At 38.2% G+C, this 53,541-nt stretch overlaps 4 protein-coding genes across 8 annotated transcripts; 3 read left to right on the top strand and 1 right to left on the bottom strand.

The window, feature by feature from the left end:
• The first annotated feature begins 6,052 nt into the window (after positions 1–6,052).
• LOC103710098 (tubby-like F-box protein 8) lies at positions 6,053–10,548 on the top strand. The gene is made up of 5 exons (XM_008795714.5): positions 6,053–6,376; positions 7,908–8,396; positions 8,570–8,657; positions 9,398–9,530; positions 9,628–10,548. The coding sequence occupies exons 2-5, from the start codon at positions 8,040–8,042 to the stop codon at positions 10,346–10,348; spliced, it is 1,299 nt and encodes a 432-aa protein (XP_008793936.2). The 5' UTR covers positions 6,053–6,376; positions 7,908–8,039; the 3' UTR covers positions 10,349–10,548.
• A 2,265-nt stretch (positions 10,549–12,813) lies between these two features.
• Positions 12,814–28,433, top strand: LOC103710097 (uncharacterized). 2 transcript variants are annotated; one of them, XM_008795713.5, is made up of 14 exons: positions 12,814–12,976; positions 13,068–13,133; positions 14,805–14,870; positions 15,017–15,092; positions 18,197–18,274; positions 18,964–19,061; positions 20,002–20,075; positions 24,926–25,016; positions 25,108–25,265; positions 25,497–25,539; positions 25,640–25,705; positions 26,977–27,054; positions 27,832–27,957; positions 28,157–28,433. In XM_008795713.5, exons 1-13 carry the CDS (start codon positions 12,878–12,880, stop codon positions 27,919–27,921), a joined length of 1,083 nt encoding a protein of 360 aa, XP_008793935.2. In that variant the 5' UTR covers positions 12,814–12,877; the 3' UTR covers positions 27,922–27,957; positions 28,157–28,433. The 2 variants fall into 2 exon arrangements, with proteins under 2 accessions (XP_008793935.2, XP_017699033.2); XM_017843544.5 differs by lacking the exon at positions 26,977–27,054 and having other exon boundaries at positions 12,823–12,976.
• A 3,946-nt stretch (positions 28,434–32,379) lies between these two features.
• On the top strand, positions 32,380–34,765 carry LOC103710096 (protein BYPASS1-LIKE-like). Its single transcript, XM_008795711.5, has one exon. It carries the CDS (start codon positions 33,246–33,248, stop codon positions 34,428–34,430), a length of 1,185 nt encoding a protein of 394 aa, XP_008793933.1. The 5' UTR covers positions 32,380–33,245; the 3' UTR covers positions 34,431–34,765.
• Positions 34,766–39,833: 5,068 nt separating this feature from the next.
• Positions 39,834–49,142, bottom strand: LOC103710095 (bZIP transcription factor 12-like). 4 transcript variants are annotated; one of them, XR_604559.5, is made up of 5 exons: positions 48,234–49,142; positions 47,957–48,028; positions 47,511–47,540; positions 42,061–42,144; positions 39,834–40,269 (listed from the first exon to the last, which is right to left on the bottom strand). XR_604559.5 is itself a non-coding variant. In XM_008795710.4 (4 exons), the coding sequence occupies exons 1-4, from the start codon at positions 48,891–48,893 to the stop codon at positions 40,189–40,191; spliced, it is 843 nt and encodes a 280-aa protein (XP_008793932.1). In that variant the 5' UTR covers positions 48,894–49,142; the 3' UTR covers positions 39,834–40,188. The 4 variants fall into 4 exon arrangements, 1 of the variants encoding a protein (XP_008793932.1); XR_003386268.3 differs by having other exon boundaries at positions 42,061–42,132; XR_015970964.2 differs by having other exon boundaries at positions 40,213–40,269; positions 42,061–42,688.
• Between the last annotated feature and the right edge of the window lie 4,399 nt (positions 49,143–53,541).

Below are 53,541 nucleotides of genomic sequence, written 5' to 3'. Positions count from 1 at the left end.
CCCTGTGATGATTGTTTTGAATGCAACCCATTTGCGACAGAGCCTATCGAATGGGCTGCTGCTCGGAATTTGAGTAGAAAGCGCAGGAAGGTAAAGAAAATGACTCAGAAGTTCCAAATTCTTAAACAACTTTGTCACCATATTGCCCGCACATTGAGATATGCAAAATATTTAGTGCATCTTAAGTATCTTTGGACATGATGCACGGACAAGATTGCATCAGCCCGAAATTGTTCTATCGGCATCAAAAATAACCAGTCCTCTACTGTCTCATGTCAGTTCCGAGTCACCTGGTACGCGACTATGTTTGTTATTTATAGCATTTACTAATAATGTCTCAAATCAATCTGGAGTGTAATTAGGTTGATTAACACTTAAATTTAATCCATTCGCAGAACCTTGGGTTAGTTGAACCAGTATTTTTCTCGAAGTCATGTAACTTAACCAAGTCTCATAACGTATATATTTATACCTTATTCTTAATATAGTGTGTGTGTATATATATATTGGTGTTGAAGGAGGATCGAAAAACTGTACCAAAAAAAAAAAAAGGAGGAAACAAATATAAAAGCGTAAAGATAATACGCATGCATAACCGCAATACCTAGTACCAATGATGTTTTGTTATTATGTATATATTTCTTGTTTCTATTCTTTCAAGATGAATGAGATATTAAATCTAGCTAAAAATATGGTCTGTAATAATGTTACTTAGAATCAACAAGATGATGTAAATAGATCCTTTAATCCGATATTATTTTATTCTTGAAGCTCATTTTAATGGAAAAGTTAAATTAATTAACTTTATGGCATTTAGAGTTAGTATGCTAAAAGTCGTCTAGTTCTTGGTATTATTGTTTTACATATATTATTTTTGGCAAGTTGTGTGTCTATATAAGTACTCATAAACTTTTTTTTTTTTTTTTTTGCGCAGCAACTCCACTCTTCAATTTCATACACCTACTGAATTGTGCCTTGAAATTGACCACAACTCATACGAGGAGCCGGCTAACCAAAACCCATCATGAAGTTTCTGAATCGATAATCGAAGTTCACTATATGGCAAGCCTAAAAGCGTGTGGGTGACTTTTTGAATTTCAAAAACTTTCTATAACTGGCGACACCTCAGCCATAATCTTGAGTAGTTTCTCAAATCGTATTAATGAAATGGGTAGAATATAGTGCGTGTGCGAAACATCCGTGCCTAGTTATTGGAACATGTGGAAGCCTGTCAATCACAATCGACCCATATGTCCGAATTTTTGGATGACAAGTGCTCGTTTTTGCCGATACAATTCACTCTCGAAGAAATCTTCAAGAATCCCATGCCGGATACACTTCGGTAAAAAAGCTTTTATATTTTTTATTGTTCCATATCAGAGTTCGGCCACAGACCAAGACCCTGGATACAAACTTTCACTCTAAATTGCAGCCTCGCACACTTCCAGCCGCTCACCATCAAGCCCTCTAACAATTTTTATGCTCGGCGCCGGAGTAGGCCTGGTCCTCACCAGCAATAACTATATTTATGCATATATGCACGTACTTGCGAGGGGCGTGAGGGAATAGGGATGCAAGTCTGCTCGCCCAACCGGCAAGAATAAAGAAGCTTCATTAGCTCCGTACTAGATATTCTACCGGAAAAAAAGAAAAAAAGAAACCCTGTACTAGATATTCCATAGCATCGTTAGGTGAGCACACGTACACGTCGTGACGCTCGGAAGGCCTCACAACTAGCATAAAAATTTGTGCCTGAAGAAAGTTGAGGGAGAGGGGAAATATCAGAGGAGAGAAGGACTTGTGGAATATTGTAGTTTACTCAACTCAATCAACGAATATAAGAGTCCATCTCTTGTAGCTAAAGGTGCATCAGAATGGTAACTCATCAAACCCACGACAACCTCAAATTATATAGCTTAAATATACCAAACTATATAGCTTATATACACTAAATCATATAGCTCAACGTTTTTTCTTAAACTCAAAATGATAGCAAAGATGTTAATTTAAATTTGCTAATTAAATTACAATGACGCTCTGATGATTAAGTTTTTGTAAAATTATCTACAAGTAAATCCGTAAAAATTAATACATATATATATATAAAATATTGAATAAAGTGATAATCTCATCACAATATGAGTTGTTCGTGCATGAAATATATTATTATGAGCGATCCCTTACTCGTAGTATCACTGTCAAGAGAGGTCCTGCTGGTACTAAATATTCTACCGTTAAAAAGAAAAGAGAAACTCTGTATTAGATATTCCATAGCATCGCTAGGTGAGCACACGCACACGTCATCACGCTCCGAAGGCCTCACAACTAGCATAAAAATTTGTGACTAAGCCAACTAAGCCGGTGTAAATCCACCTGATCCCAACAAAGACCGGATTTGATAAATCCAACTCGCCCAACCACATCCCGCCAAATATATAAACTTCGGATCAGCAACAATCACAGTCCGAAAGCTGGATCCAACCTCATTAACTGCACCATCTCATGCAGCTACCGGAAGAAGGGAGAAAGTAAACCGGAGGACCAGCCCGCTCCTCCTCGTGACGTCCGTAATCTCCTCTTTTTATTCTTTTATATATTTCCGTCGTCTTTTCCTCAATCCATGGGCCCCACCTGGTGTCGCCTTTCCCGTGCGTCCATCCTCTTGTGGTGCACGTGGCAGTGCCTGGTCCCCGCCTCCCCAACCAAGCGCACGAAAGAGACAAGATCTTGAATAAACCTCGGCGGTGGATGGCAGCGAAAAATGAAAGGCCCCGTGAACCCCATCCGCCGGGAGTACCGGTTCATCGCTGTACCACCATCCCGCGAAGGACCACCCGCCTGGAGGGTCTCATCAGGTGTACGATGTCCGTCCGATTGCCTCAAATGGCGTGCTCCGGAAGGACTCGTTGGGGGAACGGGGAGGCACCAGACGGCGCCAAGTCCCATGATGGGCTCCCCTTCTTGGTGGGAATAATAATAAACAAATGAAAAGTTGAATTCTAAAAAGAAAGGATTGATTACTAGGATTTTTATCTTACATCTGTCTCGTGCTCATTGCTGTTGCCACCTCCTGCCATTAATGCAAAAAGAAAGCGTGGATGACCATGCAAGAGATTAGCTAAGTAGACAAATGGTATGTTTGTTTTGTACATTAATTAAACTCACATGGATGAGATTGGATGTTTGGTGTTCAACTGTAAAAGGCGTCGTCCTCCCTTTTAGACCACTTACATATTATATGAGCATCTTTTCCTTTTGCTATATGCTCACTGCAAGTTTACCATTTTAAGACGTCGTGTATGAGAGAATATTTGTGAAATAATTTTTTTTGGTGGATTCTTTTAAGCACTTGGAAGGTTGGAAAATTAAAATATAAATGTACAAAAGTAAAAAATTTTATATTCAACTTTATTTTTCAAATTCTTGCAGGGACATCTAGATCTCCTCCTTCGCCGTTATAGCACCTAGGTATGTCTTCACCCCCCACTTTTAGCTATCTAAAGATGAATTTTGATGATAATATGCCAACTGGCGGAGGTTGCACTTGTGTTACTTTTATGATTGGGGACCATGAATCCAGATTGGTAGCGGTGGAAGGGTGGCGCACATTCGAGACTTCAGTTCTTGGAGCGGAATTCAGAGTCGCATGGAAGAGAGTCTCCTATGCGAGACGAGTTCTAGAAACAGGAAGCATCATTCTGGAGGGTGACTCAGTGAAGGCGATTAAGCAGATTCTATAGAAGAGATCGGGGGTATCTAATCATCCCCTTCTAGATGACATCCGAAGCTGCGGAAGGAGTGCGATGCTAATTGGGTCACCTCCTTTGCTGCTTACCAGATTGTGCATGTGTTCTGAAAGACGAATCGAGCTGCTAATTGGGTCGCCTCCTTTGCTGCTTACCATTATGGGCAGATTCTCTAGACCCGCTTTGTATATGTTCCTCCACCCGTGTTGAGTATTTTGTTCCTTGATTCTGATGGCAATGCTCACGTGAGACTAGTATGAGCTGCCGATGTACCAAAAAAAAAGTACTTGCAATATATGCAAGAGAATTTATCGTGTAATTTGGTGAATGTAATATCACTTTGGTTGGCATGATAAACATTAGATTAAAAAAGTGAATAGTTAAGATTTACGTAATATATGATTCGATAAATTATATAGCCACATTTTTGGTTGGCATAATATTGACTGGTTGTTTGAGTTGAATGGTGCACCAATTCTTATTGAGTAACCCATGAATGATTAATCATCTCTCGCAACCTAAACAAACCAAGGGACACATTATGATGACCAGATGCGAAGACAAGCTTGCACTCATTTAATGCGATCATAGCTTAGCAGGAGACAAATTGTAATGTGGCCACATGGATTTGCAAGTGCGCGGCAGAAGATATCGGCCATGTCCCCTTAGCTTTGGACATGGATTGATCTTGAGACCAGATATAGTGATCGTGTCTTAGTTAAGAAATAAAGGAAATATCAGCCATGTTTTTTCTGCCTTTTTTCTCCTCCCAATTTGCTTATATCAAAAGTTAGAAATTTTCTTTTTTCCTTAAATATTGATATCTGAAGCCTGCTGTAACTTCAATGATGGCATGAGCATTATTTGGACTTGGTGTGCAATGCACTTGTAACATCCAGCTAAATTAGGTGTCCGTTGAGAGAAATAATATCAGCAAAGGGAGTGATTACGGTGGTGATATTGATCCAGAAAAGAAATTAATGTTAAATACATTAAAACATAAGAGAATCAATAGGGTCTTTGCCGTATTGTACCCTACAATTCTATTTGTAAAAAAGAAATATTATTAATTATACAACTTTAGTTCATCTCAACTAATTTAGTTGTTAAATTTACTGGATCATGGATCTATGATTTTTTTTTCTTTTTCATTATACTATATTTTTCAATGACTTGGGTTCCAATCTTGTCCATAAACCTTTTTTCTCTCCTTTTTTTTTTTTTTTTTGAAAACTTGATGCTCATATGTTAGTACATAAATGGTAGATCCAAGCCTTAAGTTGTATTTATAAAGATAAGAATTTGACATGATGTACATAAAAAAAATAACAGAAAGAAAAATTCCCACCTACATAAAAGTAAAAATAGAAGAAGAAGAAGAAATTAAATACAAGAAAAGTCTTACCTACCTAGGAGGTGGTTAGTCATTGTCTCATTAGCCTAAAAACATAATTTTTTTTATTTTATTCCTAAAATACCTTTAAGTCTAGAATAATAATATAATAGCATAATAATGAGAATATAATATATATTATCTTATAGAATAATAAATATGATACATATATTTTTATTATACTATACTATGTATACAATATATTATAATATATTATAATATTTTCTCTATATTATATTATATCATGTATTGTTATATGTTATACTATATATAAATAATATGATATAATAAAATATAAAGTATAATATAATCTAAAATATTATATAATATAATACAATATAATATTATTATCATATTATTACCATAATATATTAATACTAATATAAAATATTATTATAATATGATATATTATAATATATTATTACTTATTATATGTAATAAATTTATATAATAAAGGATATATGGATAGATTTTAGAGCCATTTTTTAATATATAAAAGAAGCAAAAGTAAATGCAGAAACTATTTATCAAAAACATATGGATTTTTGGGTAATCTTTTTACACTCGAAAGAACTGGTCCAAAAAAAAAAAAAAAAGAAAGCACGATGTCCTTTCGGTCGGCCAAGAGATGGGACCGGCGCAAAGCCGGCGATATTTTCCCGAGCCCCAGCGCGTAAAAAACAGAGCCTCAGTTCCACTGTACCTCCAAAATCACATAATCTACCCAATGACCCCAACAGGACAAACTATTCAAGACGAATGGAAGCTCGTCTCGTTCCAAACCATTTCTCAACCTCAATCATCCCAGAGGAACATCTGAACGGAAGCTAAAAATCTCGCTTCGAGCAAAGCTTCGAGGCGACGCCAAGCGACAAACGGAGCCGTTAAGAACGCCGTTAAAATTTTAACTCTCGTTACGTGACGAACGGAAGGTCAACTCGCTCGTTGGATGGAACGCGATAGAAATTTTAGAGCCGCCCCCCTCTTTTCCCGTCGCTCGTCCTCATTTTTGTTCTTCTGCTCTCACCTCCACCTGTGAACTGGATTTACGAAGCTTTTGGATCCCCGGAGAGGGAGGGGAGGGAGGGAGAGCTGGCGAGAAGGAAGGGATCTTGGAGAGAGAGGGGAATTTGGAAAGGCGATACCTTTCGTGCGATCGGAGCGGAGGATTGGGTATAAAGCTTCGATATTTGAGATTTCCTCTGGGAATTTCCCCTCTTGACTTGGGAAACTCGAGGTAGATCATTGATTTCGCTGTTTCTTGATGAGTATGATAGCTTTTCTGTTTGTGTGATTTTTTGGGGAAATTTTGTGAATTTCGTGGAGAGAGCACTTGTAGATCTTTTGTTGTATCTTATTTTTGATATTGGTGATTGTATGCTTGGGTGTTTTTGGCTTTGGAGTGTCCAATGTTTGATCTTGGAGCTATTGTCGGTCGTTCCTTGTAGATTTGCCAATGTTTCCTTATATCTCTTAGTTGGCACTTATTTTGAGGGGTTACTATTAGTTTCTTTCCAAATTTCGAGATAATCATTTAAATTTCGCTGGAAAGATTTGAACCTTGTCCGAGTAAATGGCCTGTAAGTGAAATTTCTATCCGGCATCTAGTTTACTCTTCCTGATTTCTTCTAAGTTTAGTCTTTTCATCAAGAATTTGTTTTATTTGGTGAGAAAATGTCTAATTTTACTACTAGTTCCATTTTTCATCGCTTCTGTTGCTCCTCTGGGAGGGAAGATATAAACAAAATAAAAGATCTCTTTAATTTGATTTTCTATAGCTTTACTTAAATCCCAGGCTGGTATAGGCCTCATTAGTTGCAACCTTTTACCTTCCAATTTCCTGTGAACCTTTAATTAGGGAAGCTTAGCTTCAAGGTGGACATTAGCATTACCTTGTATTGAAATTCTGATATTGTGGAGGGTGCTGAGATTGTGTTCCCTTGGTTTCTGTCTCCCAATACCAAAACATCCAAGGTTATTTTCAGTTATCTCCTCCAATTTTTTTCAGTGGTCTATTTGTACTCTCAATTCTTCACATTGGCCCAGATTGGTTCCTTTAACAGAAAGAACTAAGCTTGATGCAACTTTCTAGTGACCAATTGTAATTTATCGATGATGCCTTTAATCTTAAATAAGTGATGTACAGTTCAGCAAGTTTAGTTCTAATGAGTTTTATGTGTCTTTCTTATCATCCATGTTGGCCAGCTATTTATGTAATCTCATGCAAAAAGGAAAACACTGGAAGACTAATTATTTGATTGAAGCCGTCCTATAACCAGTTCCTTCCATATCCTCTGGGTTGTGTTTGTCTGTTATATCCAAGCTTGTTGCTTTTTTAAATTAAATTGTGAACGATCTTATATAAGTTATGATCATATCATATATATTGACCAGGATTTTATAATCTTTGTTTTCTCTGCTGTTAGCTATGGTCAGTTTGTGATCAATTTTTTTCCCTCCAAAGTTGGCTGCTATTTTTGGCTGATGTCTACTTTCCCATAAGATTGAGAGCTTGTGGTAGCTCTCACCTTTTCAAAACTATAAAATTTACTGCTTGTTCTTTCTTTTTGTCTTTTTCTTTATTATTTTTCATTTTGCACCCATCTATATCTGGTGGTTTTTTTTCTGATTTGAAGATTTTCCAGTTAAAACAGAACATTAAGATTGGAAGCGAGATATGAAGTCATCTAGTGCTTCTCTTGTTAGAGCTAATTTTGGTTTCCTTTCCTGTTGAAGAAATTGAGAGCCAGCATTTCTTTCTCGTGCAGTTTGACGTGCTTATCCTACAAAAAAAGGCTTTTGTGGTCGTTGCTGTGATACAAGTGAAGCTGCTGTTTGTATGCCTATTATTGTCCTCTACTTAACCTGGCTTGTTTGCCCTGTGGCTTTAGTTTGCCTAGATGTCGTTCCGCAGTATACTTCGTGATGTAAGAGATAGTTTTGAGAGTTTGTCAAGACGTAGTTTTGAGGTGAGGCTTTCAGGCTTTTCGGGTCATCACAGGGGAAAATCTCAGGGTTCTGTGCATGAGCTGCAAGACGAGCCTCCGGTGATCCAGCAGAGTTGCTGGGCTAGCCTTCCTCCTGAGCTACTTTGTGATGTAATTAAAAGGTTGGAAGCAAGTGAAAGTACCTGGCCGTCACGCAAGCATGTTGTTGCCTGTGCAGCTGTTTGCCGATCATGGAGGGAGATGTGTAAAGAGATTGTTAGAAGTCCAGAATTTAATGGGAAGCTCACTTTCCCAGTATCCTTGAAGCAGGTAGACTTTTCCATTCATTACCTATTGTCATGTGATGATAATAATCTTCAACCATATATTTTGAGGCTGTATTATAATTAAAATTATAGGACTGTGCTAACAGGAGAACTGTTTGAGTGATATTTTTTATGTGCTGCTATTTTAAGTTATTGACTTCTGTTTTACATTTACAGTCTGGGCCTCGAGATGGGACCATTCAGTGCTTCATTAAGAGGGATAAGTCAAAATTAACTTATCATCTCTACCTGTGCCTCAGCCCTGGTGAGTGTGCTTGCTTAATTGTTTTTGTGAAACCGATACTGTTTTAATAGAGCTCTTTTTTTTTTCTTTTTTGTTGATCAGATCTTAACAGTCTTTCAGTGAATTTTGTCCAATCCTTACCATTGTCACAAACTTGTTCAATTTTTGGCCAAATAAATATGTTATCTATGTTTTGATGAGGCCTTATGCATTATAATGTCAATCTTTGATACAAGATGTTAATGTATTACTAAAGTTCCATCTGTCCTCTTTGGGGACATTAATGAGGAAAAATAGATGTTCTCATGTTTCCTTCCTACGACTTCCTCAAATGGTTGTCAATATTAATAAAATGCTGCTATTTTAACCACATATTCTGAACATAAATTAGCTTGATTCTTTGCAGGAAAATATCTTAGCTCTTGAATAGGAACCAATAGTGCCATAATTTTTTTCCTTTTTTTATTAGAAGTATGCTTCTGTTCATCCTTTTTTTCTGTTTAGGTTAATTATTCTACAATAATGATGATGTCTTTCCTGCTTGTGTTGGTACCTCCACTATCTTTAGTAATTCCTTGCCATCTATAGAGCTCATTTCCCTAAACTTTTGATGCTGATCTTTAGAAGCTTATCTGTCAGCCATTTGTTTGTACATTCAATCTTTCACGTTTCTTTTCAAGGCTTAAGATTGTTTGTAGGCATCTGCAATTTATGTTTATTTCAAAAATTGAATTTATCTGTGAGTCTATTTTACCATGTAGCTGTGCTTGTTGAGAATGGAAAGTTCCTACTATCCGCAAAAAGGAACCGCCGGACAACCTGCACAGAGTACATTATATCTATGGATGCTGACACCATATCAAGATCAAGCAACACTTATATTGGAAAGTTGAGGTATTAGAACTTTGTTGCTTAGAGAACCTGTATACATTGTTGTCTTTCAATCTCAGGTCACAAACCTTGATTTAAATGCTTCCATTCTACATTACAGGTCAAATTTCCTTGGCACAAAGTTCATAATCTATGACACCCAACCACCATATAATGGGGCTGCCTTATGCCCGCTCGGACGAACAAGCCGCAGATTCTACTCCAAGAAAGTGTCTCCAAAGGTCCCATCTGGCAGTTACAGCATAGCTCAGGTGACATATGAGCTGAATGTTCTTGGCACAAGAGGCCCTCGGCGGATGCACATCATCATGCACTCCATTCCTGCCTCTTCCCTTGAGCCTGGTGGCACAGTCCCTGGCCAACCTGATCACCTCCTTCCTCGATCCCTAGAGGATTCCTTTCGCAGCATGTCCAAGTCTTCCATCATGGACCGCTCTCTGGATTTCAGCAGCTCTCGCTTCTCTGACATCACTGGAGGGACCCTGGGGGGAGATGAAGAGGATGAGAACAAGGAGAGGCCTCTTGTGCTCCGCAACAAGGCCCCTAGATGGCATGAACAGCTGCAGTGCTGGTGCCTCAACTTCCGGGGCCGGGTTACTATCGCCTCTGTCAAGAACTTCCAGCTCATTGCTGCAACACAGCCTGCTGCAGGAGCTCCCACACCATCACAGCCAGCGCCATCTGAGCATGACAAGGTCATACTGCAGTTTGGTAAGGTGGCAAAGGATATGTTCACCATGGATTACCGTTATCCGCTCTCGGCCTTCCAGGCATTTGCTATCTGCTTGAGTAGCTTCGACACCAAGTTGGCTTGTGAATAGAACAATGAAAGTGTTAAAAAGGAATAGGTTACAGAGTGGGCATCGACAATTTGCTTTCTGTTTGTTAATGATTTTTCTTGATTGTTAGTGTATTGGATATTAGCCTGCAACTGCATTTTGAAGCATTTTTCTATCATCTGCTCGCTAAAGTCCTCTGTTATTGTGACGGTCTCTGGATGAAGTGATCAGGTTGGTAGTTCCATACGGTGCAGTGATGTTTTGTGTGTATCTTCTTCATGTTTTTCCATGGAAATGTGATTCCCATATTTCATGGAAAAGTCTTTTCCATGAGAATCCCATGAGACGGGAATCGCTCCATTTTTACTTTTTTCCAAAAAGTCCCTTTAGCATTAAAGAAGCATTAAAGAGGCATTAAAAACCTAATTTTTATTAAGGGCATAATAGGAATTATATATAACTTTTCTAGGAAAGTGGATGGCCAACCAAACATAAGCATCTTGGAAATTTGTCACTTTCCCATGGTCAACCAAACATGCCAAAAGTACTTTCCTAGGCATCCTCTTCCTAGGAATTTGTTTCTCAGGAATCATATTCCTAGGAAGGAAAATGCTTCCCGCGAACCAAACGAGCCCTAAGTTTAACGTGAGTACAACCAGCCAAGTCGCGACCTATTCAAGCTCATAAGTTGCAAACTAATTCGCTACATATTGTTACTGGTGATGGTATTGCTAATAATTGTTGTTTTTGTCACAATCTAGGATTTCGTCCAAAAGGGCTAGCCTGAAGGTATTATTTGAATTTTTTAGTCCCATATAAGTACCTAAGACCTTCCTCGGCGAATAATCGGAACTAAACACACGTCCACACAGATCCTCACATACTCTCTAATCACAAGCACTACGATCGGCTCATAGTCACCTTTCATGAACTCATGCTGCAGTATCTTCTAGTCCACATAAGTTATAGGCTAAGTTTGCTCTGATACCATTTGTCACAACCCAGGACCTCATCCAAAAATACTAACAAGAATGTATTATTTGGGTTCTCTGATCTTTAGCATTTTCCATCGAGAAAAAAAATCAAGTCATATACACCTAAATCATGGGAATTCAAAAATTAGCTTGTATTCACAACTTTACTAAATCTCGATGCTCATACCTAATATTGGATCCCAAAAAAGTAGGGTATCGAGCGGTTTCAGGTAGAAATCGAATATTTAACAAGTTATTTCGATAAATCTTAAAACTAGTTTCCAAATTATTTAATTCTCTCATAATGCTACATTACGAGTCGCGAAATAAAAAAAATGGTAGTATAAAATGATATATCCAAAAGGCACATATAGGTTTTTTTTTTTTTTTTGTTACTTAAGCATCCATGCAATCAAAATACAGAAAAAATAAAAAAGATCCTAACATTAATATTAAATCATAATAAATATATTGTAAAAAGACTACTCTAAATGGCATGGATGTGAATTTGGCAGAAAAACGGTTATGGCTTGGCTGCTCTCGACTTAATTATTTTCTTTTAAAATTAAAATGAAAACTTGATATACCCGCACAATCATATGGACATGTATATATTTAAAAATTTATATATGAGACTATGTGAGTGTATGTGCATACATGCACACATATACATACATTCGTACATACGTATAACGTATGTAGATACATACATACATGCATGCATGCATACATCTCTCTCTCTCTCTCTCTCTCTCTCTCTCTCTCTCTCTCTCTCTCTCTCTCTCTCTCTCTCTGTGGATCAAGGCATGCTCATTAGTGTCTCCCCTGCAACAGAGCAAGGTTGTGATTTGAAGCTGGTCTGGGGAAAACTCTACTCTTTTATTCCGTCAGAATGGCTTGGTTGATAAGGCTAAAAGTTAAATGAATGCATGAAGGATACATGTATGTATGTATATATATATATATATAATCAACTGACTAAATATGTGCTTATTTGATGTTCGAGATTATACCTCCCAAATAGTATAGGCTAAGGAGGCATAACCAAGGAATATTTGTGCCTATCAAACATTCTTATGACAGGCATAATTAACATAAACTATTTCTTGCCATAAAGGCACCTTTTATACCCATTTTTTTTTACTTCTTTTTATGCAATAAAAGTCATCATCTAAAATTTATTCCAAAATATGGAAACAACCAACAATTGGCATAACTGATAACGTAACTATTCCCACAAGCATAACTTTTGTTATTCGTTTTTTATATTACTGAATCAAATGATAGATTAAACCAGAATTCAAGTTTGCATCCAGCATTTTTTTGAAAAAATCTTGAACCAAGTTCCTTTCAAGCTTGATACTAATTCAATTGAGCCTGATCACATCCAACCAAGCTCGATCTACTTGAGGGTTGACGCCAAATCCAGGCCCAATAAGTCTGTTTTGGGCCGGCCTTTAGGCCCACTAAGTCCCACTCCACCCCCTATATATATATATATATATATATATATATATATATATATATATATATATATATATGTCGTGCTAGCAAACTGCAAACCTGATTCGCTCTCCCGCTCGAGGAAGGGCACAAGATGCTGGAGGCGAGGAGCCTGCGGAAGGCGCTCGTCCCGTCTTCCCTCCTCTCCGATCCCTCTCCGGGGAACCTCCAGTCCACTCGACTCGCTCTCCACGTAGAAACCCTAACCCTAGTTTCTTTGATTGCCATTGGGTGTATTCTCTTCTTCTTTTTCTTGCTCCGTTAATGATCCTACTGTTCTTTAGGTCAATGAGGCCGGCCCTTCTTGCTTGGTCTACATCGCTTCCGGGTGCCGCGTTTACAAGATCGAGGTATGGAGTTAAAGACTCGTCATTTGATTTTGGCTCTGGTTGGATTTTGTTACATTCTTTGCTTGATTGTATTTGTTGGCCCTCGGATCTTTTTAGCGAGCATGGGTTTGCCTTTTTGGTTTAAGATCAGTTTGCTTCCTTGCTGACGAGATTAGTTGGCCTGTGGACCTATTCTTGTGGTGAAATCTGGGTCAAATTTGGTTGATTTGATATGGCTCCCACTATCTTTATTTGGTTTTCTCTTCTATTTGTCAAGTTGAAGCGGCAGATATTTTTGCTTGAGTTGATTTGTTTTGCGTGTTCTAATCTTTGTTATGGGCTAAGATGTGAGCATTGATTGGTTTCTAAGTTTAGGATTCATTGTGACTGAGATGAATTGCAGGAGGCTGAGGAGATCTAGTGATAAATAATCTACTAAATGGATCTATTTTGAAGATGAAGTCAAAGGCCAACATGAGTTTAGGTTTTGTAGGTGTTCACATGTTGCTTGAATTGTGCATGAAGTTGGAGACTTTGGACCCATGTTCGTAACTGACTAGAGAAGCACTAGTAAATGGCTTTTCATTTTTGCCTTTTACATCATAAATTCTGGATATAGAGACTGTAAAAAGAGGCTGAACAAAATTGCAGCATGACTTCCTATTTCATGATGCCTATGGGAGCTGAGAGAAGCTTTGGTAATTAAAAGTGGGGCAGGCTTTGGTGGTTTAGAGGTAGCATCATAGTCACCAGAGTAAGAAGCAAGCAGGGGTGGCAATTTCTGACTTAGACCTGCCAACCTGACAATCATGCCAAAACAAACATGTTTAGGTGAGGGTTTTTATGATTGGTTTAGACAAGATGAACACGACTGTAGATGGATCAGGTTTGAGTTTGGCCCCACGACACAATAGCTCAATATGGTTCGGGTGAACTCTCAAAAACTTGTCCTAAGCCCCTAGAGTAGTGATAATAGTTTGGTGGGCCATAGGCTAGTCAAGGTTTGGTTCAAGTGATTAAAAAGTGATGCAACTAATGGTTAAGAAACAAATATTGAAGAGAAAAGTGAATTGCATAGTCTATTCAGGATTTATGATATTTTCTTCTCCACTTTAATTTTCTTTCCCCTCTCTCTCTCTCTCTCTCACACACACACACACACTTTCTTCTTCTTGGCCCTAGTTTGTTTTCTATTTTAAAGGCATTTGACTGACAATTGAAGACCTATAAATGGGTTGGGACTTAATTATGAGTCAATATAAAATCGATGGGTTGGATATTGATTTACTTTTTAAACCTGACCACAACTAGGTTGGATATGGGTTGAGGGTTTTTTGACGTGATCCAAATCCAACCTGACATGACCTGACCCATTGCTACGCCAGGAAGTGTCTGATAAACCATGCAAGAAACTAACGTGTGTGATAACATCTTGAGTAATAGTTAATGCAGAAAAAAAAAGAGGGAATTAAAAACCGTAAAAGGTGGTGTATGTGGGGAATGTGTGGAATGTGTTACTGATCACTTCCAATGTATATATGGACGTTACTTTTTTTCTCTTAGTAATTAATGCAATTTTATGTTTAAAAATTATAAGTTATGGATTACAGCAATGACCTAGTAATCATCATTAGTTTGTGATGACTAATCTCTCCTATTCATTTTGTTTAATGAAACATGATTCCATGCTAGATATCTATGGAAGATTCCACAATTACCAAGGGAAAGGAGAGTCTTCTGATTCCTGTTCATGCACAGGTATGCGCCTACTATATAACAATTTGTTCATCTAGGATTTGGGAAAGGAATTGATTTTTCTTTGCAAATAAGAGAAGAATTGTTTCACTTTTGTCTGCTTAGTTGTCCTTTTGTTAACATTGTGGGATTTTATTGCCCCTCTGAAGGTGATAAGCTCATCAATAGTTGACCGCTGCCCACACCGTTCAGAGATTCAAAGTGTAGTAATTGCTGAGGGAGATAGTAAGTGCTTCTATCTTCTTAACCCTTTTGGTTTATCATCAAATTCCATTTCAAGGATTCATTATGTGAATTTTGCTTTCATGGACATATATTGTTCTTCCATTGCTGTCGTGGCTATTGTTTTGAAAGGCCTACTTGCAGCTTGCCTCACCTCATGCCTTGAGGCATGGCTCTCCTGAATTTTTTTGAAGTTTATAAGGATATCACATATAAATATTCATAAACACATGCTTTATGCCTTATGTTGGGAGGCATAAACATAAAACTTTGATTACTTCCATAAACAAAATAAGGTTCCCTAACCAATAGATCTTGTTTCTTTTATAATCTTGCATTTTGATGTGGTCTCAAATGTCAAATCTAATTATGTATTTTCCTCATTGTTTTGTTGATATAAAATGCCATCTTTTTCATCTTGTGAGACTAGAAACCCCTCAAGGAAGGGATAAATCTTTTTCCTTGCATGCATATGTGCTCAAGGGTCATATTCGGTCTTTTGTTTTTTGAGATACAGGCATAAATGGAAAAGAAAATTGTTTCTTAATTTATATTGAATTACTTTTATATTTCAGAGTTGAAACTATAATTGGAAATGTTTGCTAAGGACTTTCATCTTCTAACTTATGAGTGATTGATATATTCATAAAGTGTTTCCTGATTTACAACAATCCACGATTTGACTTATTTTGTGTATATTCTGAAAGATGTCTACTTGTACCTTGGGCGATGCATCCATAGATCCTAAAGGAAAGAAAAAAAAGGGTCAAAGATGTTCTATATGTCCACAATTTGTAAAACTATATTTATGAAATTTGCTTTGTATCTATGCTGTCTGGCACATGTCCAACTCACTGACATATGTTGTGCAGATTCTTTGAGCTGAATGCAGGAATCTTGGTAAAATATTATTTGCAATTTTTGAATCTTATTGAAGTCTGTTACCAAACCTGAATAGCGCATATCACTTGCTTTGCTTTTCTAACCATAATATATGAAAATAGTAATGAATGAGGAGTTTAGTTTGTGTCAGGATGGAGAAGATGCTGTTTAATATGTTTGAATTTGAATTTTGGAGATAAGGCTTATGATATGATGCAGTTAAGGGTCCCAATATTTGCTAGTTGTCTGAAATAAAGATTTAGATTCCTATAAAGAAGTCTTATCAGAGCAATCCATGCGACGTAGGACTACCAAAGCTCAAAAATATTGCATAGTTATATAGAAAAATCCATTTAAATAAGATGGAATGATAATTCCTTGAAATTCATGATACAATCTATTGGTGGCATGGAAAACCTCCAAGTTGATATACACTCCTTCAAAGAAGAAAACAAGGTGGCACTTAACTCAGGTGTTCAGCGAGCTTAAATTTGAAGCTCATATCTAGCCACATTAAGAAAAGCATTCCATCATACATCATTACAAAGGATATCTTAAATAACACCTTCACGTTTAATATTTTTAGATGGGATTACTTCCAGGACATTATACATCAAGTTAGCTTTCCAAGCATCTGGAGTCATCTAAAAAGGTGGTAGGATGAGAAAGTTATGAACGATTTGTTAAAACATGTCAGTGCTATTGAACTTCTAGAAAATTATGAAAATGTCATTTCATGGCCCATAATTCAAAGGACGATTTCTCTTTTATTTTTGTGCATATTTCTATGTTTTTCCTTTTAGAAACTCATGTTAGATGAGCTAAAAGTCCAGGAGTTAGGAATCTATTTATTATTATTTACTTAATATTTATTTTCTTTGGAGTCTGTATCCTATGGAATTAGAAAAAGCCCATGGGCTTTAGGAGAACTATACTATAAATATCTCCTATGTACTTTAGAAATCGTTGAAGCATCAATAATTTTTTTTGAAGTTCTTCAATTCCTTGCTTGCCGTGATGTGAGACTGTGATCCCGATTGGTGTGAGGCCAGAAGCTTCAAGCATTCCTTTGAGAGGTTGGAAGAGCAAGGCTAAAAACTCTCAAGGAGTTGGCGTGAGGCCATTTGTTATCCCCTCTTCAGGTTTCCTTTCACGGATTCCATATGTTCATGTGGGCTTGCTTGAATGATTGGTGGAAAAACAATTGATTCAGGCTGATGTGTGTAAGGCAGAATTGCTTGGACACACATGCATGAGAATTGGATCCAAACGCAAGGTGAGGTATGTAATCTACAGCGAGGATGTATGTGCTATCCCTTTAGTTATGCGGGCCTTGCATAGCATTCTTTAGCTTTAGATTTAGATAATATTTATCATGCATCTTTTCAATGAAATACACACACACACACAGATATATATATATATATATATATATATATATATATATATATATATATATATATATATTATCTAAGGCTTGAAAATCAGTATGATTCTTTCTCTCTCTCTTCTCCTCATCTAAGGTTATGCCAAAATTGCCAGTAGTCCGATATTTGTTTAAATGATCCCATCATAAATTAAGAGGGAAGTATATTACAAAAAGCTTTGTCATATGTCAAGGAGTACTTATCCAACGCAAATACATTGGTCCAGATATGTCTATAGAAAACATTGATGTTGGACAAGGAAGTGTCAAGCTATCTTAGGGAATATGACATACCAGATAGGGGTTAAGTGTGGGTATCAAGGAAGTGTCATGTGGGCAAAATCTCAGGCATTTGTAAGATCTGTTTTTTCATGAATTACTACCATATTTTTATTCCTAAGGTTCTCATCATCCGTATGCTATTTTATTATTATATCCAATGGAAGGTATATTTAGTGTTTTCTTATTCATGATTAGCTTATTTTGCTCATGCATGAGAACTCATATCGAGCATATGGACACATTTGCATGGATAAACTGAACATCTTTCATTAAAAATTTTAGTAATGTGAAATTATAGGATTAACAAAGACTCATGAAATTATAGTTCTAGCCGTTGCTCTTTGTATCTCTATTTTATTCTCTTATATGACTAGCTACTGTAATTTGTATTTCCTTCAGAAGCCTAAACTAATATATCTTGCATTTTGTATGTAGTCTTGTCCTATTCAGTCCGGTATATTCTGCAAGACCTTTGTGGCTGTTGTGGTTGACATTTCATGATGTGATGATATTACAGGTGATAACTGCTTAATTATGGGTACAGTAGACTCTTATGGTCACCTTATTGTATCCCGATTGGACGTGATAGATGCAGGTACCATTTAATTTCTTCTCCTTCCTATAATGTGCTTTGTAGATCTAAAGTTGGTAATTGAACCATTTCCTCTCCTCTTTCTTGTTTCAATGGTCATGAAAAAAAATTCTAGATCTAAAGTCGGTAATTGAACATTTCCTCTTCTCTTTCTTGTTTCGGTGATCGTGAAAAAAAATACGAACCGTATTATCTATATTTCTTTTCCCCTCCCAGTGTCTGTGTATTTGTATTTGTATGCCATCTTGTGTCCTACTTGCATATTAGGGTAAATCGACTCTTCTTGCACAATGGAGGCCTGAATTAACTTTCCTTTCAAAATATAGACCTGAGACTCCATGTACTGTAAGCGTAAAAGTATATTAGATTGGGTTCATTTTTTTAAATCATGTCTGCATCTTATATATCTTATGTGCAGCCTTTTATTATTCTTTACTCGGCATAAGCTGTGACAAAAGATATATGCTGGCATCCTCTGATATCCTCCATTATCATAGAAAATTTTTCTCCAGGATATGACACGATAAGCATCTGATGTTTAAAAGGTTTTATTTTTCAATGCTACAAAACAATATCTTACGTGGTTATCTATAAGCTCTGTGCAGGTCAATGCAGATCCATTACCAAAGTCAAGTTCTTCTTTGAACTCTTTCCCATAATTCTATTAACAAGCCAAAACTGAATTGTTCCAGATGTTGACAGGCTTTCATATTCGGTGCTGCCCCGGGATTGTGGTGTAGGAGAAGGGAGTTGGGCTGGGGTTTGTTTCAGCCCAGTTCATTGGTCTACGGTATAACTTTTATCCTTCACCATTTTTTATAAACTAAACTGGTCATTGGTTGTTACAAGTTGTTACATGCTCATTTCAGTACCTATAAGCACCCAACAGGTACTCGTGTACTGATTGTAGGTATGGGACATCTGTTGATACTGACACTCAATACAGGGGGTGTACTAGGTACTGGTTCCCTACTAGTATGGTATGGTACACCCTGTATAGGCTGGTATGGTCCTGTATAGAAAATCTTGGCTTGAATGTCATTCACATTTCAGTATGCTGCTTTTTGAGATGTGATGTCATGTTTGATATCTTAGCTGTTATTATTTTTTCAAGTTTAAATTCAAAACAGAAGTTATTACTTGGATGTAAATTGGATGTTAGACCATAGGTTTCTATAGTGATTTTCAGGCTTCACATCATTATCAAAAACAGTGCTAATTGCCTGACCAATATTAATTAAAATTATGATATCCAGTTTGCAGTATCATGTGTCATGCTCATGTTGGTTATTCCAAAGAATGCATAGAAAGCTACATGTTAAAATTCTTTTATTTTTTTTGTGGCATCTAAGCTATTTTTTTATTGCATTCTAGCTTAGATGCCACTCATTTGGGAAATTCGTATGAGTCTTTTGTAACTCCACTTCTGTGTTACATTGTATCTCACTAGGGCTGCATTTTACCAAAAAAGGTGGATGCTGAATTGTCATATTTCCACCCTTGTTTGCATAGCTAATTGTCCTTAATTGACTTGATGGGTGTAGAATTATATTATGACAATGGGCAATTTAAGGTTTTTAGGTGTTTTTAGCATCATACAGAAGAATTTTGCCTTCTTTGCATAATGTTTTATTTTTGACAATTTTTCTGACTATATTTGGGGCTTACCTTAAACTTTATGTGAATTTGCTATGTTCTGTTTGATTGGTGCTAGATATTCCATTCTTCAGGTGGCAGTTGCTCGCAGCTTCTGCAAAAGCATTGATGTTTATGATCAAGATATTCATCTTCGGAGTTTACATACGTGAGTGTGCTTAATGTTAAATCAAGATGATCTTTCACATATAAAATCTTTTACCACGTAACTACCTCTTCCCAGATGGTAGTTTCTTGTTTAGCTATTCCTACTTTCAATCATTAACTAGTTAATGAGATTAATCCAAGCATATATACTAAGGCTCATATTATCTCTTTGATATGTGTGCAATTATTGGAAATTGTTCACAGTCACCCAATCAGATGATACAAAGTTGTCTTGGAGATGATAGCTTATGCATTATATATTTTAATACTTGTTTGATCTTTATTGATACCTGGAATGAGATCATGCCTCCAACATTTTTATGATTGTGTAGAATTACTAGAATATGTAAAGCCATATTGCTTATCAGGTTATGCCCTAAGTACTTAATATACTCCATCACTTCTTTGAACTATGCAGACTCTATTATGTCTTTACTCTTTAGTGTCTCTCCCTGGAAAAAAAAATGAAAGCTTTAGCAGACAGTTAAAATTTTAAAAATCAGTGAGAAGGTGCAAAATTCATTCAATACAACAAGATCAGTTCTGGTAAGATCACTATGTTCATTTTATTAAGTTTTAAATTGTTTAGTTAAACAAGCAGGTGATATGGAATTTATGATTTTCAATAGCAATTAATGAGATTAGATAAGAACAATATATAAGATGGTAAGATAGTTGACAGAAGATATATATTGCATACCTTGAAATTTAATATTGCAGTAGTCCCTAGAAAAATTTCTAGTTTGGGATATGAGTGCAGGAATTGATACCATTATGCATTATATAATGTGAAAAGACAACTTTCACTGTGAAAACTTGCAAGCACGACCTATGCTTCATTAACCTGAGAGGGATTCACAAATGTGTGGTTGCCAATTGAGTAGTTAATGTAAATCAATCAAACACATTATAAAGAATGGAAAAACACATGGTAAACATTTGGAGCAGTTAAGAGAAGGTTGGTGGAAATTCACAGGAATATTTTGGAAACACTTGAGGTGAATATAGTTGACAGTTCTAAAAAAGAATTTAACGAATATTGTGGAAACACTTGAGGTAAATATATGTGGCAGTTCTAAAAAGACGTACCCAAACTAACATATCCAATGACATAAATTGGTTCAGAAAAGGATGTGCTTGCCTTCATGACTGTTGATCTAACGATTCTAACTCAACCATGTCTGCTGCTATTATATGTCCAAGATTTTCAGGGGTAAGCACGACAAACATTTCATTTTCTTAAGAATATTATGCCATCCAATTGTAGACAACTTCTGAAAATGATAATGATTTCCATTATTGTATTAATAGCTAAAGAGTCTAAAGTCAGCTTGCACTTTTCAGAAAGGAAAAATGTGCTGAAGGCTCACAAGGATGGCACTTTTAGAGCTCAGTACTTGTTCCCCTATCAATTTTCCTCTTTTTTTGCACTATCTTACTACGTGCAGTAACATGCGATTTATGGTGTTTACATGCTCTATTACATGGCAAGTTATAAAGTAACATATTGTGTGAGGACCCGTGCGGGCGTGTGTTTAGTCCCACATCGGTTATTCGCTAGGTAGATCTTGGGTACTTATGCAGGATCAAGGAACTGAAATAATATCTTCTGGCTAGCTATTTTGGGTGAGGTCGTGGGTTGTTACAAATGGTATCAGAGTGAACCTAGATCATAATCTATGTGGACTAGAGGACACTGCAACACAAATCTATTGGGGCTGACCACGGGCCGATTGTGGTGTTTGTTATTTAGATTTGAATGGATTTGAACTCCTAGCCTGGCGAGGATGTCAGGGCTTGAACGAGGGGAGTATGTGAGGATCCGTGCCGGCGTTTGTTTAGCCCCACATCGGTTATTCGCTGGATAGATCTTGGGTAGTTATACAAAATAATATTTTCCGGCTAAGGTCCTGGTTTGTCACACTTGGCAGTGGCTTTGCCTCATAAGTTGTATCTAACATGCAACAGTAGTATGCATTTTCTTTCTTGGAGGACAGTAGTTTGCACATGCATAACTAGCACACATAGGCATGCAAAACCTAGAAGGCTAGAGTTTTTCATAATTGGAAAGTGTCAGACCCAAAAAGTCATATAGGTAAGTTGGTGATAGGTTTAATCTGATTCAGACTTTTTTCTATGCTGTTCCTTTCAAAGATTAATCATTAGATTATATATTTTTTCCATAATTTAAAGATGTTCTTACTTTATATGCTTTTAGCCTTGTACATTTAAAATTCTTGTCTAGAATCATTGTATGAACTTAAAGAATCAAAAATTATGAATCATGCTTGCTGCTTAAAATTAAGATAAATGTAAAAGAGCTGAATCTGGCAAGATTTGGGGTTGCAATAGTAATAAATGAACTGATAAAAAAACATACAAAAAAAGTAAGCTCTCAACAGGTTAAGATGGCATGGTCCATGGAAAAACAGTCAACGGACTCATATGATGCAAGGTCAGACGATTAATGTAGCGCGGAAGCACCATATTAATGGAAGGGGAGCAAAGAAGCCTTGGATGTTTCAATGTGTTAACTCGAAATGTTTGCTTTGGGTAACCATAATTATTTGGATAAAAAGGAGGAATTGAAGTTTTTATAAACCAACCCAAGCATATGGAATTATTCATTATGGAGATGGCAACGCCTCCTGCAATATAGGGTGAATGGGCCTCCCATATCTATCATTAGTTTGTGCCCTGCGTAGCCTGTTTTTCTGCATCATGCCCCCTTGGCCCACAGTCCAAAATATCCGCATGCCCCATAACCCCCATCCTCTGTTTCTCGTGTTTGTCTTCTTCCATGGCCGTTGATTCTGTATGTCAATTTAGTTAGCAGAAAAATTTAGTTTAAGAGTCCAGTATAAAAATGGGTTTGGTTCCAACACTCACGGGATACATAGAATACCATCCTATCTTGTTACATCACATTGTAGCACCACTTCTTCCCTCCAACATCTCTTTATGGCTGTCTGATGCACAGTTGGAATTTCTAAAACTTCCGTATGTCCCTCTAAGTGACCATCTTTGAGTGAACTACCCCACCCCCAACAGCCCAAGGTCCAGCTGTAATGGGAGAGATGTTTTAGAGTTTTTTTTTTCTGCTCATGCACACCTTCAAAGGTACCTTCAATATCTTTTGAATCTGATTATAGTGTTTTATTTATTTGCAACTAGTATATTTTTTGGATTGTCGAAAATCTGAATTTTGTGATTCTTGAGGTAGACTTTTCTTATGCGTAAAGAGTTATTTTTCCGTAGGAGATTTATGATTAATAGGGATTTGATTTCATGTAAAGTGAAAAGTAGATAGGGGATGAATAATAAATACGGATCAGTGAAAGAATTTCTTCAATTAATTTGGGGTTTTTCTTGGTTCTACATGGAAAATAGGATTTTAACTTACTGGAAGTTTAGGTTTTCCTTCTAGAGATTGATCCATTGTTGAAAAAATAAATAAATAATTGGAGATCTGTGCTTTCTTTGGGTTGTGCATTCTTTCCTTTTTCTTTTTTTTTTGTTTCCCATATTTTCGTTATGAGACCTAAATTCAATAATATTAATTCCATGATTTTTAAATTTTTAAAATTTTTAAAATAACTATTTTTTTTATTAAAAAAAATGGGAGTGTAAGAAAATCGTGCAACAATTTTTAAGGATAACTGTATCTTATAATAAACCTATAGCTAAGACTGGTTTAGTGAAAGAACACAACCAATGCATTTTTATTTCAAATTTTAATATTTTTACATATTTATTTATGATAAATAAGATTATGATTATGATATAATGATTTATTCATCACCAATTATGTCACGCTGCTTGAAATTTTTGGCTCCGCCCCTGATTGTACATCAGTCGATTAAATTTCTGAAACTTTCCTTGTTAGCTGGGATGTCTTACTGTTTCATAGTTTAGATGATGTCTAGCACAAGTAAATAATCTTTTTTTTTCCAAGTTTGGATCATGATATTCTACAAGAAGTAGAAATTCTTTTTTCATTACTTAAGGAACTCAGGCATTTTAATGAGACAATGATATAGAAGCATTGGAATTTGCCTGAGCACAGAGAATGTGTCTTGTTTAAAATTGATTCAGCCTGTATATATTGAGAGAGAGGCAAGAAATGCTAGTTAGCTTGATAAGCTTCAGAATAGAGGAACTTTGAGGTGAATGTTATCATGGTTGACTGGCTGCCAAATCATCACCATATACATTTCCCTGCAACATTTTATAGGTTTCCAACTTGTGCTGCTGGTATGACTCACCATTTATTCATTATATTTTAATCTCTCTTTTCCTTTGTGCATTTAGCTTTACGTTTTAATAATCTATCATTCACTTAAAAAAAGAAGAACCTGTGCATCATCATTAGTTATTAACATGATCGTCAAACAATCTAAATCAACTCACTTTGGGTGATTAAATGTATGAGAGTTAGTGTGACTAGCATCCTTTTGAGTTTATGAATGCATCTTGCTTCAATATGATTCGTATTTGTGCACTAACATGTCCTGTTTCTTGTAGCATTCAAACTTCTGTTGTTATATCAACCAAACAATGCTTCACTTTACTAGAACTTCGAATAGTTGAACAATACTATCATCGAACTGCTGCTTCATACCAACTTTTTAGCAATCACATGTTAAAAAGGGGTTCCTATCTTAATATCTATCCAGTAGGCAAAACATATCCTGACTTTTCATCTGGACACATTTTGCATCTATTGGTCTAGATTGGGGTGTTTGCAACGATTTATGATGCATTGTTTGATTTCCCATGTCGGGCATGCGTGGAGCATCACAATTGATGGAGGATTGCTTTTATCTTCTTTTTATTTACCTGTTATTTTAGGTTGTGGTATCCAGCGTCATTGAGCTTTCTTCAAAATTCGCTCACTGGGGATGGGAGTTCCTCTATACTAGCTGTTGCTGAAGGTTCTCAGGTTAGAGTTGGGTCCTTATCTTTGTTAATGTTCTTAGAATTTCTTGCATTTTTCATGAGATTGTTTTCCTCATCTATGTGATCATTTTCAGCTGACTATATGGGACTTGAGAACAAATCACAATGGTGGTTGTATACAACGTGTTTGTGGCTCCATCGGAGATCTCATATATGCTGTTAGCTGCGCTCCATCTGGAGCAATTGCGGTGGGTGGATCTGATCGGACTGTAACCATCTACGATCCTCGCAAGTTGGTGATAAGCATTACTCCTAGTTTTAAATAATATCCCTATAGAAATTTATATTTATTTAATGAAATAATGCCATATTTATGTCAGCAGATTAGTATAATCTATTATGCTTCATGTAATGCCATATAAAATGCTGAAAATCGTTAACTTTCAATGGGATATTCTTTTTCACTTCCTTTTACTACACAAAATGAATACTGATGCATCTGACATTTTATTCATGATTGCAGGTGGTCAGCCATATCAAGATGGGTAAACTGCTCCAAATATGAGGTTTGATTTTTTTTAATATTTACTATATCTTGTTTTGACTTGGCGGTGTAATGAAGTGTCACACAGTTCCTGATTGTGATCTGTTCCTTTTTGACTGCAGATAACAGGTTTATCTTTTTCATCAATCGACACAGCCTGTATTTATATACAAAGTGTTGATTATGAGGTAATTAATTAAACACTTGAAAATCATAGTACTTATGTTTTTCTCTAATCTCTTAATTCTTATATTCTCTTCGTATGTACTCTTTAAGCTACAACTTCCAGAATTAGCGGTCATTTATCCATTAGTTTTTTTCACATACTATGCCAAAATTATCATGCTATATTGACCCTTTAATTGAGGACAACTGCTTCTAAATTATATTTTATATTATTAAAACATGGATGTCTCCACATGAGGAAGTTATATTGACTATGTGTAAGCCGTACTCTTTTTGGTTGATCGGGTGCAATGATGGAGAGCATACTTGAAAATTTTGATAGCCTCTGGCGACCTTATATTATTCTCCCTGAAACATATGGTCAATATTTTCAGGGAATCTAAAGGAATAAGAAACTATTTGGTGAACATGTCATGGAGATATGGACAACACAAGTTTGAAATTAATGAATTTCCTATAGGATGCATATTTGACAAATAATGCAAGAATTCATTGTGCAGCCACCCAAATTGATGGGATAAGGATTATTGGTTATGGCTTTACATCTTGCCTCATACCTGTTTCATGAAATCTGATGTCTGATAGGATGATTTTTATGCAGAGTAGCTAAAGTAATACAGAAATCTCACGTGAAAGTTACACAACTAAGGTGCCACTTTCCTGTTTCTCTTCTTGTGGACATCCTGTACTTGATATGGTACCGATCATGATGAGAAAAGCTGTTGTTTGACATTTTTTCTGTGAGATTTCTGTGCTATAATATTATTACACTTTTGCACATTAGGTTGTTTTACTCCATTTGCAGAGTAATACATGCCCATCTGCAGTTGTAGCTTTCTCCTGTAATTATTATGGAATAGAACTTGGTTCAATCCTTTACAGGGGTTTCATTTTCTAGTGTTTTTCTTGTGGTCAGATTTAACAATGGTAAATCTCCATGAATATGGTCATAAAATTATGACCATCAATTTCTTTTAGGAAGAATTTAACATTATTGATTGAAGCACCGTATCTCACCCTTCTACCCTCTAAATTATTTTGCACTCTTTATCCCATTAAATAGAACTGTACTTTTTGATCTGCAACTATGGAACACAATTTTTGTCAATGAACTTAAATTGCATCAACTTATTGAAAAATTGAGCCGCAAATCCTTTCTATTTCATATCCTTTGGAGAGGATCCCTGGCATGTTAGAATTTGGACTTGTTCCATCAGTCATGGATGAAAGGGGAAAAATTTCCACCTATGGACTAAATTTGTTATTATTGCAGGTTATGTGTGGGCTATGGAAAGAACATAGTAAAGTGTTTTCGTTCAGAGGAGACTCTAACTGGCTGGGATTTAATAAGGTGTGCTAAGTTTTATGCATATTTGTGTATATGTTGCTACGGTTATGATGTTATTGATTAAGATTGATGAAGAGTAGACATTGTGCCAGTCTATCAGGGGGGTGTTTGAATGCCGAGCTACCATGTTTGTATGATATCTTGAAATTGGGAGGGATTGGAAAGTTGAAACCTCAATTCGATCAGAAAAGAGGCAAAGGAGGGTAAACTAGAGGAGGATTCACAGGGGCAGTTAATCACTGCAATTCCTAGAATTTGGATAATATGTCAACTTTCAATAAGACCACCATTTTTATATTACGGGTGCAGTTGGAGACCCAACTCTGTAAGCATACACGTACCCTATCCAACATACCATTCCATGTACATCTACCCCATATATAATATTGTAGCTATATTATATCCAGGCTAGCAAGCACCCTTTAGGGCACAGTTGGATAGTTGGAATCGATATGCATAGAAGGGGAAGAATGATTTAAATGGGAGGAATTGGTGGATGATATCTCCAGCTTTCCATTGTTTAGCCTCGTCTGTTGATGCCTTCCTACCCTTGGAGGTAATATCATATTACATGGATAAGCTGGTTGGTTCTGCAAAGAGGCATCCATCTAGATGAAATTTCATATCAGCCTCTTGTTCCCTTACAAATTCAACTATACTTTTCACATGGATAAGCTGTTTGGCTATCCAAACAGACCATTAAATAAGGCAGCCATTTGCATAAAAATTTAATATCAGCTTTTTGTTACCCTGGCCGCCTGACATACTTTTTCATTGCAGTCTGCAAAAGCAGATGTTCTTGCTGGATGGTGTGATTCTGGCAGTATCTTTGTGGCTGATGTTTTAAGGGAGCAACAGGAAAGCATGTGAGGGCTAACAATTAGCAACCCTGATTTCTGACAATAGGTACTTGTAATTATAATTACAGTCTGCAGAGTATAATTATATCCTTTGTTTAATGCAATGATGTTATTCTGATCATCATGTAAACTCATTGTGCACAAAGCAGTAGCCTACTTTTTCCTTTTGATTGTAGGAGCCTTCAATCTCTCTCTTGTTAATGAGATGTAGATATCAATTCAAAACGTTGGCTTATCTTGTGCAGATAAGTATTGGGTCTTTCATGCAAGTAAAGAATTTGCTGCGGCATCTTGGTTAGCCTAGTTTGAGATATGCTGAGCTGCCCAAATTGTGGTCAGAATCCATTCTGTCAACAACAATGATTAGTGCTTTTCATTGTTACTAATATATTCTGTATTTGGGTTTTGCAATCTTTCTGGACCATATTGTTTAACTGAAACGGTTAAAGATGTTAGTGATGACCTCCATCTTCAGAACTTTGTCTTTATCGAGAAATCAAATATTCCTTCTTCTTTGAGGAATGGTACAGTGTTTGCACCTCTAAGATTTTTCAAAGCGTATTTTACAGACCAAATGCAAGCAAGCAGGAATAATCCATGCATCACCTTTTAGTTAGATGGATGGCAGTGATTGGTGTGAGAGAAGATGGGAGGGATGGATGACGGCATTCCACATGCATCAATTTGAAAAACATCCTTTTGGGGTCCAATATGTTGTGGGGCTGGGCTGGTCTTCCAATCTTGCATGTCGACAGGTGTACAGCCACAGGGTGTTGAAGTGATTGTTCCGTGAATGCAAAACAGGTTAGTTTCGTGTTCTTCCTCCCAGCATTTTTTAGGGATGATGACCCGTAGGTCCTCGCCAGATTCGATCAATGAGTCAGATGTCGAGTCATTGTTTCTGTCTTCTAGCACATGTTGCAGTGGCCATGCAAGTCCGCAGAGTCTCTGATCAAAGGCATGCAAGCCCTCGCATTTTAGCGTTCTAGATGTTTGTTTTCTTAGGCTTTCTTTTCCGGGAAAAAAACATAAAACATGATTAGAGTACTAAAAAACATCCTTTAGATTGTTTTCAGAAATATGCTGACCTGAAGTTCATTGTAGTTCCATCTGAAATTGTAAAATTTTGATGTCTTTCTTTCCTTATGTTACGTTGGCTACATCTGGGGGGAAACTCATGATGACTGCTTATGGCTAGATTTGACATTTTGCAAGCAGGCATCGACTTCGACCAACAAACATTTAAAACATACAGAACGTTGTGGCTAAAAAACTCTGCAAAAGCAAATATAAGCTTCTAGCTAGAAAGCGCATACATAGCTTCTGGCATGTCCCATGCTGGTGATATATTTTTTTTTATATTTTCTTTTTTAAGGTCACGCTCGTCTGCTTCTCCCTGTTGTCCCTCTCCTCCACTCGGCAATCAGAGATTCTGGATTGGAGTCTTGGTTAGTGCTTCTTTGAATATGTGGGCCTGGATACTTTTGTCTGCATCTTAGAATTATGTCGATGCGATGGGTTTAAATTAGTTCTTGTTGAATACCTAAATTATGACGTTCCGTTATGGTGATGGGTTTAAACATGAGAGCCTCATAACGCATCCGGACAGCTATACTGGTGGCAAACTCTGGTGGCTGGGGACCGCAGGGAATGGGCTGGGTTGGTCCTCCATCCTCGCTAGGCCGCAAGTGCGGGACAACAGGATATGGAGCTGAGGATGGCTCTTCCCTGAATGCATCATGGCTTAGTTTCTTGTTCTTCCTTCCAACACGCACATTTTAGGGCTGATGACTTCGTAGGGTCTTCGCGGGACTCGGTCGATGAGTGAGGTGAGATGTTGAGAGATATTTGTTTTTTTTCAGCCTTCTAGCACATCTTGCATGCATCATTACAGAAGAAGGTCAAGGCATGAAGGTCCGATCGACTAATACATGTCTAAATTTGGTGATATTTCCAACTTTCTAGCAGCAGCCATGTGCATTTTATCATCTAAGTCAATCGAATCATTCAGTTTTATGCATTTGTTTATCGTCTAAACTCCATGCATGAAGTTTTACAGAACCTTTCCGAATTACCTGTCATCATGATGTATGTGCTGAGGTCTGTACGTTTCTCGTAGCATTTGGTAACCTGAATTCTGTAAGCATAATAAATATGCCATTCATCATGCACCACAAGCATCAGCAATTAAAGTCCTATCAAGCAATAAAGCAAGGGAACAATCTAGTGTAGAAGTCTTCGCGGGGCTTGGTCGATGAGTGAGATGTTGAGGCACCAAGGTCGATTAGTGTAGAAGTCTTCTCAGTCTTCTAGCACATTTTGCATGTGTTACATAAGAAGGTCAAGGCACCAAGGTCGGATCGACTAATAGATGCCTAAATTTGGCGGCATTTCCAACTTTCTAGCAGCAACTATGTGCATTTTATCATTGAAGTCAATCGAGTCATTCAGTTTTATGCATTTGTTTATTAATAATTCCTCAATGCATGAAGTTTTACAGAACCTCTCTGAAATACCTGCTATCATGATATATGTTCTGAGATCTGTGTTTCTCCTAGCATATGGTAACCTGAATTCTTTAAGTGGAATAAATATGCATCACAGCATCAGCAATTAAAGTCTCACGCAATAAAGCAAGAGAAAATTCCGGTGTAGAAGCTACACTCTTTGTCGCTGTTGTCTCTTGATCGAAGAGGAGTATCAAGTGCAGGCCTGCATCACTTGCCATATGCAAAATTTTAGAAGTGATAAATAATCTTTTAATCATACATATATTTGGAAGGTCTTTTCTTTTGGAGCAATTTCATCCAACATGCATAGATTTTGATAAATTGGCATGTATCTATATCTGGTAATATCTTTTTTTTTCATCATCTTATTGTAAAAAAGTTTCGAGGCCATCTTCCATCACATGCATTTGGAAAATTTCTTTGTTTTCTCTCTGACTCCTCAAATTAGGATTTCAACAAATTGAGTATGTTCTCATTTTCCACCGGCAGCGCTAATTTATTGCCGCTAAAATTCAATATGATGATAGTGAAAGTGTGAAGATTGTGCACATAAAAAAAAAAAGAGCAAAAAGAATTGCTGAAGCCTCCCCCAGCTAGGAGTTCTTCAATGCTTAAGTCAAATATGGCATTGGGGACCAACAGCTAAAGAGAAAAAAAAATTAATATAGAATAAGAGCAATTAAAATTGAACCTGTCATACCATGCATCAACTTGTGATAAATAAGTCTGATTTTGGCCGCATAAAAACGCTACCGTGGTAGGAAGGAGAATGAGCAGTCTTCTCGAATAAAAAACCAAGGCGACAACCACCATTCGCGAGATGCAAGAGCGGAAAAGCGACAGGTATTAGTGGCTGCCCGTCCCGTCCGCTTTTGTCCCCATTATCACGCCCTCAATAGGCTGCCTTCGTTCCTTCCACGGACTACGGAGCGCCCTTTCTCCCATCCGAGCTGGATTTCCTATTCGTGCCTCGGCCAACATCCCGTCTTTTAATCATGTGAATTGGGACTCGTGTTTCTTACTTATTGGTACAAGCTGTTCCTTTTTTTTTCTTTTTTCCCTGTCTTGCCTGCCGGGCTAATGAGTTGCAAATCAACACATCCCTCGTATATTACCAAGTTAGCTGATAACTAGGTGTCGAGCGCAAGTCTCATCAACACATCCCTCATCCTGTCTTTTTAATCACCGAATTTCTGCTTTAGGAAATGTGAACTATATGGCTCCTTGCTTCGAGCTAAATATATTTTTAAAGATGCCAACGCAGCTGCGGATTGGATGACCTTGTATGTAACTAATCATTTCAAAAATATTATATAAGTTGAAAAAAGAAAATTGCCTAAAGCATTCTGTGGTTTACTATTTTTTGATTTTTTTTATTTATCCCTACTAGAACTATATGATTCATTTGGCTTTAAAAAAAAAAAATAGTTGCTTGGACAGTCATACCGTAACATTCCATTGATAAATTAGAGAAACTCGACCTATACAATAAAAGAAGATCCCCGAGGTCTCGTTGAACTTTTCCCACCATGATGGTAGGAAGATTTTTAAAAAAGAAAAAAAAAGAAAAAGAGTCAACACTCTTCTCATTGATCAAAGAAAAGAAATAATGTGTAGCTTCTATAAGGCAAAAGCAAGAAATGACGAAGGATTGGGCATGCTTATATTTCTTTGCCACTATGCAGTTTATTTTCTAGAAATTCAGCTGTTGTGTTCATATGACATTAGTATGAGTAGTCGCTATATAAAAAAAAAAAATGAGGAGGAGGAGGAGGAGGAGGAGGAGAGAGAAAGAAAGAAAGAAAGAAAGAAAAAAAAAAAAAAAAAAAGAAGAAGCAAGAAATGACGATGGGAAGATCCAACCTCAGGTACATGATTTGTTCATGAAAAAGCTTGGCCACCAGTTTGTTTGGCAGCCTCTCCACTTGGTTGGACGCTTGCTCGGGACTCTAGTGCTGCTCCAGATGGACAGATCGTACGGTAACAAAATCGTGCTTTCCCTTCCATCCACTTGACACGTGTCAATTATGGTACTATACGTTCGTATTATCATTTTGCCATATCTTCCGTAACATGGTCCAAGATTTCAATATTTCATTTTCCGATATCCTGGATAATTGTAATATTCACCATGAGGGTCCCGTCAATGCCCCTTCCTCCACGACTTATTCCCGTTCAGAATTCCTCCCTTCTTATCCAGGGGAATGGAATTATTCCCCGCACGAGCCGGCGAACCCCAGCAATGGCAGGTACCGGTCGTCCTCCGCCCCGGCGCGAACCGCTCCCGACCGCACACGTGTGAAACCCCGCCCCTGGCGTAACGCCGTAATGGCCCCAGCCCGGGCGCCACGTGGCCACCTCGACTCTCGGTCCCTTCCACTGGGTCAATTCGCTCGCGGCTCCCCGCTCCTCCTTTTTAGTTCTTCTTGTCGCAAGAATGATGGCAATTTTCTCCTCTTTTCTATTCTTTAGTTAGAAAATCCACCGGCCTCTGTTCCCCTTTTTTTTATTTTCCATTCGCCGTCCAAGAAGTTGGTAATTAAAGGAGCTCCGAATCTCTAGGGCTTTTTTTCCCCAGATCTGCCATTGCCGACCCCCTTCCGAACTGAAGGGTTTCTTCTGTTATTTTCTTCTTCCTCTCTCTCTCTCTCTCTCTCTCGAGCTTCCGTTTGCTCTGGGAATTATCTTATTCGATCGAATTCTAGGATTTCTGATTGTCGAGGGTCGATCCTAAATCTCTGAAATTCTATTGGTTTTGGTTTGAATCGAATTGGACGAGGAATTGTAAGGTTGGTGTGTGGTGGTTTGATTCATTCATGTGAGAATGCCCGCCACGGACTACCAAGGCTCCTCGGTGCCGTTCGCGTCGATCGGGCGCACGATCCTGAGCCTCCGGCGCGACCAGCTCCACTCCGTGGACGGCCACGACGGCGGCTCCCGCCAGGACCAGGATCTCGAGGTCTTCCAGCGCCATGTTGCCGACCTCTTCCTCGACCTCTCCTCCTCCGCCGCCGGCGGAGAAGACCTCCTCTCCCTGTCCTGGGTCCGGAAGCTCCTGGACGCCTTCTTCATCTGCCAAGAAGAGTTCCGCGTGATCCTCTTCAACGGCAAGGGGATCCTCTCCCGCGCCCCTCTCGACCGCCTCATCTCCGACTTCTTCGAGCGCGGCGTTAAAGCCCTCGACGTTTGCAATGCGATCCGGGATGGGATCGACCAGATCCGGCAGTGGAGCAAGCACCTCGAGATCGTCCTCGTCGCTCTCCATCCTTCCCACAGGACCCTCGGCGAGGGCCAGCTCCGCCGCGCCCGCAAGGCCCTCACCGACCTCACCATCCTCATGCTCGATGAGAAGGACGCCGGCTCCGTCCTCAACCACCGCAACCGCTCCTTCGGCCGCGGAAGCCACGGCAAGGACAGCAACCACCACCACGGCCGCCACTTCCGCTCCCTCTCTTGGAGCGTCTCCCGCTCCTGGTCCGCCGCCCGCCAGCTCCAGGCCATCAGCAACAACCTCTCGGCTCCTCGGGGGAATGAGATCGCTGCCACCAACGGCCTCGCGGTCCCCGTGTTCACCATGAGCTCCGTGCTGCTCTTCGTCATGTGGACCCTCGTGGCCGCCATCCCGTGCCAGGACCGTGGCCTGGGGACCCACTTCTCGGTCCCCCGCAGCTTCCCCTGGGCGGCCTCGGTGCTGTCGCTGCACGAGCGGATCATGGAGGAATCGAAGAAGAAGGACCGCAAGAATTCGAATGGGCTGCTCAAGGAGATCCATCAGATCGAGCGATGCACTCGCCAATTGGCAGAACTGATGGACTCGGTCCAGTTTCCATTGTCCGAGGAGAAGGAGGCGGAGGTGAGGCGGGGGTTGCAGGAGCTAGCGGAGGTGTGCGGCGCTCTGAAAGAAGGGCTCGACCCGCTGGAACGCCAGGTGAGAGTTGTGTTCCATAGGATCGTGCGCAGCCGAACAGAAGGCCTCGATAGCATAAGCCGGGCTCACAATCCCGAGTGAATTGTTTGTGATGTTGGTCGCATGAGGAGTTTTTTTTTTTCTGGATTATTCATGCTTGATTTTTGGGATGCAACCATTAGAAGGAAGAACAGAGATAAGGAGAAGAAGGAGCTGAAGAAATTTATCAAATGTCTCCTTCCGCAAATAAGGTTAACCAGGTAGTGCTCCTGTATTTAGTTACTGCTGTACATTCTGTAAAAATTTGGATTGTATTTTCTAGTTATGTTTCTGATGATGCTGTTTTGGCTTTCTCATGTATAACTATCCAACAATTTTCTCGATTGTTCAATCCTCATTGAAATTAGCAAATACGTGGTATGCGTTTCCTTTTGAAACTTCATGTTTCGCAAATATCCCATGAGTGTGCACTAAAATTTTACCTGATAGTGAAAGAAGAATGAAATGCAGTGAAGGATTTTGTTGCTTTGCTCCAGATTGCAATGGATATAAAGAAAGAATCAAGACTCTTTGCCCGGTTGTGAATTATCTGCCTAAATATTCTCCACAGTCAAGGCAGACTTTTGTTTTATGTTTAATGCAGCAATTTCAGTCTCATTTAGACCTTTATTTATGCTCCTAAATGTAATTAATAAGCATTCCATCCAAGCGCCCGATATTCTTCTATTTTATTTTTTTATAAAAATGTTGTTTTGAGTTTTGACTAGTTAAATTTGGTGAACCATCTGGCCATATACATGGTAAGAACAGAATTCAGGATAGTTCTGTCAAGACAAGTATTTGCAGACTTTTAATTTCTAGGATAAATCCTGGAACATGTCAGATATTAAAAAGTGAAAGAACAGAGATATAGAATAGAAGAATACTGAAAACATCAAAATGATCCGAAGAATTTTAGAAATGTTTTGATGTATTTCATAAGATGTTCGCAAAATATCATAATTATTTGTAAAATTTCTTAACATTTGCCTTCTTTTGTTGGCAATAAATTGGGGAAAATTTATGATAAAAGAAGAAAATTTTGTAGAACTTTGTTCTTGCAAACATCATACCCCCCCCCCCCAAAAAAAAATAAAAAAATAAAAAAATAAAAATAAAATAAAATAAAATAATAATAATAATGATGATGATGATGATAAAATAAAATAAAATAAACGGTATAAGCATATTAGTAACTACTAACTAGTGAAGTGGGTATTTAAGTACTCATGTAAGAAGCATCTCCTAGTATGTGATCTAGAAGAACAGAAATGCTAGAAGTCTATTAACAGCCCTAGCAGATGTTGGAGTCCTGGCCTAAGGCTGATAAATTAAATGATGTAGGATGCTATATCTGTGAGAGTCCAAAATGCTCTTTTCAGTCGATCAGTTGTATGTTACATGCATCCACCAAATCATATGATAATGGTGCATCCAATTCACATTCAATAAAAGCAGAATATAAGTTGGAAATCTTCTCTTTTTTTTTGTATAGGTTTAAATGTACAAGATGAAATACAGCCTAGTGGGATTATAGATGCTTTGATTCATCCCAACTGTCACATGCATATAATATTGATTTTTGTTTTTTTTCTGTTTCATGCATACTATGGATCTGGAGGATCCATAAGCATAAGATGGGCTTTTACCAAAAATGAGGCTGAGATAGATGTGGGGTAAAAACTAGGCAAACTAAATTTAAGAATCAAAATTGAGGGGACAATGTTTCATCTAGATATGAAAACATGATGCAGACCCAAGATAACCTAGGTGAGAAGTTGGTGAGTCTGGATTACAGGGTTAGAGAAGAAGGAGAAACTGAAGAAGACTTGCTAGAAGCAGTGTATTAAAAAGGGCATGGCGTGCATGGACCCAGCCTTGGGATTTAATGGAAGAAAGTGGATAGTAGGTGCCATAAGCCCAAGACAGGCTACTTAAACATATCAATATTTTTTCACTAAGTATTTTGTGCAAAAATAATTAAATATTAAAGGCAAAGTTATAAACATCATGCACTCAGTACCAACATTCGTTTGGTAAGGGCACAAAGCATTAGACCAACCCTTGTTCCAAACAAACCATTAGTCCAGCTGATTTGATATATAATTGCTGGACCAGTCCATTAGGGAACTGGTGCTACCCTTGTGGAATAAAGTGCTTGCCTTGAGCATGTAGTGTAGCAGCTGCTATAGCATGTTTTTTTCTTGATATATTCAGCAACTTTTACCCAAGTGCCACGGAGTCCCAATGAAGCTTAGTGTTGCAATTTTGGGTCAAAATCACTATGGCAGCTGCTATAGTAGGTGCAGCGACCACTTTTTAAGACAATGGGTGGAAGTAGAGAATGTAGAAGTAGAGAATGTAGAACATCTTGTTGTGAAGAACCAGTACTTAAATAAAGGTCCATGGCAATGTAGAGACCAGTACAGTTGACTTAAAATTTATGGAATGTAGTTTGTTTCTTTTTATGTGCAATTGCATGTAGTCATCTAAATGTAGTACTACTTTCATTCATAATATTATCATCAAAGTGTATAACTTGGAAAAATATTTGAAATCTTTTGGACTAGTGGAATGGGAGCCCAAGAGAATCCTACTATAGAAATGTGGAAATGAGAAATAGAAGATGAGTGGGAAAGACTGCAAAGTTCTTCACCATATGCAATGTAAGCTAGAGAAAGCCATGGTGAGGGAACCAATACAATTACAGGCAGGAGGTCAGATTAGAGGAAGTGGAAACTGAAAGTCTTTAATGAAAATGGTGGTAAGTAATTTAAGACATGATCCATTCCGTTGAACCTGGCTTGGAGATCAGTTCTAGAGTAGGAGCCAATATTAGTGTCTCTACATGTATGCAACAAGGCTAGCTATACTGTAATATATTGGTTCAAGATGATACTATCGATTTGGGTGACACTTGTATGAAGCAATTCTTTGACGGATGGAAGCCAGCTCCTTGTATCTTTAAGCTTATAATATTTTCACCTAGTTATTGAAGTCCTTTATATATGTTCTGGAAAAATTACATAATTTTTTACCATGACATTTGCTTGGATGTTGTGAGTTCTGCCCAATAAATGACAAGATGCAAAAGGTTTTTTGTTTTTTTTAAAGAAAATCATGATGCAATAGGTAAGTTAGTGTCATTATATTTTGTTAGGGAGGATCTGTGGAAGATTGAGAGGGGAACAGGGGAAGGATTGATATGTTGAAGACATGTGATGCTATAACTTGTCACATGTAAGACATGACTCATGAGATGCTAGTTTGTAATGAGGTGATCGATTGTCCTTATTCTTGAGGGAGAAGGCTCTTAAGGACTGGTTATTCTAGGTGATCTGGTGATGTGCTGTGGATGTGTTGCATACAGAAGGCCAAAGGGCATATTTGGCGAAGGGATGTCAGATCCAAGATTTTTCTGTTCCTACACGGGTTGGGGGGTTGTGATTTGGTTCGACTGTGCTCGGTCATCCAAATTTGTTCAGCTACGTTGTTAGTGTGAACTATGAGTTTTGTTGTAAGTTTGCATCTTTGATGTTGCGCAAATATATGGTCTTGGTTACATGTGGGGATTTATTACACACACACTGACTAATTGGTAAGCTGGATTATTGCTTATTGTGCCGGACTGTGTTTTGGCAGGTCATGGCAATTTATCTTTTAGAGTTTCCTTCTTACCATATTAGTAGTGATTTTTGTTCATACTTTTAAAGCTGATCATGATTGGCTGCCAAGTTTCCATCTTTCTTTTGCCTTTTCCTGACTTCATTGTGTTTGAGGAGCAAAAAAGAAACAATCAATCTTCCCAATCTTTATTTTAAGGAAAAGAGAAACATTTATGTTGGTTCTTGCCAATCTATTTACAATTTCCAGTACAATATTTAGATAGATAATACTTTTGGATGGTTTTTGCTGGCAATGACAAATTAAGATTTATTGCTTTCATGCATGTCAGTACTCTTGTAAAGCACGACTGCTGTGGTAGATGCATTACAGTATTCAGCCTACTTAATCAGCTTATAGATTTGAATGGTGCTATCTTGCCAGTTTCGTTATGTGTTTCAAGATGGCTAACCATGATGGACCGAGATTTTGATTCTCGGTGTTTTAATGCAAATCATATGGAATGAATTTTTGAAATTCTGCGGTGGCAAAAAAATTGCCCATCTATGTTTTTCATTGAGGCAGTTTGCCATGCATTTGCTGAAGGTCTGATAATCGAATGCAATTTGCTGGATGCGCCTGTTAGACTTCTATGTACTCCAGCAGTTCTTAGATCATGAGTCTGCGTCTCAAGGGTCTCCTCATTCTCATGTGGATCCTTTGGTAGCAATTTCTAATCTCTCCAATATGTCGTGATTAATATTGCAATACCACTTCTTGCTGTTAATTTGCCCCTTGCTGCTTCAGTTGAATCTGCAGGTGAGGATGTTGGGTTCGTGATTTCCAGTTCTCTGATTGATGAATCATCCTGTGCTTTTGGTTTGAATTCTCAGGGAAACACATTGAATTTTCCTGATTCAGTTTCCCTGATCTCATTATGTACCACTTTGTGCTGATTGCAAGGTATAATTTGCGAGGAATTCAAAGATTCAAGGAAATAAACAATTTTCTAATATATGAATGATTTTCCTTTTTTACATATCTATGCTATATTAAAAAAGAGTTAGTTAAATTAGACGACACGTTGATCTTTCATTGGAGGATGACATTTAGAATTAAGGATGGGTTATTTTTCTACTCTCCCATCTAATCTACCTAACTACCCATCATGATAATCCATTAATCCCCCACCCCCAACCTTTTGCGTCCCTCTCAATCTCATCTTTTTCCAACTTTCATCCACAAAACATACCAAGAGGTTTAAGTTATGGATAACCATATTTTTTTCTTACATGCGTGTTTGTGCATGTCCCTATACCAGTAATGCGAAAATACCGTGGATCTCCGCGCAGAAGATAGGCAGAACCCACAGCTTGGAACAATGGGTTCTTTCCACTGATGCAGTGGAGAATAAGCTGCTATGGTGACACAGTATTATTTTCAGAACATGATGATCAGAGAAAGTGTCATGAAATGCTCTCCCTTGAGATGTATTAAAGAGTTGAGATTGCAGAAGGATTGATACTGAAATAGTTTTAAGATTTCACATACCCGATTAACAACATTGACATTATAGAATGTGCTATTTGCTGGAAGGTAGTGAGATTAGTTTGAGATACAAGTCTAACCTACTGGAGGAATTCAATATTTCCCACTCATGCCCTTGTAAGATGGAAATCTGTATCAGGTATGACGAACTTTAGGATGCCTGCAGTTGTTTTAGCTTTCAAACTACAAGATGTGGTTCTCCAGCTTGTAACACATACACCATATTACACAACTTTAACAAAGATGACAGATTTGAACTAGGCCAATTTCCCGCTGGAAGATAAAGTTGGTATCATCATAACAAATTTTACCCACTGTGAAAATGTGAATGTTTAAATTATGAATTATTTTGCATGAAACATATAGTGAGAACTGAGAAATACATACAAAGGCCATCTCTAAGCGGCCTGCTTATTCAAGAGTCTCTCTACAAACCTTTGTTCTTTTACAGAAGAAAATTAAAGCTAAAGAAAGTATGCATGTCCATAAACCAATTTCCTTCATCCATCTAGAATGTTACCTTTGCTACCTTCTGTTGCCTGCATTCCTACATTTTTACACATACCGACTTCCTCGCAAACAGTCGAGGCTTGCTAAGTTTTTTCTGTAGTTTCTGTGTATGGAATAAAAAACCACCACTCAGGACATCATGATTCCCTTGGCACTCTTCCTACCAGTGCATGGAGCAAGTTCTTCGCAGAGATAGCTTGGGTTTTTTATTCTCAGTAACTGGGATTACATTTTCCATGAGCTGCAAAAAAAGGTTTAAGCCATTAACCATACAAAGCCAAATTGGTATTGCATGAGCAAATATACTACACACCCACATAGAAGAAGTGCCAGAGGACTATTAGGACTGTGCTGTCCCCCATGGGATGAACTCTCTAACCTTTTGAAGATTTACAGCACTTGGATTGTGTTGTTCACCAAGCAAATATCTCAAATCTTATATAAAACAGATATAAACAAAAATAATATTTGCAGCTTGAGATTTCACAGGAATGCCAAGCATGAAAAGTACACAAATTCTAGATGGATGAGTCACAAAGATGTATTGTTCAAGGGGAAAAAAAACAGTCAACTGTTTAAAAAACAGAAGCGCAAAGGCATGGAACTTGCACTGCAGACGCTTCTGACCAGACAGTAGGGCTACCAAATTCTAATAACCTTAGAGCTGATCCCAGTGACTGATGTCGCCAATAAAAGACTATATCATAGTCATCCTTCAGGAGGCCCAAAAAAAAAAGTAGCGCATAAGTTACTGGTTTTGGAGGTATACGCAGCCATGCTAAAGAAATAAAATCAACATTAGGACCCAAACATAACTAATTGGAACCAGCATATATGTTGATCCCGTCTGAACTGCTCAATTTTTTCTCCTAAACATAATAAGTTAAAATCAGCAAGTCAGCAACTATATCACCTAGTAAAGATTTTAATGCAACTAGTACAAATTGATGGTACGAAAATTTACCATGACCTTTGACAAATAATTCGCAATGATATTAACTAAGGGTGATAAACTATTGAGAAATACCCCAATATAGTTGCTTGCTGATAATCTCTTCATGTACATACATGAATTTGGAAAATTGTCATTTATAATCTATTCTTTTCTTAATTTTGCTAGAAAACAAAATACTTTATTAGACCTTGAAGAGTAGGAAGTGCATTGAAGCTCATGACCATATTACCATAAACCATTGATCAACATTACGGCATTTCACATATGTGTATGAAAGAATGGCCAAGAGAGTGCTTGCAAAGTAGAACATCAGAGAGATTATGAATGCAAAGGCAACAGAATCTTGGTGCACATAACTTGCTAGCCGTTGCATCTCCAAAAGGATGCTGTAATGAAGTATGTGAAGAACAGATAACCATAAACATACCCACTCATATACATGGTGCATGAAGAAATTTATATAAGAACTATTTGAGTGTACAGTTAATACATGTCTGTTACATTGCCATGTCTTAGGTGCTAATCTATATAGCAGTACATGAGAAGAGTGTAATCAGGTGTGTATATTAAGCTATTTCCCAAAAGTGAACAATATATACTCAATGCATTCATCTCAGACACCCGGTTCCTAGCCTCATTGGTTTTCGAGCCTCATAACTATGGGATTCAACAAATTATTGCTGCTGATTACGATAACAGGACTGAACTGTTTGGCTCAAAAAGAAAGAGATTAATGATTTAGGGGGGCCGAAAGTCGCACAACATTGTCTTGAGAGGGCTTCTTCCCTTGTAATATAGTTGTTTATTGTTTAGACAAGTACATATCGACCATTTTCTAAGTGTATCTAGACCCTTTTATTTTTGAAGTATGATTCTAATGGTATAAACAACACCATGTTAGGTATCCTTTTGTGCAAACATGTAGATATTCATATACTGATTCTTTTTAAGTAATACAACCTTTAGTGTAAACAACTTCTCGAAGTTGCAATTCACCTCAAAAAACCAAAGGCAGTGCTCTGATGTTTTGCAAAGCTAAAAGAAAAACAACAAAATAATTGGGCATAAGGTAGTTACCATTACAGTATCACAGCAATTGATTTTCTTCATCCAAAAACTGAAACTAGGCCACTATTTTCACATCAAACTCTGTTCCAATACCTACTGACATTCTCATCAGAATAATGTGCTTAAACAAGAATATATCAACTACTGCGATGCTTTATAAAGTTAAGGTAATCAAATAGGCAAATGTAAAACAGACAAACAATCTAGAAGGGGATAACCAAGCAAGTATTTCAGGGCTAGCCAATGCTACCATATATTGAACAAGCAGAATGCAGAAGTTTCATGATAAAAACATAATGCAGTAGAAAGAGACTTGGTAAAAATATGAGGAACCACAACAGTATCAAGCAAAATTGTACTCATGCATATTTTTGAGATAAATTCAGACTTTGCAAAACCCAAAGCACAAAACTAAGATATGCACCAGAGGCAAGTGAAAAGAAAATTAAGAACTTAATGCCTTGTAAACAAGCCTTTCTATATGGGCTCCACTTTATGGATGAAGTGTGATCCATCAAAGTCAGAGGGTCTTCACTAGCAACTCTCTCTCCTCGCATCAATCCTGAAAACTAGTATTCTGTTCTGGGCCGAGGCTATTCCAGATGAGAGGAGAAACCTGTTGTGGAACCTGAGAGGCCTGTCAGGGAGTAGGAAAGCTACCTTGATTCACTTCATGCAAGCCCATGCAATCAAGGAACAACTCACAATGGTGCCAGAGGAAAGTGAAATTTTGATAAGGATATTGCGTTCATCTCTAAAGATACAATTTACAGGGTAGCAAACTGAACTTAAATAAAATTCCCAAAGGACCTTAGCCAACATTGAGAGAACATCACTATACTATCTAAAATAAGCATATTGTAATGTAGGTTTCCTTCATTTTCAGATTCTGGACCATGAGAACTATTTGGTTCGATTCATATCTTTCTACCCATAATAGGGATTGGTATTTATCCTGATTTCATTCTCTTGTTATCCATTGACAGTATATGAGATATCCTATCTAAAAAAAGGGCATCCTAGTGCACAATGCTCCCACCACTCTGGGGTCTAAGGAGGGTCAGATGTACGCAGTCTTACATCCCCATGTGAAGAAGCCGTTTCCATATGTCAAACCTATAACACTCAAGTTACAACGAGGCAACTCACAAGCTATCCTATCTAATTACTTTTATAGATAGTATATCATTAATGAGACAAAAAGTCTTATGTCTTTAATTTTAAGATTTTTTAAACTATTCACTTACAATGCAAAAAAATAAAGTGAATCAGCATTGAAATGAGATGCATTTTAAGTTCTTTTTTTGACAACCACTCAATCAAGGAGGCGTTGTAATTCACAGTAAAGACAAAGTCATTATACCTTCATTCCTAGAAGTGAATAACTACACCATTTCTATAACATCTCCCTCACTTCATCCCTAGAAGTGCCAGTGTGCTGAGCTAACATTTTAGCTAGACAGACTCGATCTGTTTTAGGTCAAGCTTGGGCTCAAAATGACAAACAAGAGATGGACCTAGCCTAGAAAAAGAAGCCATTTCTTCAATGAGTTGAACCTAGGGTTAGTCCTAGATATCAAGCTTGATAGGCCAAGTGTATAACAATTACTATCAATAATCTTGTAATAATTACATATTAGTATTTTGACAATTAGAAGTAAATGTATCATTATAAAGTAAAAATCCTGAAAATATATAAATATTTCCAAATAAGATCTATCATTTCTCAATACCCCTTTACCTCTTCCATAGTCCTCCACTATATTGTAACAAGAAAATCCTTAGTCAACAATACCATTGCCCCCATTCTATTCTACCCTTTGATCACTTTGTTTGCTTGCCCAACACAACAAAACTTGGCATGTGTCACCAGGTGAACATTACTTCATCCTCCAAAAACCTTAAAAAAGGGACACTTCTTTACAACACAATATAAAATAAAAATATTTAAACATGTCAAAATATGCTAATGACGAGTAAATTGACTGGCCAATGGCACTTTATTATTAGAAAACACAACCATGCCAATAATAGAAGAAAACAAAGCCACGAAAGACACTTTAATAAACGAATCTGGAAACTTTAAGCTGATATTGTTTAACAACAAAATAATTAAGAATTTTGATTGATTGCAATGAGGTGCTTTTAGATGGATACTTTGAAAAACCATACCATTGTATCGACATTTCTAGCCTTCAATACCACAAGCTCTGTTCTTTACCATAGTATACCCATGTACAAAACAAGACACAAGTACAGGATCTTAAGTCCAACACAGCACTCTAAGAGTCTGGGAAGCAAAAATGGGAAAGGTGAGAGAAGGGTGGATGAATGGGAGCAAACCAGAAAGTGATCATTAGAGGAAAGGGGTTTCAGTTATCTATCTGGGATAAGGCAAGCTACCTAGCAAGAGGTTTCGTGCATTAGGTGGATGAGGTGGCAGTAGAAGGAGGATGCCAATGGATGGATAAAACTGCAATATAGGGGAATAAGTGGTGAATGTCATGATAAGCGCTTTGGGAATCTGGGAAGCAAAAATGGGGCAGGTGAGAGAAGGGGACGGATGAATGGGGCAAACTAGAGCGAGACAATCAGAGGAAGGAGGTGCCAATTATCTATCTGGGATAAGGCAGGCTACCTAGCTAGAGGTTTAATGCATTGGGTGGATGAGGTTACAATGGAAGGAGGATGCCAATGCATAGAAAGAACTGCAATATTGGGAAATAGGGAACGAATGCCATGATAGGTGCAACATCGAAACAACAAGTGAAAAGGATTTAGAGATATGGTTTTAATCAGGCTGCTACTACGTGCATGGTATATGGTTCATACAAGAGTGTTTGATTGATGAATGTGATCCTCAGTCAAGAAGCTTATTTGATATTCTGATGATCAAATTAACTCAGTCTCAAGTTTACATGCTGTCGCTTTGCATTAAGAGCCTATTGACCAAAAATTTTTGTTCTACTTCCCCTATTTTGATTCAGTCCATGGCCTATGTCAAAGAACAAGAATAGGTTTGCATTAACTTTTTTATTGTTTTTCTTTAAAAAAATAAGTATGCATAGATATAACAAGGCACAAGTTTGCATTAAGTACATACTAAAACTTAAAAGTTGCACAAAGCAAAACTAGGCCCTATAGAATTAGGTGATGTCCAGCATGTCCAGATTATACGTACCTATTCTTTGCATCCGTACACAACCGTACACAAACCCATGTAACATAGCTTCTACCTATATAAGCAAGTAGGATTGTCAAACAAGCGAGCTGTTCGTGAGTAGCGCATGTTTACCTTGAAATTCAACTCGAGTTTCACTTGCTCAATTTTTGAATTGGCTAGGCTAGACTTGGCTTGCACAAGCCCAGTTTGATTAAGATTGAAATATAAACAAATTAATAATTTATATATATTATTTTACTTAATCTTTATGTATAGAGGTTACTTTTGTATTTATTCTTGAAAATATTTTTTTTTACAAAATAAAAAAGATTTTAATTATGAGATTAAGGTATGACCATCATAAATAGCTCAACGTATGTACGTATGAAATCTTAAGATACCTTAGGCTTTCACCAAGTTTCTTAAATAAGTTGTTTGTGAACAACTCAATTTCGTCTCAAAATTAATTGAGCTCGACTTGACTAGAAAATGTAAGCAAGCTTGAGCTAGGCATAGCTCATTAAGCTCAGCTTGTTTGCACACCTACGAGCACGATAATTCATTTTTAGAGTGCCTCCAAGTGTCTTTCCATATAATGCATGCCCCGGTGTCTAAAATTATTAGAACTTGAAATTTCAAAAAATATGAGTATTAGACATCCCCAGCCCCAATTTTTCATTTTCTCGTTTAATAAATTGTTATCTTGATATATTGGTCTCAAGCCTCTACTAGGCAACTTTACCTAGCCTAGACCTTTGTCTAGGATGTTGACCTAACATGGCACATCCCACTTGATATTATATGCATGAGAAAATAGAACACCTTTTAGATGGTTTTTGCATGACAAATTAGCATCGGACTATGATTTCATGTTTGATGAATTTTGAAGAGCAAGGACTAGCTTAAATTGTGCAACATGATATCCAATTAGGGTAAGTAGCATGTTTGCATTGAAAAACATTGGTCTATGGCACAAAAGGACATCTTGGAAAAAGTTTTGAGCTTGTATAAAGGAACTCTTTCGTTGTGCAAAGCTCTTTAATTATTTGGAATCCACTACTAGTAACCTATCTAATCCATTGTAATCATCATCTATCCATCATTAAAGAGAACTTTGGGTGGCCAACCATCACACAAATTTCTTGGACATTCAACAATAGGCAACAACATTCATATAGACGGGGTATTAAGCAAGGAAAAATGTAGAATAGGCAAAAAAAAAACATGCATTATAAGTGGGAAATTGACATTGAACTTGCTTCCTAGTATGGACTAGTTTTTGTCCTAACATTGGAGAGAAGAATAAATGGAAAATGAAGAGGAATGAAAGGAAGGAGAGGACATAAATAATTCCTGACTTGCTTAGCTGCTCGCCTTGAAATCCTGATTTGCTTAGCCACTCACCTTGAAATCCTAATGGGCAATTAGGCACCTACCTAATACCAGAATAGGGCCACTTGTCCAGCACTTATAACTTTTTAAAACCATCATAGTTATTCACCCATGTTTTAGAAGGATGACAGAAATGGGATGAACCCGTAAATCTAGGCACGTGTGTTAAGATTGTTCATAGAGACAAAACAAATAAACAATTTTTCCCAAGTGCTTGGCACTTGGACAAAGCCATTGTTGATTACTTACTAGCATCCATCTAACTTGCGTGCCTAATGTTAGGAGGAAAAATAGTATTAGATCCACAATGTAGTTAATACGCAGTGAAATGTCTGTTTCGGAAAATATACAATAAAAGACCTGTTCAGATTGGAAAAAATGCAGTTTGAATGCTAAATATTGCTAAAAAAATCCTTGCACCAGTGTCATGCCATGTGGCATAGTGGGATTAGTACGATTCAAATGGTTGGCTGTCAGCACAGTTTACAAGGGGTGGTCTTTCGGTCATGGCACGTGGCAAGCTAGTGGTACAAGAAAATTCTTGGCCATGGAGTTGGGCCTCATAGCATTCTTCATATGCTTTTAATTTTTTGAGAGCGTTGCACTTCCTGTGCAACCAAAAATCCATAATTGTAATCTATCTTTCTGAAAGGGCATCCAACTGTTCTAAATTGCTAACTTTGGCAGACTTCTAAACCATGCAAACAGACTAGTCATAACAAAATCAGATTTAGTTAGGGAATATAAATAAAACATTCATAACAAAATGTGAAAAGACCTACAAAAAAACTTCAAAATGAAAGCTGCATAGATTAACTCATTTTCGATGCAGTAAATATACAAAGGCAAATATTTTCTGTTATATAAATTCATTTACAACCAACAGACTCATGTACATCCATACCTGCTGAAGCCTCTCTTTGTGCTGCTCCTCCTGCAATTCCCAATTCAACCAGACCCCAAGTCAGAAGAAAACTGACGACTAATAAGTCCAACAACATTAACCATCAAAATTTGCTGAACACATCCAGGTTCCTTAATCATATTTCTGGGCAGAATATTATAGTATTAAAGTGGTGTTTCAGAAACTCCATGTTCTTGCATAAGAACAATCTATAGGATCATGAGGTACAATTTTGTTTGTTATTAAACCAGCCCTTCTACAAAATTTGGGGATGTTGACCTCTCAGTTCCCCAAAATCTTTATGTCCTTCAGAGAAATCAAAAATGTATTGAAGAAAGACAAGAAAATTCATCTTTCTCCATGCAACAAAATCACACTCTTTAGCAACAAGCTTGCTTCGACTATATGACATCTATTTAGATTTTAGAAAGAACATGCAGCAGTACCTGATATTTCAGTAGCCGAGCATTTTCCTCCTCCAGCTGTGTCACTAAAGATTCAAGTTCTACGGTGTAAGCCTAGAAGAAAACATAAACATACACAAATTTAAAATTTTTTTACACCGCCAAAGGCCAAATAATTCGTTGTCTAAGCCTAAAAACACATAAATATACACAAATTTAACACTTGTATACCATGGAGGATTAAATTATTCATCGATTCAAAGGGAAGGAATGATTTTTTTTAAAAAAAGAAACAAACAAAGAAAGAAAGAAAGGGGACCTGTTTCCTCTCCCTCGATCTAGCAGCCGACTCCCTGTTCTTGATCATCCTCTTCTGCCTCTGAAGCACCACCCTGTCCACCGGATCCAACATGAGCCTCTTCCTTCGCCTCCCTCCTCTTCCGCCGCCGCCTTCCACTCCATTCCCAAACCCTAAAACCGGATTCTCCAGCGGCAGCTGCTGCTGCTGGCCGAAATCACCGCCCAACACTGAATCCAACCCGAAATTCCCTTGCCCGGAGCCCGATGGAACCCTAACTTCCTCCTCCCTAACCGCCCCGGCCCTCGCGAGGAAGTCCTCCAGGGTCATCTCCCCGTCCGATCCTTTCCCGCCATCGCCCTTCCGGCCGGCGGCGATCTCCCTCCAGACCTCGTCCACCGTCCTGCTCGCGATCTCCTTCGGCTGCGGGAAATTCCCCTCCCGCGATGCCGACGCCGGCGCCTCCTCGCCGGCGGCACCGTCCTCGCCGGCGAAGGGCGCGGCATTCTCCGGGTAGATGTTGCGGAGGAGGTCCTCCATGCTCATGGATCGGAGGGTCTTGATGGGGTCGCCAGCAGCGGAGCTCTGGAGGTCCGTGACCGCCGGGGAGAAGAGGGAGGACTGACGCGCGAAATCTGAATTCGCCGACGAGGACGACGCCATCACCCGCGACGACGCCATCCGAGTGATTATAGGTTAGGCTTAGGCTTAGGGTTTGCGATCCATCTCCGTCGCACGGACTTCCTTTCTCTGTCTCTACCCGTCCGTCTCTATCTTTTTCTCTCCTTAGAAGAAGAAGACGGTTTCCTCTCTCCCTTCGGTTTTTTTTTTTTTTTCTTTCTGGGAAGAGAGATCACGCGTAACGGATCTTCTACAGACCAGTTATAGGAATTTCCTGCAACCTGAAATAATGGCAGCTTCGGTCGGTTCAAAAAAAAAAAGATAATTCTTTTATGTTCATTTAATATCAACCATCAAATATTATTATTTTATGTGGAACCATTGATGGTGGAAATTTTCTAAAACCGGAATTGCAAAAAAATAAAAAATAAAAAATTATGTTCCTTGAAAATCAACCATCAAATATTATTATTTTATGTGGATCCGTTGATGGTGGAAATTTTCTAAAACCGGAATTGCAAAGAATTTATACTGGGAGTGGGATGTCCAAATGATTATTATTTGTTAATGTTTAAAATAATAGTTATGGAACTGTATTTTTTATGTGTTAAATAGGGAAATTAGAGCAATTCAAGGAAATATTTTTTATGATTTTACATGGATATTAATTAGTCATGGTGCTTTTTGTCCACCTTAGGTAGTTAGAAACAAAGATTATAAATTTATACAGAAAAAAAAGGGCTATGAATTGCCTGAAGTGATCTATGACCGCCATGTGTGTGCGTGTGTGTGTGTTAAACAGGGGAGCTAGAGAGTACTAGGAAGTATTTATCAATCAGCCATGGCATTTTTGGTTCACCATGGATAAAGGTTATAAATTGTCCGAATTAATTATTGATTGCCCCAGCCAAAAGTCAATTTGGTACTTTTTGGAAGGTCAAAGCTTGAAATAGTAAAAGGACTAAGATCTTAAGTGTGTAGAAGTAGAAGATTTGATAATGTTGTTATTCTCTCGTTCCAAGACTCGTGTGAAACTGCCCGTACTCATCTGATTTGTGGAAAAAAAAAAAAAAAAAAAAAGGAGAAAAGTGTGGTCAACAAGACATTCGAAGCAGTCATATAAGATATGCAACGTGTGTATTTGATCCGCTAGATGAACAATAATAAAGTTTTGAAAGGATTGAAAACTAGAGATATTCTTATCGGCAACAAAAGAAGTTATTATATTTATGCATATTAGTCATCATGAATTTGTTGTTGTTGTTTTTGTTGTTGTTGTTGTTGTTATTATTATTATTATTGATTTACATAAAAAAGAAAATGATTTCAGTAAGTCATGCTTAAACAATGCACTGGCTTGCACATGCTTGAGATGAATTAATCAAGCTGACGCCTTGCTCATTCTTTTTTCTAAATAAGAGATGTTACATGTTATGGGTGTGTTTGGATGATAGAAGATCTTATGGATCCAATGAGATTTTCTAGTGTAGTTAAATCTATCTATCCCTAAAAAATAAGAATCGAGAAATCCTCAAACTCCGTAAACCTGCAACTTACTCTTGTCTGCCACCATGTAATAGAGAAGAAAAATAAAGTAAGCACTGCACAAATGATCCATATATTGTAGATTCCACCATCTAAACAAGTCCCAAGGAATTACTTACATGCCGAGATAGGCAACACAATTAAAATGATTCTTAGGGAAGAGAAGGTTGCATGGAGAGAAGACACCCGATTAATCATCATAGCTTTGAACTTTTATTGAATTTTATTGAAAAAGTAATTTAGCATCCTGATTCTTAGAGATTGCTTATTCCACGAATTTTAAAGTTAGGAAACTCTTCTATCCTATAGCTTACAGCCTTTCCATCACAGTTCCACTTAAATGTAAAAGATAACTTATCTGAATATCCAAATACAACCTAAACAAAATTTGGTGCTATGGAGGTTATTTGGATTAATGATTTACAATGATTGTGATGAGCGCGGCAACCCCTCAGAGAACTTGGGGAATGGATGGTCTGAGGTCCTTCAAGAGCAACATTGGTACCAAAGAGGAACTCAAAAAGTAACAGGGGAGGAGATCGTCAGTTTCTCCAACAAGAAGGTGGACAGAGCTTAAGAACGGCGGTCACTTTCTCTGCTTGGTAAGGGGTCTCCTATTAATTTAATTATCAAAGAATTAAAGTTAAGACTGATTTCAAGCTAAAACCTTTCCTTGCACGCCATTTCGAGACCCCGAAGGACTAGGATTGGGCGATGGAAAAGGAGTGGCGGCCAAATTTTAAGCTAGAGGCAGATGTCATCTGATCTGCCTGGTTGTGGGCACAGTTCTAGTTAAGGGTGGCAATCGGGTCGGATCAGGCATAAACCAGTCGGGTCAGAAAATTATAAACTTGAACCCAACCTGTTTATTAAACAGGTCAGGAATTACAACCTGAACCCGACCTGTTTAATAAACAGGTGACCTGACCCGACCCGTTTAAGACCCGTTTAAGAAAAGGAAAGGGTGGGGGCGGAGGGAATGAGAGGGGAAGAGTCTTAAATCCATCCGACCCAAAATCCATGTCCCAGAAGACAAAAATGGAACAATACCTCATACCAAGCTGATTCGATCGACTTAAAAACCAAAAAAATGAAGCAAAACATTCCAAAAAAATGCACAAATTTGCTACGAAATTCAAGCACCTAAGATCGGCGGGATCTGATCCTTCTCCTTGCTCTTCTTGCTCGGCTCTCCGGCGCACGGAAAGCACCCCATTTCTCCGAGATCTGATCCTTCTCCTTGCCCTTCTTGCTCGGCTCTCCGGCACACAGAAAGCACCCCATTTCCCCCAACCACCGATCGTCCTCACCACGGCCCCCACCCAAGCTCATCGAAGAGACGAGAGAGAGAGAGAGAGAGAGAGAGAGAGAGAGAGAGAGAGGCGGGAGGGTAAAGAAGAAAAAAAAATACCCTAGCTCATCTTCTTCCCCGATCGGCCTCCCTCGCCACGGCTGCACCCGAGCCGCCACCCCACACCGCCCACGGCCCCCGCCTTGCCGCGTCGCCGCCGGAGCTTCATCGGTCGAACCACCGCCTCGAGATCTGCCGCGACCGCCGCTATGCCGCCGTTGCAGCGCCGCACCGAGCCGCCACTGCTGAGCACCGCTGCCTCCGTCAAGCGCCGCCGCTTCTGCCGCTCCACCGCTCGGATCCAACGCCCCCTCGCCTTCCCGATCGGACGCTCCACCGCCTTATCTAGATGAGAGAGAGAGAGAGCGTTCCGTCGGATGATGACCAACCGGCAGTTGGTGAAGGCGATGGAGTTGGTCTTGGGGTTGCCGGAGAACAGGGTCCTGCGGTCGCGCTCCGTCGAGGGCGTGCACGCGTACGTCTCTGAGAGCTCCGGTGGCCGACGAGAGATGGGAGAAGAACTGAAGAAGTGTAGATTAGGGATTTAGGGGAATATAAAAGAGATAGAGTTTGTGAGGATTATAAACCGTCTGATGATCGAGATGGACGGCAGCAGATTAAATTACAACCTAAACGGGTTAAACGGGTCAGATATCTAAAATTCGTATCCGACCCAATTAATAAACAGGTTAAACGGGTCAATCTATTTACAATCCGAACCTGTTTAAGCTAAACCCAAACATGTTTACAGCGGGTCGAACACGGGTCGGGTTGGCGGGTTGGGTCACATTTTGCCACCCTTAGTTCTAGTTCTGTTCTATAGAGTTTTAGATTTTATCATGGATTCACAGTGCAAAAGCTTAAACTATCATCAGGTGCAGGATCAACCTAGGTTAATAAATCCATGTGGCACCCTTTTTATTAGTTAATGTAGGATTATGATAATCTTCACCTACTCGAGTGGGGAGGGACATCCATCGCTCGGGTCCTCCTCAACCATAATATCCCCCAATGAAGAGCCCATATGACTAATAGAGGTTGTAACGTACAATGGATCTGCTTTTGATGTCAAGATGAAAGTAAAGATAATAGATTTTTAGTTACTTAATCTAAACAGGATAATCGAGCATGATTGTTATTGTATTTATAATAACAATACATGATTGTGCATATGATCCAAGATTATAAAGAATATTACATCCAAATCTTGGATAGGTTAAGAATTTTTGTTGCGCTCATATATTCTTAGGCTTGTTCATCTAAACATCCAAATTTTTAGATAGGATCTTAACATTAGGATCATTGTTGCCATAGAGCAAGCCTAATAGAATGACTAGATGTCTATTTGGTCTAATAACTCGACTTCGCCATTCAAGGCACATTCTAAATTTCTGAAACCCAATGGCATCCGCTTATTTGCAACTACGATCAGACTCGAGCATGGTTTGGGACTACTAAAAAGCTTGGGATCAATAAATGGCTGACTATAAAAAATTATACTCTTTAATAATGAACCAGAAGACAAAGTTCCCCATTTTAAACCTAGGCTTGGTCATGCATCTCTGAAAAGGAAAATCCAGAAAATGTATGTAAATCCATCTCGCATTAAACTTAAGCATGAACCAACCATATTCTTGACCTCATCCAACATGTTTATAGCTGTTGCTGGAAAGTGGACCCGGGGGCGACCGCTCAGCTGAGAAGGAGGAGCTCTGGCAGGCGGCGTGGTACGTCGGTGCGCTGCGTCCTCCGGGGGACCTGCAAAAAGCCGGTGGCCGAAGTTTTCGGCGCCGGCCCTCCGATGCTTAAGTC

The sequence above is a fragment of the Phoenix dactylifera genome, chromosome 11 (genome assembly GCF_051530095.1).
Source record: "Phoenix dactylifera cultivar Ajwa chromosome 11, Ajwa_hap1_PhDact_Kaust_v1.1, whole genome shotgun sequence".
In the NCBI taxonomy this organism is placed as follows: Eukaryota; Viridiplantae; Streptophyta; class Magnoliopsida; order Arecales; family Arecaceae; genus Phoenix; species Phoenix dactylifera.
This window is presented reverse-complemented; position numbering and strand designations above follow the sequence as displayed.

Bases quoted from the DNA above. Each gene is read 5' to 3' on its own strand.
- LOC103710097 (XM_008795713.5), top strand. From the start codon at position 12,878: ATGCTGGAGGCGAGGAGCCTGCGGAAGGCGCTCGTCCCGTCTTCCCTC. The intron at 20,076-24,925 runs GTGAGTGTGCTT...CTGTTATTTTAG, and splicing joins CATCTTCGGAGTTTACATAC to GTTGTGGTATCCAGCGTCAT. The intron at 27,055-27,831 runs GTGTGCTAAGTT...TTTTCATTGCAG, and splicing joins ACTGGCTGGGATTTAATAAG to TCTGCAAAAGCAGATGTTCT.
- LOC103710096 (XM_008795711.5), top strand. From the start codon at position 33,246: ATGCCCGCCACGGACTACCAAGGCTCCTCGGTGCCGTTCGCGTCGATC.
- LOC103710098 (XM_008795714.5), top strand. From the start codon at position 8,040: ATGTCGTTCCGCAGTATACTTCGTGATGTAAGAGATAGTTTTGAGAGT. The intron at 8,397-8,569 runs GTAGACTTTTCC...TTACATTTACAG, and splicing joins TCCCAGTATCCTTGAAGCAG to TCTGGGCCTCGAGATGGGAC. The intron at 8,658-9,397 runs GTGAGTGTGCTT...TTTACCATGTAG, and splicing joins CTACCTGTGCCTCAGCCCTG to CTGTGCTTGTTGAGAATGGA.
- LOC103710095 (XM_008795710.4), bottom strand. From the start codon at position 48,893: ATGGCGTCGTCGCGGGTGATGGCGTCGTCCTCGTCGGCGAATTCAGAT. The intron at 48,029-48,233 runs GTCCCCTTTCTT...GTTTTCTTCTAG, and splicing joins GATCGAGGGAGAGGAAACAG to GCTTACACCGTAGAACTTGA. The intron at 40,270-47,510 runs GTATGGATGTAC...CTTTTTTTGCAG, and splicing joins ACAAAGAGAGGCTTCAGCAG to CTCATGGAAAATGTAATCCC.